The sequence below is a fragment of the Eleutherodactylus coqui genome, chromosome 8 (assembly GCF_035609145.1).
Source record: "Eleutherodactylus coqui strain aEleCoq1 chromosome 8, aEleCoq1.hap1, whole genome shotgun sequence".
Lineage (NCBI taxonomy): Eukaryota > Metazoa > Chordata > Amphibia > Anura > Eleutherodactylidae > Eleutherodactylus > Eleutherodactylus coqui.
The window spans coordinates 175,034,857-175,106,945 of record NC_089844.1 but is presented as its reverse complement, the minus strand read 5'-3'; the positions used below and the strand labels follow the sequence as shown (position 1 = coordinate 175,106,945).

The 72,089-nt window shown below is 47.5% G+C and overlaps 1 protein-coding gene across 1 annotated transcript; it reads right to left on the bottom strand.

Moving 5' to 3' along the window:
- Positions 1-17,048: 17,048 nt before the first annotated feature.
- On the bottom strand, positions 17,049-65,564 carry LOC136577223 (guanylate-binding protein 1-like). Its single transcript, XM_066577029.1, has 11 exons — positions 65,476-65,564; positions 56,253-56,455; positions 56,016-56,143; positions 28,719-28,828; positions 25,707-25,894; positions 24,109-24,369; positions 23,729-24,009; positions 22,849-23,061; positions 22,418-22,520; positions 21,266-21,459; positions 17,049-17,337 (listed from the first exon to the last, which is right to left on the bottom strand). Exons 2-11 carry the CDS (start codon positions 56,425-56,427, stop codon positions 17,119-17,121), a joined length of 1,872 nt encoding a protein of 623 aa, XP_066433126.1. The 5' UTR covers positions 56,428-56,455; positions 65,476-65,564; the 3' UTR covers positions 17,049-17,118.
- Positions 65,565-72,089: the final 6,525 nt, after the last annotated feature.

The window sequence follows — 72,089 nt, the reverse complement described above, 5'->3', positions numbered from 1 at the left end:
CGTCCCCGTCGCCATGGTTCCGTCTAATTTCGGTGTCTTCTTGCCTTTTTAGACGCGCTTGCGCAGATCCGTCTTCTCCCTTCTTCTCCCTTCGGCTCCGCTCGGCAGCATCGGCATTTTGGCTCCGCCCCCTTGTACGCATCATCGCGTAGCTCCGCCCCCGTCACGTGCCGATTCCAGCCAATCAGGAGCCTGGAACCGGCACACATCATGGGGCGGAGCTACGCGATGATGCGTACAAGGGGGCGGAGCCAAAATGCCGATGCTGCCGAGCGGAGCCGAAGGGAGAAGAAGGGAGAAGACGGATCTGCGCAAGCGCGTCTAAAAAGGCAAGAAGACACCGAAATTAGACGGAACCATGGCGACGGGGACGCTAGCAACGGAGCAGGTAAGTGAATAACTTCTGTATGGCTCATATTTAATGCACGATGTATATTACAAAGTGCATTAATATGGCCATACAGAAGTGTATAGACCCACTTGATTTCGCGAGACCACCCCTTTAAGGACAGATATTATCCAGAGTGGTTCCATAGTACTAACCGCACTCCAAATCAAGTGGTGTACCTATCGCAATCCATAAATCTGTGAGGCACGAGGTCATGGGCAGCTTGGTGGACCCAGAGGGGAGCTACATATTTCTCAAAACACGCATAGGTGGTAAGATTCTCATGATTTGTAATGTGTGTATATACCCCTAACTCAGAGCAGAGCAGCTTATTAAAGGTAATACTCAGAAAACTAACGGAGTTTGCAGAGGGAGTGGTACTGATGGGGGGGTGATTTTAATTTTACACTTGATTCACACATCGACTCCACACATAAACAAAGCCACCTTCCAAAGTCACATCTTCGTGCTATTAAACAACTTCATCATGATGCGCAGCTAGTGGATGTATGGAGAATATTATATCCCCAGGATAAGGATTATACATTCTATTCGCATGCACACAATTCCTACAGCCGGATAGATATGTTCTTATTGGGCCACCGTGCCCTTGCCTGGCATCCATCTTCCACTATTGGAAGAGTTGTATGGTCAGATCACGCACCGCTCTCTTTATTTCTAGAGATCCCAGGAATGGTCGAACGTTCTGGATCATGGAGGCTAAATGAGAATTTGTTACATGACTCAGTATGGGCTGCGGAGATTCGTCTGACTATTGACAACTTTATAAGGGACCATTCCAGTGATCTTCCTTTTTAGTGCGAGGATTTAAAATGCGTGTTACGCGGGGTGCTCGTTCAACAGGAATCCAGGTTAAAAAAAAAAAAGCAAATTCAGCGGCGGTAGTTAAATTACTAACTAAAATACGAAATTTATAGGCTGCTCTCAAATCTAAGCAAACGCCTAATAAACGGAATGATCTTATTGCTACTTGAGCTAAAGGCCCTCCTGGATAAAAAATACACTTAATACACACAGCGCATCAAAAAATATTCTTATGAGTATGCAAATAAATGTAGTCGACCTCTAGCAGGGCTCTTACACCCCAGAACATCGCATACAGTCATCCCCCATATTATGTCATCTATGAACACTAAAGTCCAACACTTATCTCAGGGCAATTTCAGAAATACTTCCAAGAGTTATACAATATAGAGGGAACATATTCGGAGTTGTCCCGAGGTTAAAATCAATCTTAAAATAAAATAATACATTCAGGAGAACTCTCTTCTCTCTATTGCAATGGATGTTACATCGTCCTTAGAAAAAATTTACAGTAGAAGAGGTGGCGGAGGTTATCAAGGCAACCCTGGCAGGAAAAAGTTCAGGCCCAGATGGGTACACTCCCCACTTTTAAAAATCTTTTGGGGAACAGCTAATACCCTTCATTACCAAAGCATTCAATAGTATATCTCCATCCTGCCCATTCCCAGACCAGTCTTTATCTGCACTCATTACAGTTATACCAAAATCGGGAAAGGATCCATCTATATGCGCTAGTTACAGACCGATCTCATTAATTAGCTTAGATGTCAAGATATTCTCTAAATGTATGGCATAGATTGGGTCCTATCCTTCCATCTTTGATACATGGAGATCAGGTAGGGTTTGGGGGGCGCCAGGAAGCGAGGGACAGCACCAATCGGACTGCTGTGATTAAAAAAATGGAAAGGAACAAAAATCCCCGCTATGTATAGTTTCTTTAGACGCTGAAAAGGCCTTCGATCATGTACACTGGGGTTTCCTAAGGTCTAGTTGGAACAGAATGGCCTCAGGCCAAATGCGATAGGGAAGATTTTTGCCCTTTAGAACAGGCCAACAGCGCAGGTGAGGACTAATGGGAACCTGTCAACCCCAATCTCAATGGCTAACAGAACTAGACAGGGTTGTCCGCTGTCTCCAATGCTTTTTGCCCTGGTGCAGGAGTACCTGGCTGTGGCAGTCAGACAGAACTCCAGTGTGCACGGTCTCTCAATAGGGCCCAGAGAGTACAAAATGTCATTGTATGCGGATGATATGTTATTGTTAGAGATGAGCGAGCACACTCGTCCGAGCTTGATGCAGAGTATAGGAAAAGTGCTGCTGCTGATATAGGGAAAGTGTTAGAGTAGGATCCTGTTTTCCAAATCCCCAATGGTCCTTCTTGGGGCTACATCTGACCGTGTGCATTTTACTTGGTGCCTGCTGGGAGTAGTAGTGCTTCCATTTTTGTATTACGCAGCTAGGCCTGTTTGCAGCCTTTCGTAATATTTTTTTTTTTTCAGGCGTTAGTGCCGTACAATACCGCTCTCACCATGAAAGTGCACGCAAATAATCCCTACCCTGCTGCGAACTACTCCGTTTTATACCGTCCTTTGTCTGCAGTGAATTAGACACAGAGCATTGGGCCACAGCCACTTTTGTATGGGAATTTATATACACTATACAGTCCGTATCCTCCGTGCAAAAACCCCAAAGCTCCTTCGTTGGGCTACATTTTACCGTGTGCATTTTACTTGGGGCCTGCTGGGAGTAGTAGTGCTTCCATTTTTGTATAACGCAGCTAGGCCTGTTTGCAGCCTTTCAGTAATACTTTTTATTGGCTGCAGTGCCGTAAAATACCGCTTTCACTGTGAAAGTGCACACAAATAATTCCTAGCCTGCTGCGAACTACTTCATTTATACCGTTGTCTGTCTGCAGTGAATTAGACAGTGTTGGGGCACAGCCACTTCTATAGGGAAAGAAATATACACTATACAGTCCGTATCCTCCGTGCAAAAACCACAAAGCTCATTCGTTGGGCGACATGTGACCGTGTGCATTTTACTTGGGGCCTGCTGGGAGTTTTAGTGCTTCCATTTTTGTATTACGCAGCTAGGCCTGTTTGCAGCCTTTCAATAAAATTTTTATTCAGGCTGCAGTGCCGTACAATACCGCTCTCACTGTGAAAGTGCACGCAAATAATTCCTAGCCTGCTGCGAACTACCTCATTTATACCGTTCTGTCTGCAGTGAATTAGACAGCTGTCTCACCGGTAAACAGTACTGTAATATTACCAGGGCCACTGCAAAGTATTTCAGCTTTGCCGCTGTGCAGAACGTCTCACAATACCCTTTCCTTGGTGGGTTTGAGATCGCCGCAGTTACCAGCACTATCCACTGGCTTTAGAGTCTTCTCCCACTCCACACAGCCTCTATTATCTACAAGTCTCTGCGAGCAGTAAATTACCCCTAGGTGTCAGCGCAAGACAGCGGGTTACTTTTTTCAAGTCACAGCATAGAGTCTCTGCTATCTACAAGTCTCTGTGTGCGTTGAATTAAGGCCCAGTTGTCAGTGCTGTACAGTGGGGTAATTTATTTGGGCCCTGTTCTATTCTTAATCCGCCATGATGAGGAGTAGCGGTAAGGGATGCGGACGCGGACGTCCAAGTGGGGGTGTCGGCACAGGCCGAGTTCCTGGTACAGGTGAATCACAGCCGACTGCTGCGGAATTAGGAGAGAATCAAGTTTCTGGGGTCCCCAGCTTCATATCACAATTTATGGGTCCGCGTGGTAGACCTTTATTACAAACAGAGCAGTGTGAGCCGGTCCTGTCGTGGATGGCAGAAAATGCATCCAGCAATATATCGACCACCCAGTCTTCTATGCATTCCAATACTACCGGCTTAGGGACTGCAAGTCTGAATCCTTTCGCTGCTGCTCCTCCTTCCTCCCAGCCTCCTCACTCCATGAAAGTGAGATATTTTGATGAGCAGGCAGACTCCCCGGAACTGTTCTCGGGTCCCTACCATGAGTGGGAAAAACTGGTTCCTCTCACCTGAGGAGTTTGTTGTGACCGATGCCCAACCTTTGGAAAGTTCCCGGAGTCCGGGTGATGAGGCTGGGGAATTCCGGCAACTGTCTCAAGAGCTTTCAGTGGGTGAGGAGGAAGATGATGAGACACAGTTGTCTGTCAGTGAGGTAGTAGTAAGGGCAGTAAGTCCGAGGAAGGAGTGCACAGAGGATTCGAAGAAAGAGCAGCTGGACGATGAGGTGACTGACCCCACCTGGTTCGCTAAGCCAGGACAGGGCTTCAGAGGGAGAGGCAAGTGCAGCAGCAGGACAGGTTGGAAGAGGCAGTGGAGTGGTCCGGGGTAGAGGCAGTGCCAGAGCGAAGAATCCCCCAACTGTTTTCCAAAGCACCTCCCCACACCAAGCCTCTGTGCAGAGGGCTAGGTGTTCAAAGGTGTGGATGATTTTCAGTAAGAGCGCGGACGACCGACGAACAGCGGTGTGCAACCTGTGTTGCAGCAAGATCAGCCGGGGAGCCACCACTACCAGCCTCACCACCACAAGCATGCGCAGGCATATGATGGCCAAGCACCACACAAAGTGGGACGAAGGACTTTCACTGCTTCCAGGTCACACCACTGCCTCTTCCCCTGTGCCCCAACCTGCCACTCAGATCCAATACCCCTCTCAGGACACAGCCTCCCGGCCTGCACCCACACCCTCACCTCCACTGTCTTCCACCCCATCCAGCAATGTCTCTCAGTGCAGCGTTCAGCTGTCGCTAACACAAACGTTGCAGCGAAAGCGCAAATACGCCGCCACGCACCCGCATGCACAAGCTTTAAACGTGCACATTGCCAAATTAATCAGCCTGGAGATGCTGCCATACAGGCTTGTGGAAACGGAGGCTTTCAAAAACATGATGGCGGCGGCGGTCCCGCCCTACTTGGGCCTCAGTCGCCACTATTTCTTTTTCCTAGTGTGCAGTCCCAGCCCTACACCAGCACGTCTCCCGCAACATTATACGTGCCCTCACCAATGCGGTTACTGGGAAGTTCCACTTAAACACGGACACGTGGACAAGTACTGGCGAGCAGGGCCACTATATCTCCCTGCTGGCACATTGGGTGAATTTGGTGGAGGCTGAGACAGAGTCAGAGCCTGGGACCGCTCACGTCCTACCCACACACAGAATAGCGGGTCCTACCTTTCTGGCGGTCTATGCCACCTCCTCTAAATCCTCCCCCTCCTCCTCCTCCTATGCAACCTCTACCTCTCAATTAAGAAGTGTGAGCAGCACGTCGCCAGCAGTCGGTATCGCGTGGCAGCACAGCGGTGAGCAAGCGTCAGCAGGCCGTGCTGAAACTAATCAGCTTAGGTGACAAAAGGCACACGGCCCCCAAACTGTTGCAGGGTCTGACAGAGCAGACCGACCTCTGGCTTTCGCCGCTGAGCCTCCAACCGGGCATTGTCGTGTGTGTGTGTGTGTGACAACGGCCGTAACCTAGTGGTGACTCTACAGCTCAGCAGCCTCACACACGTGCCATGCCTGGCCCACGTCTTCAATCTGGTGCTTCAGCAGATTCTGAAAAACTACCCTCACTTGTCTGACCTGCTCGGCAAGGTGCACCGCGTCTGTGCATATTTCTGCAAGTCCACCACGGACGCTGGCACCCTGAGGACCCTGCAACATCGGTTTAATCTGCCAGAGCACCGACTGCTGTGCGACGTGCCCACACCCTCATGTCTATCTCAGCGTGTTTTGGAGGATGAGGAGGAGCAGGCGGAGGAGGGGGAAGGGACTGCAGGGCACACTGCTGAGGGTACCCATGCTGCTTGCCTCTCATCTGTTCAGCATGTATGGGCTATGGAGGAGGAGGATCCTGAAAGTCATCTTCCTAGTGAGGACAGACATGTCTTGTGTACTGGTACCCTGGCACACATGGCTGACTTCATGTTAGGCTGCCTTTCTCGTGACCCTCGCGTTAGCCGCATTCTGGCCAACACGGATTACTGGGTGTACACCCCTCTCGGCCCACAGTATAAGGAGAACCTTTCCAGTCATTCCCGAAGAGGAAAGGGGTACGAGAGTGATGCAATACCACAGGGCCCTGGTGGAAAAAGTGATGCTAATTTTCCCATCTGTCAGCGCTAGTGACAGAAGGCACAGTTCCGAGGGCTAAGTAGCAGGGGAGGAGCGGAGATCAAGCAGCATGTCCAGCGCAGGCAGGGGAACACTCTCCAAGGCCTTTGCCAGCTTTATGGCTTCCCAGCAAGACTGTGTCACCACTCCCCAGTCAAGGCTGAGTCGGAGGGAGCACTGTAAAGATGGTGAGGGAGTACTTAGCCGATCGTACCACCGTCCTCCGTGATGCCTCAGCTCCATACAACTATTGGGTGTCAAAGCTGGACATGTGGCACAAACTTGCGCTGTACACCCTGGAGGTTCTGGCTTGCCCTGTCGCTAGTGTCTTGTCAGAGGGTGTTTAGTGCAGCTGGGGGAATCCTCACAGATAAGCGTACCCGCCTGTCAACTGCCTGTGCCGACATGCTTACACTCATAAAGATGAACAAAGCCTGGATTTCCCCAGACTTCTCTTCTCCACCGGTGGAGAGCAGCGGAACCTAAAGATTATTTTCGCTGCAACCGGAGAAAAACATCCTATCACCGGAAAGCGAGGGGGAATTAGCTTTGTCAATCACTCTCGGATATTAGTCCTCCTCCTCCTGAAACATCATGTCATCACGCTGAACTGCCAATTTTTCTGCGGCCCAAAAGGCTCTGCTTACAATTTTTTTTTTTACATTTTTCAAAGTTTCAAAAGTATTGATACTTTAACAGAAATCAATTTTCTTCACAGGGCTGCCTCCAGGCTCTGCTACAAATTAAGCAACAGCGAGTTGTATTTTTCAAAAAATATTAATGGGTTTCACCTGCCCTCTCGGTTTAGCAATTTTTCAGGGGTGCACTTGTACTGTTGCTACACTAATTTTTCTGGCCCTCGCCTATACTGTTATCTAACTAATTAATTTTTCCGGCCTTCGTCTACACTCATGGTACACCAATGTTTCAGGGGTTCGCCTATACTTTTGCTACAGAAATGTTACAGGGGTCTGCCTATACTTCTGCTACAGAAATGTTACAGGGGTCTGCCTATACTTCTGCTACAGAAATGTTACAGGGGTCTGCCTATACTTCTGCTACAGAAATGTTACAGGGGTCTGCCTATACTTCTGCTACAGAAATGTTACAGGGGTCTGCCTATACTTCTGCTACAGAAATGTTACAGGGGTCTGCCTATACTTCTGCTACAGAAATGTTACAGGGGTCTGCCTATACTTCTGCTACAGAAATGTTACAGGGGTCTGCCTATACTTCTGCTACAGAAATGTTACAGGGGTCTGCCTATACTTCTGCTACAGAAATGTTACAGGGGTCTGCCTATACTTCTGCTACAGAAATGTTACAGGGGTCTGCCTATACTTCTGCTACAGAAATGTTACTGGGGTCTGCCTATACTTCTGCTACAGAAATGTTACTGGGGTCTGCCTATACTTCTGCTACAGAAATGTTACTGGGGTCTGCCTATACTTTTACTACAGAAATGTTTCAGACGTTTGCCTATACCGTTACTACAGAAATATTACAGGGATCCGCCTCTACTTTTACTACAGGAATGTTACAGGGGTCTGCCTATACTTCTGCTACAGAAATGTTACTGGGGTTTGCATATACTTCTGCTACAGAAATGTTACAGGAGTCTGCCTATACTACTGCTACAGAAATGTTACTGGGGTCTGCCTATTCTTTTACTACAGAAATGTTACTGGGGTTTGCCTATACTTCTGCTACAGAAATATTACTGGGGTCTGCCTATACTTCTGCTACAGAAATGTTACTGAGGTCTGCCTATACTTTTGCTACAGAAATGTTACTGGGGTTTGCCTATACTTGTGCTACAGAAATGTTACTGGGGTCTGTTTATACTTGTGCTACAGAAATGTTACTGGGGTCTGCCTATACTTGTGCTACAGAAATGTTACTGGGGTCTGCCTATACTAGTGCTACAGAAATGTTACTGGGGTCTGTTTATACCTTTTGCTTTAGGAATGTTACAGGGGTCTGTCAATACTATGGGTGCACTAAGTCTTCCCATTGCGGTGTTTTACCTAACTGGCACAAATACACTGACTGACTAGGGCAAAAATGTGGACCGAGGCCAAGGTCCTTGCTGGGGTGAAACTCTCCCATGGTTGGGCACTCTGATTTCTTCCTGTGTAATACCATCTTTGTGCACTGACAGCATAGGCGAGCCCAAGGAACTCAAGGACTTCCCCTTGCAGTTTTGAGCTATCTGTGTGGGGACACATGGATTTCCTATTGCTATGTAACTCAGGGCACCTTGGGTTACACAAGGTGTTTGCTGCGACCGAGCCTGACCCTGGACCCGCTCGCGTGCTTCCCACACAGACTATAGCGGGTCCTGGTCATGGTTTCTTGGCCTTGTAATGCTACCTCCTCCTACTGCTTGGGGTCATGGGATCAGCACTAGGCAACATGTATTTTCTCTTGTGTTACCACAGCTATCTGAGACACTGGTTTGGGCTAAACAAGAGGAGCGTTACTGCATTAATGCGACGTTCACTGCTGTACTAGCATCGGAGTCAGCTCTATGCTCGCGATTGCTGAGGGTGTGTGCAGAGGCCTATGTCCTCGGCATAGTGAAAGTCTGCCCTGTTTGGGCACTGTAGGTTCTTCTCTTCTTTAGGTTTAATACTGTCTTTGGGTTCCTTTGGCTCGCCTATGGTGTGGGTGCACAAAAACTTCCCAGAGCGGTGTTTTACCTGTCTGGCACAAATACACTGACTGACTTGGGTAGGGTGCAGAGTGCAGATGGCTTTCCCATTGTATTGTTCAGCTATCTGACACCTACTCAGAATGAGTAGTGTGTGGACACATGGATTTCCCATTGCTATGTAACTCAGGGCACCTTGGGTCACGCAAGGTGTTTGCTGGGACCGAGCCTGACCCAGGGCCCGCTCACATACTTCCCACACAGGCTATAGCGGGTCCTGGTCATGGTTTCTTGGCCTTGTAGTGCCACCTCCTCCTCCTGCTTGGGGTCAAGGGATCAGCACTGGGCAACATGTATTTTCTCTCATTTTATCAGTTATCTGAGACACTGGTTTGGGCCAAACAAGAGGAGCGTTACTGCATTAATAAGACGTTCACTGCTCTACTGGCATCGGAGTTCGCTTTATGCCCGCGATTGCTGAGGGTGTGTGCAGAGGCCTATGTCCTCGGCGCAGTGAAAGTCTGCCACGTTTGGGCACTGTAGGTTCTTCTCTTTAGTTTTAATACTGTCTTTGGGTTCCTTTTGGCTCGCCTATGCTGTGGGTGCACAAAGACCTCCCATAGCGCTGTTTTACCTGTCTGGCTCAAAATACACTGACTAGGGTAGAAATGTGGGCTGAGGTCCTTGGCTGGGTGAAACGCCGCCATGTTTGGGCGCTGTGATTTCTTTATGCGTAATTCCATCTTTAAGTTCCTTGGGCTCGCCTATGCTGTGGGTGCACAAAGACTTCCCATAGCGCTGTTTTACCTGTCTGGCACAAATACACTGACTGCCTAAGGCAGAAAAGTAGGTCGAGGCCCTTAGCAGGGTGAAACTCTACCATGTTTGTTCACTGTCATTTCTTCAGGTTTAATACGGTCTTTGAGTTCCTTTGGCTCGCCTATGCTGTGGGTGCGCAAACACTTTCCATTGCAGTGTTTTACCTGTCTGGCACAAACAGACTGACTGACTAGGGTAGAAATCTTGGCCAAGGTCCTTGGCGGGGTGAAACTCTGCCATGTTTGGGCACTCTGATTTCTTCTTGTGTAATACCATCTTTGTGCACCGACAGCATAGGCAAGCCCAAGGAACTCAAAGACTTTCCATTGCAGTGTTGAGCTATCTAACACCTACACAGAATGAATTGTGTAGGGACACATGGATTTCCCATTGCTATGCAACTCACAGCACCTTGGGTCACACAAGATGGAGGCTGGGACCGAGCCTGACCCTGGGCCCGCTCACGTGCTTCCCACGCAGAGTATTGCTGCATTGTGGAGATGTGTAGAAGTGCTGGCACCTGAGTCCCCTTTATGCCCACGTTTGCGGCTCCTGACAATTTTGCGACGGAGGTGGCACAGGTTTGGAATGATGATCGAACGTCAGTTTATCATCAATTCTCAACAGCATTGTGGGCTATCTCCCACACTTTTAAAGAGGGTCGCTGCCTGGCCCTGCCAACCCTCTGCAGTGTGTGCCTCCGGTTCCTCCTCATCCAGTACGCTTTTATAAATAGACATGAGGGTGGTGTAGCTATGAAGCGAGCGTGTAGCATGAGGACAGCTGAACGAACGCTGTGCAGGGAAACTTTTGTGTGCGCTGTGGACGCAGGATCGTGCGCGGGGGGGGGGGGGGGTGGACAGCAATGCCAGCATGTAACCCATTAGAAGAGGCAGCGGTTTGACCCGCAGGCAGTGATTGTCCTTGGTTGCAGGTAGTGTGGTGCTTAGCTAAGGTGTGCCTTGCTAATGAGGGTTTATCCGCAGTAAAAATTAGTAGGGGGGTGACGCCAGACTCTTGCCCCCATTTTGGCTTAATAGTGGGACCTGGGAGCCTGAGATGCAGCCATGCATGCTGCCCCTGCCCTTCTCTATCCGGTTCTATGGTGCTTCCATGACCTTCTATGGTTTTCCAGTGTTTCACAAGTCATGACCTATGCGGAGCATCGGTCCCATACAAAAATGCTCCAGTCACCCATTGACTTCAAGGGGTTCGTTACTCGAAACGAGCTCTCGAGCATTGCAAAAAGTTTGCAACGAGCACCCGAGCATTTTGGTGCTCGCTTATCTCTAGTTATTGTATATCACACAACCATGTATTTCCCTCCCTGCAATTTTCGCAGAGATTCACAAGTTTGGGACTGAATGTATCTATACCGCCCACAGAGGTCGCTAGGTTTTCCCATTTAAATGGAGGAACTCTACCATTAAGTATCTGGGTGCACATATACCTAAAGATTTATCGTTAGTGTATTCTCTAAACTACCTTCCAGTACTAGAACGTACTATTAAGGATTTAAACAATTATGATAAATTATTGTCGTCCTTTAGTTGTATTAACGTTCTTAAAGTGGATGTTGTCCCTCACTTTCTGTATCTGTTTCAGACGCTCCTCATTGTCCCTCCAGAGGGTTTTTTTAAGCAACTGCAAACACCATTTACTCAATTTTGTATGGGGAGGGAACTGTAGTAGGATAGGTTGTAGAACACTTACGAGACCTAGGTGGGTGGTGGGGCAGGACTACCTGACCTTAGGATTTATCATTTGGCCTCCGTAGTAATGCACTTGTTTGACTGGCATTTCTACAGGGGGTCCAAACAATGGGTGAGTCTAGAGGATTTGTTGGAAACCAAAGTGGAGGGTTTGCCATGGTTAGCACAGCTATTAAAAAATGTAACACTATTGAGCGTTTGCTTTTCCCAGATTTTCTGATATTATATGATAAAATGTCAATAAGATACAGGCTGTCTATTAAGAGAGGACCATTGACTCCTTTATTCTGTAACCCAGATTTTTCTCCAGCTATGGAGGCCTCTAGCTTCCTGGATTGGTCAAAAATGAATGACATTAGAGTGTACCAGATTTTGAGAGATGCTGCGGTCCTATCATATGAGGGACTGAAAGCGGCACAAACTGAAAAATTGCTATCATGGTTCTTGTACATGCAATTAGTGCATTTCTTGAAATCCAATTACCCAAATTTCAAGACTCCACTTACTCCATGTGAGACTCTATTTACTAAGGGACCACCCACACCTAGATGCCTGTTGAAAATTTACCATGAATTGATGAGGATTACCCTTGATTGGGACCCCACCTTTATGAAAAGGTGGGAACATGACTTAGGATGTGTGATCAAGCCTGGGGAGTGGGAGAGGGCCTTCTTACTGTCCCACAAGCTGTCCATGCCCTGTAAAGCACAAGAGAAAAAAAATAAAAAAAGTGGTACAGATATCCAAAGATGTTTCATCATATCTCCCCCCATGGACTCTCCGGATTGCTGGAGATGTGGTAGAGAAATAGGAACCATGCTGCATATTTGATGGAATTGTCCTAGCATTGTGCCCTTTTGGGGTATGGTGTTCTCCATTTACAAGAAAATCACAAAGTTCTATTATTCCCTCCCTGCAGATAGCTCTCCTGTATATGCTACCTGGTTCAGTGTCTGGTATCAAAAAGGACCTGTTACATTTCTTTTTAACATCTGCACGCTCAGGTATACCAAGATATTGGAAAACACAAAAGAGCCCAACAACAGTGGCTTAATGACTATGGAGGAGTTGAAAAGGCCCCAGTGCTGCCTTAGCAGACTGCCTATCAAGCCATCCCTGCTGGGTGGCTTGATAGACTGCCTGTCAAAAAGCAGTATGACGTAATGCTATAGCATTAAGTCATACTGTAGGAGTGATCAAAGCATCCCTGGTTGTAGTCCTCTAGGACAGGTGTCTCCAACTCCAGTCCTCAGGGACCACCAACAGATCATGTTTTCAGGATTTCCTATGGTAAGAACACCTGTGGCAATGTCTGAGGCACTGACCATAATTGCATCACCTGTGCAATACTGAGGAAATCCTGAAAACTTGACCTGTTGGCGGTCCCTGAGGACTGGAGTTGGGGAACACTGCTCTAGGAGGACTAAAGTATAAAAATAAACAAAAACGTTTTACTAATTATTAAAAAAAAAAAGGAATAAAAGTTCAACACCCCCCCTTCCTTTTGCCTCATTTGCAATAAAAAAAAAACCACAATAATAAACCAAAAATACAGGTTTGGTATCGCTGTATCCATAAGTCCAATCTATCAAAGTAATGTATTATTTACCCTGCACCATGAACGTGGTTTGAAGAAAAAAAAAAAAAGCCAGAAATGCACTTTTTTGGTCACCATATCTCCGTGAAAAAATGTAATAAAAAGTGATCAAAAAGTCGATTGTACGCAACAATGGTACCAATGGAAATGACAGGACATACTGCACAAAATGAGCCCTTACATAACTACAGCAAAAAAAAAAAAACCCTATATAGGTTTGGTATCGTTGTAATCGTACTGACCCATAGAATAAAGTTATTGGGTCATTTTTGTTGCAGTTTGTGCGCCGTAGAAACAAGACGCAACGAAAGATGGTGGAATATTGTTTTTTTTTCTATTTCTCTCCACTTAGAATTTTTTAACGTTTTTCAGTACATTATATGGTACAACTAGCTGATATACCTGGCTTCGCCCAAGTTAATTTGGTACTGGTAATTATCTAGTGTTCACATGGAAAATCTTATGAAGTCGTGGTTACTTTAGAGATACCGGGAAAAAAATATGTTCACTATTTTGCATGGTTCTTTGCGTTACCCAGGAAACACCACGTGGAGGTAACCATGCAACTTTTCTTTGGGAAATGAGAAAATTAGATTACGTACGTAAAGTTTGGACGCTAATTCTTTTGCACTTAGAATTGAATAATCGAGTTGGGACTCATTAGCTTTTTCTATTTATGACATAATCAATGCTTGTTCCAAATTTCAAGTTTCTATGACATCGGGAAGTGAGAGAATTACATTACATACGTAAAATTTGGCCGCTAATTCTTTTACGCTTAGAAATGAATAATCGAGTTAGGACCTCTTTACTTTTCCTATTTATGACATAATCAATGCTTGTGCCATATTTCATGTTTCTACACCATTAGGAAATTGGAGAATTAGTGGCGAGTCAGTGAGTGAGTCAGTGAGGGCTTTTGTCATATATATATATATATATATATATATATATAATAAATCTGTTCTAAACGATTGTCAACCCTTTCATCTTTAATGATTCTTCAAAGTCTTAACAATTGACTCCAGGGAAGAGCTCTCAACATTCCCTGGGGATGATAACTGTCATATACCAACAAGTCATTTCGATCAGTGGGTATGACAAAAATATCAGTGTATAATCATGTATCTTCTTTGTATCTTCTTTGTACACTAACACATCAAGGAATTGTAGCTCTACAGTGGAATATGCCAGCGTGAACTTAAGCTCTACATGCACATTATTAAGTTCCGCCTGAAACTTAAGGAGTTCCGAACATGGCCATGTTAAGAAAATTGTAGATCAATGTATCAGTTAATTGTTCTTTTATTGGATTGTAAACTAGAAAGATATAGCATGATGCTAGTATAAGAAGTGGAGGGGTTAAATGAAACCTTTTCTATACCATTACAGGGTAGACAGACAACATAAGAGTCTCCAGACTGCCTCCCTTGCATTCCTTTTCACTGAATTCATAACGGTTTAATAGTAACACCTTAAAAGGTGTAACTTATGTTAAACATTTCAGTTTCAGCCTATCATGTATTATTAATCTTGGAGGTATGTACTTTTCCTGTGATGTCATTTATGGTATATTAACAACACACACTTTAGAATAAATTAGAAATCTGATAACGCACGAGATCTAGGATCATCTTCTCTTTGATAAACACATAAATTCTCTTTACATTTTTGGCCCTTCGAGCCGGAAAGACTCATTGCAGAGGGAAAGGACAGCCTGGCTGTGAAAAGGTGGGTCTAAAGTACTCTCTGATCATTAAAAGACCTCCGTCTTGCTTAGACATCATTAGAGGCCAGTCGGGCATCCTGTCTGAAACAGTGACGTTTTTCCGAACTAGCCTGAGAATTTAGAAGCCTCCCAGATAACATGTAGTAAGTATAACAATGGTTAAACTTTTCTTCTCTCTTCTTCTGTATACTTTAGTGTTAGTAGAATTTACAATGTGTATTGTAAATGAGAAGCAAGTATAGACGAATTGGTTGTCAAGGGGCAATAGCAGTAGTCTATGTGAGACCATAGCCATTGTGAGAAGGCTACAGGAAAGAATTACTCCGTGCTGCACGTTAAAGAGGTTAGATAATACAGGGGTGTCCAGGAACTTTACTTCTTATCTTCCTACTACTTTTTTCTTTGATATTGTTATTACGCCTACTAACATATTGTAATATTTGTATTGTTGTCTTATACTGGATGAAGTGAATGTGTGAATGATTGAGATAAGCGGATCCGATACGTGGGCACTGACCTCTAGGACACAATAAGGGCCAACGTCGCTGTGCAGGTTGTTTTTGGACAAGCCCCTTATTGTGTTCAATGTTCACAGGCCCTACTTGGAAAGGCAAAATGGAGTCTTCGTGTATATAGCGAAGCACTGATTCTGGTCAGGATCCCCTGCGTTTTCACTTTATATTTTAGTGGCCAGAGGCTTATTTTATGTTTCTCTTGTAAATCGACATCAAGAACATAATTACTAACAATGGGAAATACAAATTGTAAGGCATTCTCCTGTGCATGTCTCTGTTGTTGCCAATGACAGGAAGTCATTCAAGGGCATAAGTAGTACATGCACAGGTTGGATCCTGACTGTCAAATATCGTGACAAGTGGGAAAAGAAGTATGGATTTAAAAATAAATTAGAATTCCCTAGTTGTAAAGAATTATGTGATAAAATCAGCTCTCACTTTTCTCTTGCTAGAAGCGGTTTCCATTCCTCTGGTTACATGTGGTAACTGCGCTGTACACTCGCGCGTTTCCACCACATCCCGCTTTCACACTCTCCTGGAGTAATTGGTCTGCAGCTCATGCCAGAGCCCAGCCATGCCAGGAACCCTGCTGTTACCATCTCTCCAGCTCCTTCTCATTCTGTCTTTCTGAATTCTCCTCTCTGGACCTCACATTCTGCTGTTCTATCTCACTTTTTTATTCTCAGTTCTTTCCTCTCCCATTCTGGTTCTGCTTCTGGACTTCTCATTCATCTACAACATTAAAAAGTCATCACATGACCAACAAACAATCTACGAATAGACAAAACGATACAATTTCCAGACAACACCGGACATGAACAGACATTAACCCTTTCATGCATGCAAACTCCTGTATACATGAAACTGATGCATTCCACAATTAAAGCATGAACACAAGCCAAACATAAAACATGCATACAGAGGTGCAGTAGTAGATCAAAACTTTGGGCCACTGCACATGCCATGGGGTAAAACTTTTTTGTGGGACTGTCCCATCTCTTCCTTCACATACTGGGTAATACCAACAACAAGCAGCCATGTTTCTGTAATCCTGGAAGATTTCTGTAAAAGGGATTATTCAGTTGTAAACTATTGATGGCCTATCCTCAGGATTGATCAATAGGCGATCAGTGAGGGGCTGCAGTACGGAACCCCCATGGGCCTTCATGTATGTACACTAAGCTGATTTCTGCAGGATTTCTGCAGGAAGCCTACTGCTCCGTTTCCACTGCAGTGGCCAGACTTGGTACTATAGACATTGCTGTGAATGTGAACTTTGCCTGCAGTATCAAGTCTAGCCACTGCAGTGGGAATGGCGCTGTCTGCTTCCTGCAGAAAATAGCTCAGTGCGCATGCACGCAGGCCTGGTGAACAGCTGATCAGCGAGGGTCATGGGTGGTAGACCCCCAGCGATTTACTATTGATGGCCTATGCCAAGAATAGGCCATCAGCAGTTTACAATGGGACTACCACTTTAGGTCGCCATAATGTCTGAATAAACTTATTGCACAAAGAAAATGAATCAAAAAGGGTTTGTGATTTTGTATTTATTTTTGTTTTTTTGCAGAAGGCAGATTCTGGAGGTGAACAGTAATATAATGATCATTTTATAGGAATGAAGTGAAACATGATTATGTCTGGAAGAAAAAGCCGAAAATAAAGAATACAATAAGACAATAATATCTAGAATATGTATTTTATATCATAATGCCAGTGATATGACGTCACAAGTCACTGTTCCTCAGAGACCTGTTACTTTATCACCACTTTCAGCACTTGTGCGATGGCAAAGGCAGCAAGACGATAGGGCGGTGGTAGCAGAGCTGCAGCGATACAACCTAACGCATCTATTGCAATGGACAGCCAAAAGGAAACGTCTAATTCTTCTTGCATCTTGCGCACAAAATTAATCTGCTTCTGGTAAATCATGGCCTGCTTGTCCCAACCCTGGAGCCTGTACAAGTCCCGCTCCTGAGAAGACAAGAGGAAAGCAGTGTTATGGTGCCTGCATAAGAGGATGTGATGACTGATAGAATTTCATAAACATATCAGAACTAATGGTATAGATGACATTAGAGCAAACATGTGGCCCCTTATCACATTGGGCAATGGGAGTGAGAGAAAAATGGCTCAAGGCACAACAACTCCAAAAACGGTGGTAACGAGATTTGAAGATTTTATGATCTAAGAAGTAAAACCAGCAGAACAAACATGTTCCGAGGGGCCAGGTCCTCTCCCTTGCTGGGGCAAGACATGCTACCGTTAGGGTTGCCAACCTTTGTCACAAAAAAATACCGACCATGGTAAAAAAAAAGGGGGGGGCGTGTCACCCAACAGTGGCCCCAGCATTAATAGTGATATCCCAAAGCCGCTCCTGTAGTAATGGTAAACACAAAAAATATAGAGAGCGCTTCAGGGGATTTATGCCAACCGGGAATGTCAATTAATGGGGATAAACATAAAAATATCCCTACTTGTTCTTCAATCTTCACTTCAATCCTCTTGATGAAAGAATGAGAGCTGCAGAGAAAAGCTGAGGGTTCTGAAAATCAGTACTCCCCCAGATGAAGAATAGCAAAGGGTCAGAAAAAATCTGCGCTCAAGTAGTGAGAAAAAAGAATCAAAGAAAGTGTGTGAATATCACACCAGGAATAGTAAATCGACACTTACTTGAAAAGGAGGGGGGTATGGTGTACAAAAGCCCCCTCCGCTGAGTGTCATCCACAGATATCAAAGCACATAGACTTCAGGATGTATAATGGAAAGAAGACTTTATTGCGGCGACGCGTTTCGGTGCAAAACATAGCACCTTTCTGTACGGCTTGAGAAAGGTCCTGTGTTTTGCCCCACCAATTACTGAAGAGGCTATTTCTCGAAAAGCGTTTGTTCTGCTGGTTTTACTTCTTATATCAGAAAATCCTCAAATCTCATCACCGTTTTTTGGAGTTTTTGCGCCTTGACCATTTTTCTCCCACTCTGTACCTCCTTGTCCTGCCTTGTACCGGTACACGTCTGGCCGGCAGCACCTCCCAGGTACAATTGTACCACTATTCACAATGAACTATACACATCCACCCATGGAGTAGCTCCATCACTTAACTTTTACTCTTATCACAATGGGGGCCACCTCCGAAATCCCGATGGAACGGGAGAACATGTAGGGGCTGCCTGGAAGGTGGCGTCTCTGCTCTCCCTCCATTACTTCACAGAAGACTCTGGATAAAAAAACTAGACTTCATCTTATTTTTATTCATTATGGAGTCACAATAGGTTCAAGCTGCTGCTTGGCTGCAAAAGATCCGGCCAATGATTGACAACATATACAGCAGAGGTACTGCACAGGCAGAGCGGGGTCCAATTGCAGACCTCAGCCACCAACTGTGTGGACCCCCTTGTTCAGACCAGCAGAAGAAGCCACTGCCAGTTCTCCTTCCCCATCTACTAACTCTGTTCAGTGCTCTCCCAGCTCTGGGCTCTCGGTGATCTTTAGCACGGGAGCCAGGGGAGGAGTGAAGCTATGCTGTGGCTTATAGCAGGAGGCGGCAGGGAGCTCATCTACATGTGTGTACTGCTAAAAAGTGGGGGTGGGAGGATTTTACATGGGACTGTAGGTTGGATGCAGCAGAAGGGAGGGTAAGAGATGTGCTTTACATGGCACTGTATATTAGATCTTCTGAATGGAGGGGAAGATGTTTTACATGGGACTGTATGGTATATTAAAGTGCTGAAGGTAGGACTGTATGATGGAGGAGATGAAGGGTGGAAGTGTGGTTTTTACATGGAAATGGATGACGAAGGAGCTAGTGGAGGGGGCACTTAAACCAAAGGGGGGGGGGGGGGTCACTATTACTAAGAAAAGGCCACAAGGGGGCAGCATAAACAGAAGAGACCACAGAGGGGCTGTATAACTAAGAGGGGCCACAAAGGGGTACTATTTACTATTGGAAAGTTACTGGGAGAGGCATTGGGGTAGTGGGAGGATGAAAAGAGTGTGCAGAGATAAGTCAATGCTGGTTGTGGCGGTCTGGGCTCCGATAGAGAAGTAAAACAAAAACAGATGTCACCAATCCGAGAAGATGTCACTTGTGATCGCTGGAGGTAACTACACTGTAATCACTGTGTAGAACTGGTATACAGGCTTATAAGTGTTCAAAAAGCCATGTGTACCCCAAAATGGTATAGATGAAAACATAACAATGATCCGCTCATGGGTAAATAAGAAGTTGTGGTTCTCTACATAAGTTAAGTATTCTATAGTGCAAAAGTAGTAAGAAAAACCTATACATTGTTAGTATTGTCGCAATCATATTGTATTTTATACATAATTATTTTGTGCCTTATTTTAACCCTTATTACCTGGGTCTGCCAGACCTTCACTTGATAACAGACCAGATAAGTGGACCCTTACAAAAACCAGTTGGGTACCTCTAATATTTATTTTATCTAATCTAAATCTATCTAGGTGACAGCCCTCAGTGACTCACTGACCACTAATTCTCTAACTTTCCGATGTCGTACAAACATGAAATTTGGCAGGAGCATTCTTTAGGTCCTAAATAGGAAAAAGGGGGTCACGACTTGATTATTCAATTTTAAGTGCAAAAGTATTGGCACCGCTATGTAATGTACGAAATCTAATTCTCTAGCTCCCCGGTGTCATACAAACATGAAATTTGGCATGAACATTCTGTAGGTCCTAAATAGGAAGGTAAACAGGTCACAACTAAATTTATTCAATGCTAATTGCAATGCACCCCTATGTCATGTAACTTCTCTGTGTCTTAAAATCGTGAAATTTGGCGAGAGCGTTCTTTAGGTCCTAAATGAGAAGAGTAAAAGGGGTGACATATTTTGCAGAGGGACATCGGTACATGCTGCCTGAGGAGAATCTAACGCTCCTCTATGTGTACACATATTTTATTCCTCGGTTACTCTAAAGTAACCTTGACTTCACTAAATTTTCCGTGCAAACAGCATGTAAACACCTGTATCAAATTAATTTGGGTGAGGTCGGGTATATCAGCTAGTAAAGTATATGCACTGTTACACTGATCTACGTTATGACCAATACTCCCGATAATCCCATTTTTTTTTTTTTTTTGTTGCTATAGAGACAAATGACTGTGATCATTCATCCCCATGGGCCATCTGTACATCCACCCATTCACACAGTGATGTATAAATGACCAGCGAATACTTTTATACTTGCTGAAAATCAACGAACGGCTAATAATTGAGTGTACACAAGTATAGATGTACACGGCTCGAAGATCAAGTGGATGAATTGTGTGCCTAATAATTGGGAGATGTAAAAGAGCCTTAACTGGGGTTTTCAAATGGCCTGATTAACGGGCAAGAATTTCCATTTGAATGTTCATTTGCTCAATTACTGGGTCATGGAAAAGGGAAACAATTATCCAATGTGTGCAACAAAGCTGTACTTTTTGCTTTCTCTTCCCTACATAGTAGGATTAGCTTTATGGACCCGGCAGCCACCCGCTTCTCCTCTTGCCCTACTCAAGCTCTGTGAGCTATAGCTGATCAAGATGAGCAGTAACACCATACTAACGTTTCCCACACTGCCACAGATGTACATGAGGTGCTTTGTTCTGTGTTTCTATAGAGGATAGGTGCCAGAGGTGAGGGATTGTCCCCAAAGTCATCTCCAAAGATGGTCGTCTTCCACTGGGCATTAGGTGTAAATTATTGTGTCAGAGCCTGTATAGAATCCTTTGCTTCCCTGGTGGTCTGATCCTAATCAGAGAGACTTTCAATGAACTGATTTGGTCTCTGCCACAAGTCCAGTCCCACTTTTATGTCATGTATGTAGTTAGCTTTAGAATGGATTATCTAGAGATGGAGGCGATCAGCCGTTTACACTGTGAATTATTTGACTTACTGTAGTCTTATGTTGCAGGGAATCCTGGAGTTGTTTCTGCCTCATACGTGTTTCCTTTTGCATCTTTTCTGCCGTTTCTTTAAAGTTCTCTTCATAGATCCTCCTTTGATGCTCCATCTTTTTATTTTTCTTAGATCGTTGATCTTCTTCCATTTTCCTCTGCAGCTCCTGTTTTTCTTGATTTGCTTTCTTTTCTGATAGATGAAAAAGGAGAACAAATAGTGACTTGTGAGAGGCTTTGTGGTATCTGACTGGGAGAAGGGATGTAGGTCCTTACACAGTACGAAATGACCGATGAGTACTCTGGCAGCGCAATGACCTCTCCTTCTGTATATATCACTATGGTTAATGCCACATATAATCCATGGAGCAAAGACATGGGGAGGTCAATATACAGTAGCAAGGCATAAAGAGATCAACTGAGCACTAGACATAGTATGGCAAAAGATAAACAGAGAGGTCCATCTAGCAGAGACATAAATGGGCCCATTCAGTAGAGCCACAAAGATATCCATGGAGCAGAGAAATGGAGAGGTCCATGAAGCTAAAACACAAAGAGATCTAAGGCACACACACAAAGTGATGCATGAAGCGAAGACACAAATAGGTTCATGGAACAGGGAGACAGAGGTCCATGAAGCAGAGACACAAAGGGATACATGAAGCAGAGAGGTCCACGGAACAGAGACAGAAGTCTATGGAGCAAAATCACAGAGGTCCAAGGGACAGAGACACAAAGTGATCCATCGAGCAAAGGCACAGAGAGGTCCAAGCAGCAGACACATATTTACTGTGGGTCTATGGAGCAGAGACACAAATAGGCCCCTGGAGCAGAGACAGTGTGAGTTCCATACAGAAGAGGCATGGAAGGCCCTGGAGAAGTGGTTAGATTAGAAATAATCATTCACTGAGATCACAGTTCCCACTACTGTTAAGTTTCTGAGTAATGTTTGGCCATTTTGCAGAAGGTGGCACCAACACTCGTCAAGTCTTTAGAGTCCCCCAATGGCATAGACATTCTTACATAACCGCAGCTAGAAGCTAACCGGCCCAATCCACATATCTGAATGCAACCGGTGAACCAATTTACTAAGATTTTTCTCAAAGTGCCAAATCATTCAACAAATCTGTTGCTGTACCATCGGCACTTACTTTCCCTTTGCTTTTGCTGATCACTAAGAGCTTCATCACTCTTCATGATGGTAATGCCTTCCATTTCCTTGGATGTCTTAAATTTCTGAAGAACTTCCTCAGCCTAAAAATGTTTGAAACTGAATTAGAAGAGACAGGGAGGCTAGTACCGTGTTTCCCCGAAAATAAGACAGTGTCTTATATTAATTTTTGTTCAATAGGGTTTAACTTTTTTACATGTATAGCTGCTTGGACACTATTTAAATTGACTTTTTTAATTAACTGTTAGCAGGGCTTAATTTTGGAGTGGGGCTTATATTTCAAGCATCCTCAAATTCTGGAAAATCATGTTATGTCTTATTTTCAGGGTATGTCTTATTTTCAGGGAAACAGGATAATATGTCCTCTGTGGATACATGTTAATGGCAATGTGCAATGTCTCCAATACCCACCTTTGTGCCCTTTCTTGGCTCATTCTTGTATTTCTCTTCGATGCATTTAATTTCCTCTTTAAACTTCTGGTACCCGCCTGATGTCACATACGACCCTTGATCCAAACAGTTCTGGAGGTCTTTGGAAATCGTCTTGATTAACTTCTCACAGTGTGCTTGAGACTCTGTGTCATTCTTCTGGAAAAGCTCATTCTTTTTCTGCTCTATGATTTCCTGTGGGAAGTCAAAAGCTCTTCTATGCAAGAGAAGTCTTATTTACCTCCCATATATAAATGCTTTCATCACATGAGACCATAAGGACAACCTGGAATCATTCCAATTGCTCTGCTCTGCAGAGTGTGAACACAAGAAGAGGGACTACGGGTGGAATGACTTTGGAGCTTCATCACTTTAGTAGATCCAATGTGATTTTGCTATTTGATTTACTGTGTGCTAATCCCTGATTGGTTTAGAGATGAGAAACTGTAGGGCCTGGAGTAGTCTGGCTGGAATAGTTTGACCTGCAGATTGATTTTCTCATATCTATCTATCATAAAAGTTTCTCATACAAAGTTTTTGCAATCCTTCCCTATGATTATATTCTTGGGTTTTAATTTGTAATGATGAAAAAAAATGGTTTTGGTACCGTGTTAGCCAGTAGAGCAAAGTGTGATTGTTCCCAGCAAGAGAAACCAAGTAATCTTGTAGATATGATACCTTTTAATGGCTACCAAAAATACATGATGATGATTAAAGCTTTCGGACCTAACGGGGTCATTATGCCTCGATGAAGGACCCTGTGAGGTCCGAAAGCTCGCATTAACATGTATTTTTGGTAGCCATTAAAAGGTATCATCTACTTAGTTTCTCTTACTGAGAACAACAATTAATGATGACTTACCAAAAATTGTTTTTGGAACTGATAGTCATTGTCCTTGAAGGACCTTTTCATGAAGATCTTCAGTGCCTCCATCTCGCACTCTTCACTTAGCTTTAGCATCTGCTCCAGTGTCTCGGTGGGAAGAGTGACTCTTTCTTTCATCTTGTTTTCATAATGTTGCGTTGCCTCCCTCACAGCTACTGTGTTTTCCACCACAGATATATTGGTCACCACATCCTCCATGCAAGCGGCATTAGAAGTGCTTAGAGCGTTGGTGTACATGGTAGCCAGGTGAGCCAGACCTAGGAACAATGAGCAGGTGACGGACATATCCAAGGTCTACGTCTAGACGCAATATCAGACCAATCTTAATACTTAGTCATTGGTTTGCAAATACTCACTTTTCCCGTTAACCTGATGTACATCATCCATGTATTTGATTCCCGCATTTTTATAAACATAATCACAAAATGTATTTGTTTGGGCCATAAACTCAGGATTTAGTTGATCGTCAGACACCTCATCCATGTTCTGGAGAACATTTTTATTTGCCGTAGGAAGATCAAACATAAAGCACTTGCGTTCCTTGAAGTACATGCGGATGCATTCTCTGCACTTGTTGCGCCGCTCAACCTTTGCCGATCCCTTCTGCCCAGTTTTAGCTTTTGAATACAAAAAGTAGATTAGGAATATTTCTACCACCACAGATTTCCTTCCACTGCCCTCTGCTTTATTGCAACATACCCCCAACTTAAAGACATTTAGAAAGACAGCACCAGTGATCAGCGCTGTGAGCGGCATTACCTTCCTATACAATGGAAATTGATCACAATAGTCATATTCACATCGGGAGGGTTGGACAGAACAACTTCCCCTTTCTTCAGATGTAATAAATTCCAGACTTCAGACATGAAGTGGAAGTTATTTTTGGTTTTGTAAAGCTTAAAAGACATCCACATAGCCCAAGATTATACAACCTGCACACAGTGGGGAAGATCAAGAGAGCGGGTGAGTTTATGGTTTTGAGTATTCCCGGTATACCCCCAGACTCAACACTTCCATATTGCCATTCTAGGCATCTTTAATGATATAGTAACTGTCTACAACTCTAGATCAAGACACAGAGGCATACATTGAATGGTCTTTTATTAGAGATCCCCTATAGCAACACATAGGCTGTCCTTTTCTTTAGCCTTTAGAACCACAGCAATTCATCATGGCGTTCATCCATAAGTATCAGAGGACCCAGGATGTGCCAAGAAAACATGGCCCACATCATTATTCCACCTCCACCAGCCTTACAGGAAGGGGCCATCAATTCATGGAGCTTGTGCCAATTTCTCATGCTCCCATCAACATGGTGCAATAGCAATCTGGATCCATCTGACCAGGAGATGTCTTCCCGCTTCTCATTGATACAAGTTTTGCTCTCTTTTGCCCATTAGAGTCTCACCTTTCTGTTTCTCTTAGACACAATGATAATGGGACCTGCAGTTATAGCCTATCTGTTAATTGATGCACCAACAGTGCAGCGCCTATTGGTCAGAATGATTTTTGACATCCTCCACTGACCCATTTTTGTCCACAGGATCCCCTTTTGCTGGATGTTTTTTCTTGATTAGGTCATTCTTGGTATATTCTCTACATGGCAACAAGAGAGAGCCTCACAAATTTGGTAGTGACATCATGGCCTTCTGACCAGACCTCGTTGGAAGTCATTCAGATAGCGAGAAGCTGATCCACAAACAATCTGTCACCCAAAGTGCAGCATGGAATCTGGTAACAGCTCTAATTTCCATACAAGTGAGCTCCAATCGTGGGAGGGACAGTGCCTCTAATAAAAGGGCCATTCAGTGTACATTCAGAGGAAACCCCAACCTGGGACTAGGACTTTCTATCCACTGGTGGCTTACCAGGTCTCTCTATGAGGGGGAGGGGAGGGGGGCTTCTATACTGATTTCCGAATTTCTCATATGAAACTGTTAGACTGATTTCTAACCTTTCTGCAACATCAGGGCATTCTCCAGGTACTCATCCTCAGTGATCGACTTCCCATTGAACTCCAGTTTTAAAGTAACATCTCTCACCGCCCATATGAAGATGGGGAAGTGTCTGTCAAACTCTGCTTCATCATCGCCATTGTCTTTAGATCTCACTTTAATTAGCTCGGCCATTTCACCCACATAGCTGCAGAAATGAATTAGGGAAAAAAAAAGCCAAGTGTCTAAGAGGCAAAAAGTCACTCCTTTCAAAAGAGTCAACTAGATGTAATTCAAAAATCACACCATGATCATACTGTACTGAATTCATGAATGGGTGAGTGCTGCCTCTGATTGCTCCCTGCGCTGAGCCAATCAGAGGCAGCACTCACTTACCCATTCATGAATTCATGAATGGGTGTGAGTGAGAGCTGCCTCTGATTGGTCAGGCTGTGACTAATCAGAGGCAGCTCATTGAGCAGATGGGGATTTTAAATCCCCGGCTGCTGAATACTACTCACAGCAGTTCAGGAGAACTACCGGCCAGACGCGGCTGAACTCCGGCTGCAGCGGAAAGGTGAGTCTCCATTTTTTTTATTTTTATTTTTACACCTTTTAGGATGATTTTCAGGTAAGGGCTTATATTTTTAAGCCCTTCCCGAAAATTCATCCCGCACTCGCCGGCAGCCCATTGCTTTCAATGGAGCCGGCTGTATTGCCGGCTCCATTGAATTCAATGGGCTAACATCGTTCTTCTCTGCCACAGCTGTTACAGCTGTGGCAGAGGAGAACGATCTTTATGCTGACAGTGCGCGCGGGGGGGGGGGGGTCTCACTCTTGTCACTTTTGTGGCTTAATAGTGAGACCTCGGAGCCCGAAATGCAGCCCTGCATGTTGCTCCTCGCCTGCCCTATCCATTTCTGTGTTTTTTACATGACTTTGGTGATTTGCTAAGATTTTCACAAATGAAAACCTTAGCGGAGCACCAGTCATATACAAAAATGCTCCAGTCGCCTATTGACTTTAATGGGGTTCGTTACGCGAAACAAACTCTCGAGCATCACTGAAAGTTCGACTCGAGTAATGAGCACTCGAGCATTTTGGTGCTCGCTCATCTTTACTTTTCTCCTTCATGGTGGCTAGCAAACTAGGGCGATGTTAGGGATATTATTCGGACCCCTATAATCTGTTGCCAGGGCTCCAAATTAATGGTGAATGTAGAGCAAGCCTGGAGAAGTTAATGTGACACATCAAACAGAATGTAATCCAAAGAATTCTAAATTTATTCTAAAAACAGACCTTTATGGAGAAAGAAAGGGAGTGTCTTTATGCCAAAGCTGTATACAAGTATTTTCTCACTGATAGCAAGTGTAGCCATGAGAATCAGACATTTGATTGAAAAACAGACAAACCATACATTTTCTCACTAAACTTAAAAGACATAACAACTGATACGTGAGCCTGAGAATTCGCTGTACTAGTGATGCTGGCTGCATGCCTAGAAAAGTCATATCTCAATTTGTAAAAGGGAATTGATCTAAAAGAGCAATTAGATGCCTAAAGGAGATACTAGTTAGTTGGCAAAGAGAATTAATCTGAAGCTTATAAGATGGCTGACTGGAGATGAGATGGACAGTTGAAACCAGAATCCTAACAGCGGTCTCCAACAAAATGTCAGAAAGCAAGAGAGTGAACCATCCTACAGTCCAAACCACCCTCTTATTCTACAAGGGATAAGAAATGGGGAACAAAACAATGGACACTCCTGTCCTGGACCAAGCAGGGAGGTCATGAACCAACCCCAAGAGGAGGCTCCATGCTGATTTTGGCTATAGAGCTCACCTCCTCTACATGTAATTAGTGAGAGCAGGAAGCAACTCTTGAAACAACTTAATGACCTACAAGACTGAATCCAGACAATGACTAAGGACTTTGCTTTTCCCTTAACAGTCTGACGGAATTGTAAAATTCAAGAAGGTACTTCAACATTTACGAGAAGTAAAATAGTCTGTTTGCAGTTTCAAACTTTGTTCTTGATGGATGTCAGGTTGTACTCTTGGGACCTGTAGTACTCTGTACTTCCAAGAGCAAATAGCTGCAAGTGTGGTGGATTTGGCTAGCTGATTGTGTGAATTTCTGCAGCCAGCCTACCACCATGTGTCTGTGCATACAAGTACCAGGCCCTCTTGCTAAAGAGTGCTAATCATTATACCCATCTCATCTCAGAACACAGGGGTTTGGAGTCATTCACGCTGTCTTGTTTGAGTTTAGGCAAATTTGAGTTGTTATCCTACACTCCCTGAAGATGGTCTGGACACCTGATTCCCCTGTTTACATGGTTTGTGGGCCCCTGCAGCCTTACCCTTCTGTCAGGTGTGCTTCCAGACATTGGATGTCCTTTACACGGTCAGATGGATGATGTCTAACACTTTAGTCCCTTCTCCATCAGATGTGTGCTGCCTGATGCTCTGCTCCTTACATATGTGGACAGTTAAACTAAGTTCTATTTCTTTGTATGTTTGCATGCATGAGGTTTTGGGTGGGACTTCCCTGTGCTTGTAGGTGTGAAGACACCTGCTGGTAACAATGCCTTATTTAGTGTTTGTCTGTAGGTGTGTATTATGTTGTAGTAGAGGATGTCACCTTCTGTCCTTAGGCGAGAGGACAACTGATTTTTCATCCATCTATAGGTATGCGAACGGCCATGTTTGAGGTACAATGTATGTGGTATTTCTGCCTATTCCTATCTAGGGCGTAACAGGTGTCCCTAGGTTCCAGTGTGGGGCTTTTAGCCAAGGTTCCCCAGTTGTGTGGTATAGGTTCAGACTTCTCCTTATGTTGGTTCAGATTTCCCTGTTAGGTCTATGTATTTGCATACTATGCATCTCTTGTCTAATAAAACCATTATGAGTTTTCTACATTCAGTGTTGAGTGCATATCCTTCCGTTAAGCCTTATTTCTATTACTTCTGTGCAGGCAAGGTGAATAAGACCTGCACTGAACATAACAATGGACTTATCTTTGAAGGATACTGTATCTTCTCAATTGCATCTTCATCAAGGACAGCTTTGCTGTTGTAGACCAGAGCGCTGCTCAGCAGGGTGGCCAGGCAGAAGATCCACATGTCATTCTTTTTGTCTCCCTGTAACATCAGCATATTATCTGACTGGGGTTAAATCAGCCACAACATTATATAACTCCTCTAGTGCTGCCCCTAGAAATCTGGAATAGCTATAGTTGTGATATTCTGCTGACAACCTGGAAATGTCTGAAGATATGGAAGTGCCGTACTGTGGAGAGAATACAGGCAATCCTTCAACCAGCCACAAGGGAAGGATAGTTGCCGCCACCTATGGTGTATGTGCAATTTGGGACTAAGGGGTACATTGACTAAGAAATAGGGAAAAGCGTTAATGGGAACCTGTCACAAACGAGAATTGTAATGTTTAACCCCATTGATGCACCTGGCTTTAAATGGTTAAAATAATATCTAGGAGGTGAACAAATATATGGAAACACTGTATGAAATGCATGGGATTTTCATCATTAGCACTGAGCTGCCCTTTTGACCTCTGCTTGGCTTAAAGTTTCCCCGCTAATTTTGTGTTTACTTCACCTCTTGCCCTGCTCTGGGGGGTTTAGGGAGCCAGCTGGTAACAGCAGTTGATTGGCTCAAACCCTTGATCAATAGAACTTTGTTGCTGGGGTAGATGTTCACTTCTGCCTGCCAGCATATGTGTCCTATTACCTCCACTTAAAATCAGTCTCTACATGCCTTATGGAAATATGATTTATAATCCCATGTAATTTTTCTTACACCCCCTGTATGTATTTAAATGGGTATTCCAGGCACAGACTAACATTTTAAAATCTAATGTACATCATCCCAATAAGTAATTCTGTAATAGGGTCACTATACCTGGTCTAGCTACTTTCTTCATTTTCTATCTGTAACGTGACCCTCCACCCAAAAAATATCTCCACATCTTGTGACATCTTCTCTGTATTTGTTACTTCCCCCTCTGTCCGTCGCCTCCAATATCCTGTGAGCAGTGCATGATGGGAGGAAAGGAGCAGAAGCACGACGCTATTGCTCATGGGTAGTTCAGAGTACTGGATGGTGCTGATTGTCTTCAGCAGACTTTGTCTGGCACTAAGATTGGTTGGTGCTAGTCAGTTGCAGGATCTGTGAATTGTGGGTGGAGTTACAGTACTGGCTAGCGGGCCAACTCTATACATGCTGGAAGTTGTAAGCAACAGTCTGCTATTATGTTTACTATGGAAGTGATGCATGTAAACTGCGGCAGATCGGCGGCTGTAAGCGACGAAGAAGGTTCAGGACAGCAGATAAAAGGTACAAGCTGCTACTACTTAGCAGTACCTCCTAGATTTCAGCATTTTCAGAATTTCAATTTTTTTTTTTTATTAGTTTTTCAATAAACACGGATACATACAAACAAAATTGTCTGATATCTCTAGAGAGACAGGAACAATTATCTTAGCACTAGTAATATCAGCAAATCAACATGTCGAGTAGTACTGTATGGGATAAGGCATACACAGGGAAAGGAGGTGCAGCACGCCATTATCTGCTATCTCTGCCTCTTCTCTCCATTTGCAGTAGGCGTGAAGGAGAATTGTATTTCGGTGCCAAAGGAGATGAGCGTAGGACCGAGCCACAGTCCCTCTCCTCCCCTTTCTTGCATCCTTACCCTACATATGGCCAAACTACCCACACAAAACAACAACTGTAGGTTATACAGTGGGGGGGGGGATGGGGGGGGAGAAGGGAGAGGAAAAGGAGGGTGGGGGGAGAACCTTAGGATGTGGTGGACCGCTGGCCGGTAACTGGATAGAGAGCAGGTGTACCTCGTCACGTTAGTCCCACAACGCCAGGAGCCGAACCTCAGGCCATGGTGCCCAGGTTACAATAAACTTGTCGTAGGTGTTGTTTGACCAGCTGTGTAATTCCTCCAATGAGTATAGGTTATCAATTCTCTCTCTCCATTGACCCAACGTAGGGGGGCTGTTTTGCAGCCAAAGACGGGGGATTAGGGATTTAGCTGTGTCCAGAAGCAGGCCTATCAATTTGTTCCTAATAGGATGAAAATGCTTCTGTCGTCTCCATAGCAGGACTAGGTCTGGGGAGATGATTGTCTTTGGGGAAATCTTCCTGATGATTGTGTCTACGCCTCTCCAGAAGGGGGTCAAGAGCGGGCATGACCACCATATGTGTAGGTATGTCCCCTCCTCGGACTTGCATCTCCAGCAAGTTTTCTGGGTGGAGAGTTTGCGGTCGAATAACCACTGGGGGGTCCGATACCACCTTACAAGCAGTTTATAATGTGCCTCCTGGGCTATGATGCAAGGGGACAGACCAAATGAGGTGTTTAAAATTGATCTGGACTCCTCTGCGTTTATGTGTATACCCAGTTCCTTCTCCCATGAGGAGAGGAAGGCTGGTTTGTAGGGCTGGCCTGGGGAGACAAAATTCCTCCGGAGGCAAGAGATGCTTTATTTTCCAGCCAGGCCTTTTCAAAGGGAGTAGAAGGTCTAGTGGATTTGTGCTTATTAAGATATACTGAGTGTGCCTGTCACTTGAGCCTTCTCTAGAAATGAGAAATTCTCCCCAGGTCGCAGCTTTTGGAGGATGCTATTCGGGTCGAGGTGAGCAATGGCCTGAAGATTTGCAATATGGAGGGATTTGAATTTCTCCCACACTGGAGCTATGTCCCGACTCAAGAGGGGGTTCAGTATTTTCGGAACGGAGGACAGCGGGAGTATAGGTGAGGGGGCCGGAGCCAATTCCTCTCTAATCCTGTCCCAGACCTCGCAGGGGCCCCTGAGAAGCGGGTTGTAGGTCCTGGACTGGTAGCGTGCGCTGACTGGGAACCATAGGTCGTCCTCAAGTGGGGATTTGTTATAACCTTCCACTAAACTCGTGAGGAGCTTATCCCCCTCCCTCTGCGTAAGGTCCCACCAGTAGCGCAGTTGGGATGCTCTGTAATAGTCGCTAAGGTTGTGGAAGTCAATGCCGCCCTCGCTGCGGCTCCTTATCATAAGGCTATGTGCCAGTCTTGGTCTCCTCCACCTCCACACAAAACCCGAGAAGGCCGAGCGTAGTTCTTTAAAGAAGCTGGAGGGGAGATGGATAGGAAGCATCCTGATCTTGTACAGTATAATGGGGAGAATGTAGGTTTTGATGATGTTTTTCCTCCCAAACCATGACACACACGGTATGTCGTAAGTTTTGAGAAGCTGTTTGACCTTGTCGATGAGGGGGTCAAAATTCGTTCTATATAAATCTTCCGCTTTTTTAGTTAACCTGATACCCAGATATTCCAGATAGGAGGGTGCCCAGGATAAGGGTGAGTTAGCTCTTATTTGGTCAAACTGCGTTGGTGGAATAGAAATATTTAGAGCAGTCAACTTTGCTAAGTTGATCTTAAAGTTTGATATTCCTCCGAATTCATCCAGGATTTCTAGTAGCCTGGGCAAGCTCTTCTGAGGCTCGGTAACTATAAATGCCGCGTCATCCGCGAAGGCCGGCACCGAGAGTTGTCGCCCACCAATAGCTAGACCCTCAACCCCAGAGTCCTGTCTTATCCTCAATAATAGAGGTTCTAATGACAGGATAAAGAGGGAAGGAGAGAGGAGGCATCCCTGCCGAGTTCCATTTTTTATAAGGAAGGGAGGAGAGAGAATCTCATTTACCCTCAGTCTTGGATGGGGGCACGCATAAAGCGAGAAGATAGCTCGGATGAATTGCACAGGGAGGTTAAAATGGTGCAACACCCTCTCCATATATAGCCAGTCCACTCTATCAAAGGCCTTTTCGGCGTCAGTACCTACTAAGGCGAGCGGGATTTTGTGATGTTGAGCATATCTGGCCGCGTGGAGAAGTCTGAGGCAATTGTCTCTCCCCTCCCTTCCCTTGACGAAGCCTGCCTGTTCCCTGTCTATCAGGGAGGGTACACAGGGAGCAAGTCTGTTTGCTAGCAATTTCGCCCAGAGCTTCATATCCTGGTTAATCAATGATATGGGGCGATAGTTCCCGCATAATTCTGGGTTTTTGTGGTCTTTCTGTATCAAGACAATGTGGGCCTCTAGGGCTTGTCTCGGCAGGGATGCCCCTCCCATCAGGTCACCGAACAGAGCCGTCAGTCTCGGACCAATCACTTGAAGGAAGGTTTTATAATATTTGAGAGGGAAACCGTCGGGGCCGGGGCTTTTATTCGGGGGGCTAGACGTTATTAGATCCTCTACCTCGGAGAGTGTTACCTGGTCAGTTAGCGAAGAGGTCTTCGCTGAGTCAAGTCTGGGCATTTGAATCTGTCTAAGAAACCCGTCTATCAGGTCAACCATTTTTCCCGGGGGGGGGGGGGGGGGGGAGCGTCGCCCTCTTTTCTTATATTGTACAAGGTCGAGTAATACTTTCGGAATTCTTCTGCTATATCTATGGAGGTGGTCATAGTTACTCCCGCGGGGGACTTGATAGCCCCAATCTGGGTCTTAGCGCGGACTTTTTTAATCAGCGCAGTCATAAGTCTACTGCCCCTGTTGCCTTGGGCATATATCTTATGTCTGAAGTTCAACTGTTTCTTATTGAATTTAGAGTTTAACAATAATTTCAGGTCAGCTCTTACCTCCGCTAGTTTATCCAGGTTTTGTTTTGTTTGGGATAGTTTCGCAGAGAACTCTAGTTTCGCAATTTGTGAAAGTTTATCATCAATGGCTTTCTGCGTGCGCTTTTTGACCCGGGAACCAAGGTCAATCAACAGTCCCCGCATGTAGGCCTTATGGGCCTCCCATACCATCAGGGAACTTGACTCCTCTGAGTTAAGGTGGAAGTACTCCTCGAGCTGCTTGGTCAAATATTCCCTATCCTCTATTTGGTCAAGAAGAGAAGTGTTAAGGGACCATCTCCATTCTCTAGCGCATGATTGTGGTGGGCGAATCGTCACATGCACGGGGGCATGATCCGATATCGTCATGGTGTCTATGTCGGCTCTAATCAGTGTCGTGAGGAGGGCGGAGGAGACCAGGATATAATCCAGCCTTTGGTATGTTGAATGTACCGAGGATAGATATGAGAAATCTCTCGTGGTGGGGTTTAGGGAGCGCCATGAGTCCACCAAGCCGAGCTCCTGAATCCGTTTGCCTAGCTTTCTCAGTTTGCCCTGCGAGATCTGAGACCGTCCCGAAGACGAATCTAGCGCGGGGTTGAAGGTAATATTAAAGTCGCCCGCTAAGATGACCTGGCCTGCGCTAAAGTTTTTCAAATTTTCCAGCTGCTTTAGCAGCCAGGGTATCTGCTCCGTGTTGGGAGCGTAGATGTTCGCTAGGGTCATCTTGGTGTTTAGTGTGCCTCTCAGGTAGAGGACTCTGCCCTTGTCGTCCCGGAACCGAGCCTCCTCCACAAAGTTAACCGATTTGTGTAGGAATATGGAGACTCCCTTCGAGGCCGACGAGGGGTGAGTGCTGTGATATACGCTGGGAAAACACTTCCCCGGAAGGGAGAAGGATTTGGTTCCCTTAAAGTGGGTATCTTGGAGAAAGAGAATTTTAGTATCGTACCTTTTCAGAAGTAGCTCCAGGTCATGGCGTTTTTGCGGGGTGTTGAGGCCCCTGACGTTGAAGGAGGTAAGACGCAATCCGCTCATAGCAGGGCTCCTGCGCTGAGAGAGGAAAGGACAGAGATTTAGAGAGCAAGGTTACACGAAGATGTTGGGTGACGGGGTCCCAGACAGAGCTCCTTCGTGAGGTCACCACACTGGGCAGAGGAAGGGGAGATAACTCGGTTCGTGGGGGAATAGGAAGGAAGGGGAGGGGAGGAGAGGTAATGGGGAAGGACACGCACAAGTCTCGCTGTTAGAAAGAAAAGCTAGATTCCCTACGCAGGGAATCTCAGCCTTCCAGTACAACTTGTAGACTATAAACTATAATAAATCAGATTGTGCTTGATATCTGAGGACGGTATTCCGAAATCCCGGGAAGTCGCTGACCCCGACAGGAGTACAGAATATCAGTTACTGCCTGGACATTACAGAACAGGCACCCGTCGGTTCCTTCGGAGGAGGAGCGGACGGGTTAGCACCCGCAAGGAAAAAGAAAATGTTATGCAACGGCAAGGGCGTCTTTAAACGCCTCTTGATACAGGCAAGAATATACTGTAACATTAGCAATATTAGCAATAATGGCAATAGCAATAAAATCATAATAGCAATAACCATAATAATAAGGGCAAAACTTAAAGGTAACAGTCACCAGTCTCGAGTCGTGAGCCGGGGGGGGGGGGGGGTGTAATAAGGAGTGTAGACCTTCAGCGTCCTTCTGGAAACAGTCCTCCACCCTCAGGCCCGGACGTACTGATTGTAACAACAGAGATCTGGGAAAGGAAGGGAAAAAACGGCAACAGGGCGAGGAACACAAGACCGACAGCGGAGCGGGAGCGAACCCCCTTCAGTTGGCAGACACTGTAGGTGGAACTAGGGCTGCCTCTGGGGTACGCTCTGGCTCCGACCAGCAATGGTATATGGACCGCATGTTCACGATCTCTAGGTTCACGGGTCCTGGCGCGGCTTCTTCTTTTTCCCCTTAGGGGATTTAGAGCTACTCGCTACCATCCAGTTCCCTGGGTTCTCAAGCGGCTGAAACTGGAGCGGATCCGGGATCGACTGCCAGTTTGGGAGGACAATAGGCTCGATATCCAGAAGCTCCCACAATTTTTGCATTTCCTCCTGGGTGCGGATGTTGACTCGTTTGCCTTGAATAGAGATGCTAATTAGAGATGAGCGAACACGTTCGTCCGAGCTTGATATTCGTGCGAATATTAGGGTGTTCGGGATGTTCGTTATTCGTAACGAACACCATGCGGTGTTCCGGTTACTTTCACTTACTTCCCTGAGACGTTTGCGCGCTTTTCTGGCCAATTGAAAGACAGGGAAGGCATTACAACTTCCCCCTGTGACGTTCAAGCCCTATACCACCCCCCTGCTGTGAGTGGCTGGGAAGATCAGGTGTCACCCGAACATAAAAGTCGGCCCCTCCCGCGGCTCGCCTCAGATGCCTGGTGAGTTAGATGAGGGACAGTGCTGTTTGTACCGGAGCTGCTGTAGGGAAAGAATTGGTAGTTAGTGTAGGCTTCAAGACCCCCCAAAGGTCCTTATTAGGGCCACTGATAGCTGTGTGTTGGCTGCTGTTAGCAGTGGCAAATTTTTTTTTTCTCAAAATCAGCAGTGCAGAGCATTGCACCCGGCATTAGGGACAGAAGTGCTGCATAGGCAGGGAGAGTGTTAGGAGTGAGTGTAGCCTTCAAGAACCTCAACGGTCCTTTCTAGGGCCATATTTATCCGTGTGCAGTACTGTCCAGGCTGCTGTTAGCTGTGCTGCATTTTTTTTTTGCTTCTCAAAATCGCCTCTGCAGACCATTGCACCCTCCATTGATACTGCAGGGAAAGAATTGTATAGGCAGGGCGACAACACAGTTGTTATTCATTGAATATACGCAGTGCTGCCTTTTGGTGCCAAAAAAACTGAAAACAAATCTATTTGTCCAGCCTCTGTCCGTCCTAAGGGCTGTGGACACGTGTGAGCTGCGTGAACAACATTGCTAAATCATACGCACCCAGCTACGCTTTACTGCTGGCTTCGCCATTTGCTTTCCTTAATTGGGAAAAAAATACCTGCTCTGCCAGAGTTATAATAACTCTGCTACCCTCACGTTCTGTGACACATAAGCAGGGACACAGCACAGTTATTAAACTTCTCATGTTCATTGAATATACGCAGTGCTGCCTTTTGGTGGAAAAAAACTGAAAACAAATCTATTTGTCCAGCCTCTGTCCGTCCTAAGGGCTGTGGACACGTGTGAGCTGCGTGAACAACATTGCTAAATCAGACGCACCCAGCTACGCTTTACTGCTGGCTTCGCCATTTGCTTTCCTTAATTGGGAAAAAAATACCTGCTCTGCCAGAGTTATAATAACTCTGCTACCCTCACGTTCTGTGACACATTAGCAGGGACACAGCACAGTTATTAAACTTAGATAATTCATTCACTAGAGGCAGTGGGGCCTTTCGTTTTCCAAAAAGGGCAAAAATTATATTTGGCCTGCAGTCTTGCGCCAATTTATTTCCTGCCTGTGAAATCAAATCACTGGTAATACAGCATGCTGAGGGGTAGGGGTAGGCCTAGAGGACGTGGACGCGGCCGAGGACGCGGAGGGCCAAGTCAGGGTGTGGGCACAGCCCGAGCTCCTGATCCCGGTGTGTCGCAGCCGACTGCTGCGCGATTAGGAGAGAGGCACGTTTCTGGCGTCCCCACATTCATCGCCCAATTAATGGGTCCACGCGGGAGACGGTTATTAGAAAATGAGCAGTGTGAGCAGGTCCTGTCCTGGATGGCAGAAAGTGCTTCGAGCAACCTATCGTCTACCCGCAGTTCTGCGCCGTCCACTGCTGCCAATCCGAATCCTCTGTCTGCTGCTCCTCCTTCCTCCCAGCCTCCTCACTCCACTACAATAACACCTGCTCAGGAGCGGGAACACTCCCAGGAACTGTTCTCGGGCCCCTGCTTAGATTGGGCAGCAGCGGTTCCTCTCCCACCAGAGGAGTTTATCGTCACTGATGCCCAACCATTCGAAAGTTCCCGGGGTCCGGGGGAAGAGGCTGGGGACTTCCGCCAACTGTCTCAACAACTTTCTGTGGGTGAGGAGGACGATGACGATCAGACAAAGTTGTCTTGCAGTGAGGTAGTAGTAAGGGCAGTAAGTCCGAGGGAGCAGCGCACAGAGGATTCGGAGGAAGAGCAGCAGGACGATGAGGTGACTGACCCCACCTGGTGTGCAACGCTTACTCAGGAGGACAGCTCTTCAGAGGGGGAGTCAAGGGCATCAGCAGGGCAGGTTGCAAGAGGCAGTGCGGTGGCCAGGGGTAGAGGCAGGGCCAGACCGAATAATCCACCAAGTGTTTCCCAAAGCGCCCCCTCGCGCCATGCCACCCTGCAGAGGCCGAGGTGCTCTAAGGTCTGGCAGTTTTTCACAGAGACGCCTGACGACCGACGAACAGTGGTGTGCAACCTTTGTCGCGCAAAGCTCAGCCGGGGAGCCAACACCAACAGCCTCACCACCACCACCATGCGCAGACATACGATGGCCAAGCACCCCGCAAGGTGGGACGAAGGCCGTTCAGCGCCTCCGGTTTGCACCCCTGCCTCTCCCCCTGTGCCCCAACCTGCCACTGAGATGCAACCCCCCTCTCAGGACACAGGCACTACCGTCTCCTGGCCTGCACCCACACCCTCACCTCCGCTGTCCTCGGCCCCATCCAGCAGTGTAGTTCAGCGCACCGTCCAGCCGCCGCTTGCGCAACTGTTGGAGCGCAAGCGCAAGTACGCCGCCACGCACCCGCACGCTCAAACGTTAACCGTCCGCATAGCAAAATTCATCAGCCTTGAGATGCTGCCGTATAGGGTTGTGGAAACGGAGTCCTTCAAAAGTATCATGGAGGCGGCGGCCCCGCGCTACTCAGTTCCCAGTCGCCACTACTTTTCCCGATGTGCCGTCCCAGCCCTGCACGACCACGTCTCCCGCAACATTGTACGCGCCCTCACCAACGCGGTTACTGCCACGGTCCACTTAACTACGGACACGTGGACAAGCACAGGCGGGCAGGGCCACTACATCTCCCTGACGGCACATTGGGTGAATTTAGTGGAGGCTGGGACAGAGTCAGAGCCTGGGACCGCTCACGTCCTACCCACCCCCAGAATTGCGGGCCCCAGCTCGGTGGTGGTATCTGCGGAGGTGTATGCTTCCTCCACTAAAGCACCCTCCTCCTCCTCCTCCTCCTCTGTCTCGCAATCAAGATGTGTTAGCAGCAGCATGTCGCCAGCAGTCGGTGTCGCGCGGTGTGGCAGCACAGCGGTGGGCAAGCGTCAGCAGGCCGTGCTGAAACTACTCAGCTTAGGCGATAAGAGGCACACGGCCCACGAACTGCTGCAGGGTCTGACACAGCAGACCGACCGCTGGCTTGCGCCGCTGAGCCTCCAACCGGGCATGGTCGTGTGTGACAACGGCCGTAACCTGGTGGCGGCTCTGCAGCTCGGCAGCCTCACGCACGTGCCATGCCTGGCCCACGTCTTTAATTTGGTGGTTCAGCGGTTTCTGAAAAGCTACCCACGCTTGTCAGACCTGCTCGTAAAGGTGCGCCGGCTCTGCGCACATTTCCGCAAGTCCCACACGGACGCTGCCACCCTGCGCACCCTGCAACATCACTTTAAGCTGCCAGTGCACCGACTGCTGTGCGACGTGCCCACACGGTGGAACTCTACGCTCCACATGTTGGCCAGGCTCTATGAACAACGTAGAGCTATAGTCGAATACCAACTCCAACATGGGCGGCGCAGTGGGAGTCAGCCTCCTCAATTCCTTTCAGAAGAGTGGGCCTGGTTGGCAGACATCTGCCATGTCCTTGGTAATTTTGAGGAGTCTACCCAGGTGGTGAGCGGCGATGCTACAATCATTAGCGTCACCATTCCTCTGCTATGCATCTTGAGAAATTCCCTGCAAACCATAAAGGCAGCTGCTTTGCGCTCGGAAACGGGGGCGGGGGAAGACAGTATGCCGCTGGATAGTCAGAGCACCCTCCTGTCTATTTCTCAGCGCGTACAGGAGGAGGAGGAGGAGCATGAGGAGGATGAGGAGGAGGGGGAAGAGACAGCTTGGCCCGCTGCTGACGGTACACCGGCTGATTGCCTGTCATCCTTTCAGCGTGTATGGCCTGAGGAGGAGGAGGAGGAGGAGGAGGAGGATCCTGAAAGTGATCTTCCTAGTGAAGACAGCCATGTGTTGCGTACAGGTACCCTGGCACACATGGCTGACTTCATGTTAGGATGCCTTTCTCGTGACTCTCGCGTTGCACGCATTCTGGCCACGACGGATTACTGGGTGTACACACTGCTCGATCCACGGTATAAGGAGAACCTGCCCACTCTGATTCCCGAAGAGGAAAGGGGTTCGAGAGTGTTGCTATACCACAGGACCCTTGCGGACAAGCTGATGGTAAAATTCCCAGCCGACAGCGCTAGTGGCAGAAGGCGCAGTACCGAGGGCCAGGTAGCAGGGGATGTGCGTAGATCGAGCAGCATGTACATCCCAGGCAGTGCAACAGTCTTTAAGGGCCTGGCCAGCTTTATGGCTCCCCACCAAGACTGTGTCACCGCTCCCCAGTCACGGCTGAGTCGGCGGGAGCACTGTAAAAGGATGGTGAGGGAGTACGTAGCGGATCGCACGACCATCCTTGGTGACGCCTCTGCCCCCTACAACTACTGGGTGTCGAAGCTGGACACGTGGCCTGAACTCGCGCTGTATGCCCTGGAGGTGCTTGCTTGTCCTGCGGCTAGCGTCTTGTTGGAGAGGGTGTTTAGTGCGGCTGGGGGAATCATCACAGATAAGCGTAGCCGCTTGTCAACCGACAGTGCCGACAGGCTAACACTCATCAAGATGAACAAAGGCTGGATTTCCCCAGACTTCTGTTCTCCACCAGCGGACAGCAGCGATACGTAAGCAATACGTAGGCTGCACCCGCGGATGGAAGCTACGTTCTCTCTCACCATCCAAAACGGGGACATTTCTGCTTCATCAATCTGTGTCTAATATTCCTCCTTCTCCTCCTCCTGCTCCTCCTCCTGAAACCTCACGTAATCACGCTGAACGGGCAATTTTTCTTAGGGCCACAAGGCTCACTCAAATAATTTTTCAGAACAATTTTTATAAGTTTCAATGCGCTTAAAAGCATTGGAACTTTAACTTGAACCAATTTTTCGTTACACTGGGCTGCCTCCAGGCCTAGTTACCACTTAAGCCACATTAACCAAAGCGATTAATGGGTTTCACCTGCCCTCTTGGCTGGCCATGGCCAATTTTTGGGATGTACATTAGTACTGTTGATACAGCAATTTTTGTGGGCCCTCGCCTACAGTGTAATCAAATTAATTTTTAGCCCACCTGCATTACAGCTGACGTTACCTCAGCTGTGTTGGGCAATGCAATGGGATATTTTTATGTACCGCCGGTGGGTTCCAGGGAGCCACCCATGCTGTAGGTGCACACTGAGTTTTTAATACATCTGTACACTTCTAAAGAACCCGTCTGACTGGGGCATGCAGTGTGGGCCGAAGCCCACCTGTATTACGCACGACATTACTACCTCAGCTGTGTTGGGCAATGCAATGGGATATTTCTATGTACCGCCGGTGGCTTCCTGGCACCCACCCAGGCAGTGGGTCCACAGGGAGTTTAACCTACATGTGTCCACTTGTAAAGAACCCCAGTCTGACTGGGGCATGCAGTGTGGGCCGAAGCCCACCTGCATTAAGCACGACATTACTACCTCAGCTGTGTTGGGCAATGCAATGGGATATTTTTATGTACCGCCGGTGGGTTCCAGGGAGCCACCCATGCTGTAGGTGCACACGGAGTTTTTAATACATCTGTACACTTCTAAAGAACCCCAGTCTGACTGGGGCATGCAGTGTGGGCCGAAGCCCACCTGTATTACGCACGACATAACTACCTCAGCTGTGTTGGGCAATGCAATGGGATATTTCTATGTACCGCCGGTGGCTTCCTGGCACCCACCCATGCTGTGGGTCCACAGGGAATTATAAATGCATCTGTTTCCACTTATAAAGAAACCCAGTCTGACTGGGGCATGCAGTGTGGGCCGAAACCCACCTGCATTAACCCTTTCCAGTCCACTGTGTGACCTGTGAAGACATTAGGGTTTAAGGCTGTACAGCTCCGTTGTTGGTAGACGTCCGTCGGGGTTCTCTTACTGTATATTGCCAGCCTCTCTGCTGTCGGAGCCTATCCTACGTGTCAGCTCATGCAGTACTGGCTTTAGCCAGCATATAGCGCCGTTGTATAACGGCAGAAAAAGAGTAAGCCCCCTAGGAAAACCATATACAAATTGGATTGGAAAGGGTTAAGCACAACATTACTACCTCAGCTGTGTTGGGCAATGCAATGGGATATTTCTATGTACCGCCGGTGGCTTCCTGGCACCCACCCATGCTGTAGGTGCACACGGAGTTTTTACTACATCTGTACACTTATAAAGAACCCCAGTCAGACTGGGGCATGCAGTGTGGGCCGAAGCCCACCTGCATTAAGCACGACATTACTACCTCAGCTGTGTTGGGCAATGCAATGGGATATTTCTGTGTACCGCCGGTGGGTTCCAGGGAGCCACCCATGCTGTGGGTCGACAGGGACTTCACAATAGGGAGTTGTACCTGCCTGTGTCTACGAATTAAAAAGCCCGGTCTGACTGGGGCATGCAGACACCTTGACAGAATGAATAGTGTGTGGCACATAGGTTCCCCATTGCTATGCCCACGTGTGCAGCTCCTGATGGCGGTGGCACAGGATTCTATTTCTCATTGCTTCTGTACAGCATTGTGGGCTATCGCTCCGCCACTTTTAAAGAGGGTCGCTGCCTAGCCGTGCCAACCTCTGCAGTGTGTGCCTGCGGTCCCTCGTCATGGCAGACGCAATTCTAAATAGACATGAGCGTGGTGTGGCATGAGGGCAGCTGAAGGCTGCCCAGGGACACTTTGGTGTGCACTGTGGGGGGGAGGGGGTGCGGTTGGGCAGCATGTAACCCAGGAGAAGTGTCAGTGGAGTGTCATGCAGGCAGTGATTGTGCTTTGTTGTAGCTAGTGTGGTGCTTAGCAAAGGTATGCCATGCTAATGAGGGCTTTTCAGAAGTAAAAGTTGTTGGGAGGGGGGGGGGGCCCACTCTTGCCGCTATTGTGGCTTAATAGTGGGACCTGTGAACTTGAGATGCAGCCCAACATGTAGCCCCTCGCCTGCCCTATCCGTTGCTGTGTTGTTCCCATCACTTTCTTGAATTGCCCAGATTTTCACACATGAAAACCTTAGCGAGCATCGGCGAAATACAAAAATGTTCTGGTCGCCCATTGACTTCAATGGGGTTCGTTGTTCGAAACGAACCCTCGAGCATCGCGGGAAGTTCGTTCCGAATAACGAGCACCCGAACATTTTGGTGTTCGCTCATCTCTAATGCTAATGCCAAACGGGAATAACCAAGCGTAGCGTAGCTCCCTGGACTTAAGGACCTCTAGTAATGGGCGTAAAGCTCGGTGCTTAGTAAGGGTAGAGGGTGCCAAGTCCTGGAAAATCCGAATCAGAGAGTCCGAATATTTCAGTTCTCCGTGCAGTCTGCCTGCCCTCAGCACTGCAGTTGTGTTGGGGAATGCAAGCAGTTTGCAAATTACATCCCTGGGGAACTCAGTAATGCCAGGTGGGGGTCTGAGAGCTCTATGAATTCTCTCGATGTTGATGCAGGATGCCCTTTCTTCCCCCAGCAAAATGGCGAAAATTTCTTTGGCGACTTTCGCTAAACTTTCGCTGGCATAAGATTCCGGGATCCCCTTTAGGCGCAAGTTGTTACGCCTATTTCTATTCTCCAGATCTTCTTGGAGTAAGAGCACTCTGTTAAGATGTAAATGCTGATCCTTAACTGCTTGCTCTAGCTGCAGGGAGTGTGACACAATGGCAGCAGAAGAGATCTCTAAGTCCTCCACCCTGTGACCCAGCTGTTTTAGCTCGTCCTTTATCTCAGCCAGGTCAGAGCTGATAGGGCGCAGGGCTTGGGAGAGTAAGCTTTTCATAAACCCTCTGGAAACAGACTCACCCTCCTCTCCATCCGAGGGCAGCTCTTCTTCCTCCGTCTGGTTAGATGCAGGGATGAGCTCACGTGCCGGCGCCATCTTGGACGGGGGCCGCGGGGAACGGGACGGCCGTTCTTTAAAGAAGCGCTGCACGTCTACCTGCGTTTTGGGCGGTCGAGGAGTGCCCTGCAGGTCTGTGCTTCTTTCTTTTGTAGTTTTGCCCATTTTGTTTTTGATGCTTGCCGTTGCTGTGAGGCTCCGTGGGTGACTGTCTGCAGGAGCGCGGCTCTCAGTCAGCCATCCCGCTCGGCGTCCAGGCTCCGCCAGAATTTCAATTTTTACCTGGAATACCCCTTTAAGGACCTTCAAGGGAAGTCACATGATTTAATGAATTCAAACAGTGGAAAGGACCTTTGACCTTGCTCCTTCACATGACTCTACAGTGATTGTCATCTTGTAAAAGAGCATATACACCCAGACAGCATTAAATTAAAGCCCTGGACTGTCTCTGCCCCCTACTAGTAGAGAGAAAACTTGAGAGGAGTGAGAGCAGAAGGAATTGTATAAAAAGCAGAGACTGTGCCACAGACTCAGAGTGACGCAGCAGAGTCCTATGCAGCCAACCTATTGAAGTGGTGGAGGCCGCCGCCACCATGGAGTCTCAATCTATCCAACAAGTGGAGTGACACAGCTGAGAGTTGTCTGGGCAGGAGGGAAGGTGCTATACTCAAGTGGGCTGCCACGACATTAAAGGACAAAGTGCTGCTGAACCAAGCATTATACGGAGTGCTGCGGAAGCCAATGCTGGGAGCCGAGAGCTGACTGCCAAAAGTATTACTAAGAGCTTTGTACCAAGCATGATATGCTGATAGGTAAGGGACTTCGTTGGTGGGTAGGAATGTGCTGCTGAACCACCAGCTGGGGAACCGGGTACTATGGGGAGTCTTAGATCCAGAAAAGTGGTTACCAGTATCAAACGTGTGTGCGCTCTTTCCTCCAGTTCAGCGATGTAAAAAATCTTTGGACAGGGTTGCAATCTTGGAGATTATGAGACTACCTGAAAGGCTTAATGCTATTGAAGTGTTAAATGTGGCGCCATCTTTTTTGCATAGTTAGTTAATAGAATAAAGTAATGGTTATATGCCTAATACGGTTGTTATGGTGCAGCCAGGCACTCAGCATATAATGAAAGTAGGCCTCATGTCCATGGAAAAATATGGTGAATCCAGAATTATAGTCTAAATAGTTTTATTTTCCACAATAAAAAGTATTAAAAATAAAACTGCTTTTAATGACATCACAATCTGACGTTGATGGGGTAGTCACTGCAGCCCAGAGATCTCTAGTGCGCATGCTCGCAGGTATATGGAGCGCTTAGTGTTGCACTGCGGCATCAGGCGTCTATGGCGTGATAATCTCACTCCTATGTGGTCATCCACTCTACCCACTTCTATCAATGGACTGTTCGGATGTCTGAAAAAAGGAGCGTGGATCCCCCCATTTCTGACTCTACTAAAAACCTAAATAAGTAGTTATAATCTACCCCTAAAATATTCTGCAGCCCTTTTCAAATAAATGAAGTCAAGATTACATAAAACCTGCTTACTCTAAAACATGAAATCCTTTCCCTTACAAACTATTAGTACCGCTATACATCGTTAATAGAGATGAGCGAGCGCACTCGTCCGAGCTAGATGCTCGTTCGAGCATTAGGGTGTTCGAGATGCTCGTTAGTCCAGACGAGCACCACGCGGTACTCGAGTCAATTCCATTTCCTTTCCTGCATGTTTAGCGCCATTTTCTGGCCAATAGACATGCAGGGAAGGCATTACCACTTCTTCCTGTGACGTTCCAGCCCCATCCCACCCCCCTGCAGTGAGTGGCTGGCGAGATCAAGTGACCGTCGAGTATTTAAAGTGGGGCCGCCCGCGGCTCGCCACAGACACACACTGGGAGAGATCAGGGAGAGTGCTGCTGCTTATTAAGGGATAGTGTTAGTGTAGGATCCTGTGTACAAGAACCCCAACGGTCCATCTTAGGGCCACATCTGACCTAGTGCATTACTGTTGTGGCTGCTGGTAGCAGTTTTGCAGATTTTTTTTTTTTTTACATCGGGCGTGCAGGCTATAGCGTTTTCAGGCTTCAGTCTGTACTACATAGTATAGGGAGAGTGGTGGTGAGGCAGGGACAGTGGTAGTATAGAATCCTGTCTACAAGAACCTCAATGGTCCTTCTTAGGGCTACCTGTGACCGTGTGCATTTAACTCCGTGGCTGCTGGGAGTTGTAGTACCTCACTATTGCACAGCTAGGCCTGCTTGCAGCCTTCCATATAATTTATTTCTGGCTGCAGTTTGCGTAACATAAGCGCTGTCTGCGTCCAACTGGACAGCCCCCGATAGAGGGAAAGTCAAATACACGCTATATAGCCTGCATTGCATTTCAAAAATTCAAAAAAACAAAATCTCTTTCTTAGGGCTACCTGTGACCGTGTGCATTTAACTGCGTGGCTGCTGGGAGTTGAGGTGCATCACTTTTGCACAGCTACGCCTGCTTGCAGCCTTCCGTATAATTTATTTCTGGCTGCAGTTTGCGTTACATAACCGCTGTCAGCCACCAACTGCGCGCCAATAATTCATAAATTTTTTTTTACACCGCTCAGTGTCTGCTCTAGTCATAATCCACCATGCTGAGGGGTAGGGCTAGAGGATGTGGACGTGGATGCAGGCGAGGACGCGGAGTTCCAAGTGAGGGTGTGGGCATAGGCCAAATTCCTGGTCCAGGTGAAACGCAGCCGGCTGCTGCGGGATTAGGAGAGAGGAAAGTTTCTGAGGTCCCCAGCTTCATATCACAATTTATGGGTCCAAGTCGTAGACCTTTATTACAAAATGAGCAGTGTGAGCAGGTCCTGTCGTGGATGGCAGAAAGTGCATCCAGCAATGTATCGACCACCCAGTCTTCTATGCCGTCCACTGCTGCAACTCTGAATCCTCTTGCTGCTGCTCCTCCTTCCTCCCAGCCTCCTCATTCCATGAAAATGACACATTCTGATGAGCAAACAGACTCCCAGGAACTGTTCTCGGGCCCCTGCCTTGATTGGGAAAAAATGGTTCCTCTCCCACCTGAGGAGTTTGTCGTGACCGATGCCCAACCTTTGGAAAGTTCCCAGGGTCCGGGTGATGAGGCTGGAACTTCCAGCAACTGTCTCAAGAGCTTTCAGTGGGTGAGGAGGACTATGATTATGAGACACAGTTGTCCATCAGTGAGGTAGTAGTAAGGGCAGTAAGTCCGAGGGAGGAGTGCACAGAGGATTCAGAGGAAGAGCCGCTGGACGATGAGGTGACTGACCCAACCTGGTTTGATAAGCCAACTGAGGACAGGTCTTCAGAGGGGGAGGCAAGTGCAGCAGCAGGACAGGTTGGAAGAGGCAGTGGGGTGACCAGGGGTAGAGGCAGGGCCAGAGCGAAGAATTCCCCAGCTGTTTCCCAAAGCACCCCCTCGCGCCAAGCCACCGTGCAGAGGCCAAGGTGCTCAAAGGTGTTGCAGTTTTTCACTGAGCGTGCGGACGACCGACGAACTGTGGTGTGCAACCTTTGTTGCGCCAAGATCAGCCGGGGAGCCACCACTACCAGCCTCACCACCACAAGCATGCACAGGCATATGATGGCCAAGCACTCCACAAGGTGGGATGAAGGCCGTTCACCGCCTCCGGGTTGCACCACTGCCTCTCCCCCTGTGCCCCAACCTGCCACTGAAATCCAACCCCCCTCTCAGGACACAGGCACGAGCGTCTCCCGGCCTGCACGCACACCCTCACCTCCGCTGTCCTCGGCCCCATCCAGCAATGTCTCTCAGCGCAGTGTCCAGCTGCCACTAGCACAAGCGTTGCAGCGAAAGCGCAAATACGCCGCCACGCACCCGCACGCTCAAGCTTTAAACGTGCACATTGCCAAATTGATCAGCCTGGAGATGCTACTGTACAGGCTTGTGGAAACGGATGCTTTCAAAAACATGATGGCGGCGGTCCTGCACTACTCGGTCCCCAGTCGCCACTATTCTTCACAGTGTGCCGTTCCAGCCCTGCACGACCACGTCTCCCACAACATTGTACGTGCCCTCACCAACGTGGTTACTGGGAAGGTCCACTTAACAACGGACACGTGGACAAGCACAGGGCCACTATATCTCCCTGACGGCACATTGGGTGAATTTAGTGGAGGCTGGGACCGAGTCAGAGCCTGGGACCGCTCACGTCCTACCCATCCCCAGAATAGCGGGCCCCAGCTCGGTGCTGGTATCTGCGGCGGTGTATGCCACCACCACTAAACCTTCCTCCTCCTCCTCCTCCTACAAAACCTCTACCTCACAATTAAGATGTGTCAGCAGCACGTCGCCAGAAGTCGGTGTCACGTGGTGCGGCAGCACAGCGGTGGGCAAGCGTCAGCAGGCTGTGCTGAAACTAATCAGCTTAGGAGAGAAGAGGCCCACGGACTGTTGCATGGTCTGACAGAGCAGACCGACCGCTGGCTTTCGCCGCTGAGCCTCCAACCGGGCATGGTCGTGTGTGACAACGGCCGTAACCTGGTGGCGGCTCTGCAGCTCGGCAGCCTCACGCACGTGCCATGCCTGGCCCACATCTTTAATTTGGTGGTCCAGCAGTTTGCTGAAAAACTACCCACACTTGTCAGACCTCCTCGGCAAGGTGCGCCGGGTCAGCGCACATTTCTGCAAGTCCAACACGGATGCTGCCACCCTGCGGACCCTGCAACATCGGTTTAATCTGCCAGTGCACCGACTGCTGTGCGATGTGCCCACACGGTGGAACTCTATGCTACACATATTGTCCCGGCTGTATGAGCAGCGCAGATCTATAGTGGAATACCAACTCCAACATGGGCGGCGTAGTGGGAGTCAGGCTCCTCAATTCTTTACAGAGGAGTGGGCATGGATGGTAGATATCTGCCAGGTCCTTGGAAACTTTGAGGAGTCTACCCAGATGGTGAGCGGCAATGCTGCACTCATTAGCGTCACCATTCCTCTGCTATGCCTGTTGAGAAGTTCCCTGCAAAGCATAAAGGCTGACGCTTTGCGGTCGGAATAGGAGACAGAGGAAGACAGTATGTCGCTGGATAGTCAGAGCACCCTCATGTCTATATCTCTACGCGTTTTGGAGGGGGAGGAGCCTGAGGAGGAGGGGGGAGGAGCCTGAGGAGGAGGGGGGGAAGAGCCAGCTGGGCCCACTGTAGAGGGTACCCATGCTGCTTGCCTCTCATCTGTTCAGCGTGTATGGCCTGTGGAGGAGGAGGATCCTGAAATTGATCTTCCTAGTGAGGACAGCGATGTGTTGCGTACAGGTACCCTGGCACACATGGCTGACTTCATGTTAGGATGCCTTTCTCGTGACCCTAGCGTTACACGCATTCTGGCCACTACGGATTACTGGGTGTACACACTGCTCGACCCACGGTATAAGGAGAACATTTCGACTCTCATTCCCGAAGAGGAAAGGGATTCGAGAGTGATGCAATACCACAGGGCCCTGGTAGACAAACTGATGCTAAACTTCCCATCTGGCAGCGCTAGTGGCAGAAGGCGCAGTTCCGAGGGCCAAGTAGCAGGGGAGGCGCGGAGATCAGGCAGCATGTTCAGCGCAGGCAGGGGAGCACTCTTCAAGGCCTTTGTCAGCTTTATGGCTCCCCAGCAAGACTGTGTCACCACTCCCCAGTCAAGGCTGAGTCGGAGGGAGCACTGTAAAAAGATGGTGAATGAGTACGTAACCGATCGTACCACCGTCCTCCGTGACGCCTCTGCTCTGTACAACTACTGGGTGTCAAAGCTGGATACGTGGCACGAACTCGCACTGTATACCCTGGAGGTGCTTGCTTGCCCTGCTGCTAGCGTCTTGTCAGAGAGGGTGTTTAGTGCAGCTATGGGAATCATCACGAATAAGCGTACCCGCCCGTCAACTGCCAGTGCCGACATGCTTACACTCTGGATTTCCCCAGACTTCTCTTCTCTACCAGCGGAGAGCAGCGTTACCTAAAGATTCTTTCCGCTGCAACCGCAGATGCAAGCATTGTTCTCTATCACCGGAAAAAAAGGGACATTTACCTTTGTCAGTCTGTGTATGATATTAGTCCTCCTCCTCCTGAAACATCATCTCATCACGCTGAACTGCCAATTTTTCTGGGGCCCAAAAGGGCTCATAACTATTTTTAAACAATATTTCTACGTTTCTAACTAAAGCATTGAAACTTCAACATAAACCAATTTTTAACAGGGCTGCCTCCATGCTCTGTTACAAATTAAGTCACAGTGAGATAAAATATTAATGGGCTTCACCTGCCCTCTCGGTTGAGCAATTTTTCTGGGGTACATTTGTAGTGTTGGTACACTAATGTTTTGGGCCCTCGCCTACACTGTAATCAAAGTAATATTTCTGGCCTTCGCCTACACTCATGGTACACCAATGTGTCAGGAGTTGGCCTACACTCTTGCTACAGAAATGTAATTCGGGTCAGCCTGCCTATACTTCTGCCACAGTAATGCTACAGGGGTCTGCCTATACTTCTGCAAAAGAAATGTTACTTCGGTCGGCCTATATTTCTGCTCCTGAAATGTTACTGGGGTTTGCCTATACTTCTACAAAAATGGTACTGGGGTCTGTCTATACTTCTGCTACATAAATGTTACAGGGGTCTGCCTATACTGCTGCTACAGAAATGTTACAGGGGTCTGTGTATAAACAATAAAAACATTGAACAGTATTTAAAAACACAGTAACGGAAAAATATAGAAACAATCTTTAAAAATGTACACATGTAAATTTTAAATAGGTGCCTTCGGCAAAAGGAAAACGACTGTTAGAATCAAGAACTTTGGATTACTATATATTTTTTTAACACTAAATTTGAATGCCCTTCACTAAGAACATAACGGTACAAGTATTTTGGTTTTAGAACGTATAAGGGTTAAAAAGGCAGATGGATTATAAATAGGCGATGGATCAAACATGGCATCTGAGTTATTGTCACAAGAGGCAGGAGCCTGAAAACTAGGTTGCAAAGCATATGATGGCCAAACAGGGGCTGTTCCTTGTATGGGGTTTGGCTGGTTAGCTGGGGGCACACTATGAAAATTATTGTTCTGGATTGCATTCTCCTGCAGGTTATTTGACAGTAAACACAGAAGGTTTATCAGCTCTGGAATACCCACTTCTGCCACCCCAGTGCTCTGCTGCCCTACAGCTGGAAGCCCTTGTTCTGTCATCAGGTTCCCCTCTCTTTGGACATCTTCTAATATAGATAAGAATATGTCATCGGGAACATCCAGCTCCTTCTCTCTTTGTATCTTGCGGACTTTTCTGGGACAAGAAAACCAACATGGGTGGTTTGGAAGGACTAGGACCAATTACATATTAGGATGATCATCATCAAGACCTAGCCCCCGTAAGGGTTGCAGTTTGGAAGGTAATGGTTGGCATGCTGCCAGTGGAATAATGAAGGCTTCCATCTTGTTGGTACTGATAATAATTACATATATTAGTGTACAGCTGAGGTAGGAATAGAGCCGACTATAGAACACAGCATCCCTGCAGGGCTGGGGACAGAGTAGCAGCAGGCATATATCCTTGGTGGAAGCAGGCCAGCTGAGATCCACATACTCCCGGACTGATTTTGGACTGATGAGGCCTTTACTTGTGATCATCTTTGGTAATTCCTGACAAAGATGAGTGGTATAGCCAGAAACATGCATTGCTAAGACTTTGAAATAGTTGACAGAAAACTCATGATTGAAGCCTTTCCATATTTCTGATTGAGATGAGGAGGAGTTCAGACTTTTAGTACCTAGAATATCCTTTTCATTGCTATCAAATGCCCCTCTTGTCTCAGAAAATACTAGTTTTTCCACATAGCTGTTGTCGCTTCCAATTTTGTTCTGTGGTTTTACTTTTGTCCATTGGCTCTTATTCGTATCTGAAGGTTTGATTTTGCCCATGGAGGCAAAATTCAAGGTGGAGGCGCGGAACCGAGCCTGACCCTGGGCCCGCTAACGTGCTTCCCACACAGACTAAAGCGGTTCCTGGTCATGGTGTCTTGGCCTTGTAATGCCACCTCCTCGTCCCCCTTGGGGTGAGGGGATCAGCAATGCACATCATGTATTTGCTCTCATGTTACCACAGTTATCGGAGAAACTTGTTTGGGCCAAAGGAGAGGAGCGTAACTGCATTAACGTTACAGGGGTCTGCCTATACTTCAGCTGCAGAAATGTCACAGGGGTCTGCCAATACTGCTGCTACATAAATGTTTCTGGGGTTTGCGTATACTTCTGCAACTAAAATGTTACTGGGGTCTGTCTATACTGTTACTACTGAAATGTAACTAATACTGGGCTCTGCCTATACTGCTGCTACGGAAATGTTACTGGGGTCTGTCTATACTGCTGCAACTGAAATGTCACTGGGGTCTGTCTATACTGTTACTACTGAAATGTTCCTAATACTGGGCTCTGCTTATACTGCGGCAACGGAAATGTTACTGGGGGTCTGTCTTTACTCTTACTACTGAAATGTAACTAATACTGGGCTCTGCCTATAGTGCTGCTACTGAAATGTTACTGGGATCTGTCTATACTGTTACTACTGAAATGTTACTAATACTGGGCTCTGCCTATAGTGCTGCTACTGAAATGTTACTGGGGTCTGTCTATACTGTTACTACTGAAATGTTCCTAATACTTGGCTATGCCCATACTGCTGCAACTGAAATGTTACTGGGGTCTGTCTATACTGTTACCACTGAAATGTTACTAATACTGGGCTCTGCCTATACTGCGGCAACGGAAATATTACTGGACTCTGCCTATACTGCTGCTACGAAAATGTTACTGGGGTCTGTCTATACTTCTGCAACATAACTGTTAGTGGGGTCAGCTTATACCTTTGCTACAGGAATAATACAGGGGTCTGTGCATAGCATGGGTGCACTAAGTTTTCCCATCGCGGTGTTCTACGTATCTGGCCCAGAAAAAAAACCCAGACTGACTACGGCATGGAGTGTGGGCCGAAGCCAGCCTGTATTTTATCTCACGTTACCTCAGCTATCAGGGGCACTGCTATGGGATTAATTTATGTACCGTTGGTGGCTTCCTGGGACCCACCCATGCTGTGGGTCCACACAGAGTTGCCATAGCAAAGTTGTACCTGCCTGGCACTATAAAAAAAACCACAGACTGACTAGGGCATGGAGTGTGGGTCAAAGCCAACCTGTACTTTATCTCACGTTACCTCAGCTATCCGGGGCACTGCATTGGGACAAACAAGAGGAGCGATACAGCGCTAATGAGATGTTAACAGCTACGCTAGCATTGGAGTCCGCTCTAGGCCCGCGATTGCTGAGGGTTTGTGCAGAGGCCTATGTCCGGGGTGCAGTGAAAGTCCGCTTCCTGCCTACGATTGCTGAAGCTGTTGGCCAAGGCCTATGTCCGGGGGAACTGCAACTGCGCCAGGTTGAGGCTGTGCAACTTTTTCCTGGCTAATCCAGTCATTGGAGCGGGGAAAGAAAACGTAACTGATTTACTGTGCCCGTCGCAGATGAACTAGCATCGAAGTCCGCTTCATGCCCGCGTTTGCTGAGGGTGTGGGCTGAGGCCTATGTCCCGGGGGAAGTGCAAGTACGCCAGGTTGAGGCTGTGGAGCTTTTTCCTGCTAATCCAGTGATTGGAGCGGTGAAAGGAAAGGTAATTGATTTACTTAGCCTGTCGCAGATGAACTGGCATCGAAGTCCGCCTCATGCCTACGATTGCTGAAGCTGTGGGCCGAGACCTATGTCATCGGCGCGGTGCAAGTCTGCCATGTTTGGCCGCTCTGATTTATTTATTGTTCATGTCTTGGGTTGCCTAGGACCTACCTATGCTGTTGGTGCACACTTAGTTCCCATCGCGGTGTTTGACCTGTTTGGCACAAAGACACTGACTGACTTGGGTAGGGGGCAGAGTGCAGATGGCTTTCCCCTTGCAGTGTCGATTGAGCTATGCAACACCTAGACAGAGTGAATACTGTGTGGGCACATGGATTCCCCATAGCTATGTAACTCATGCCCACGTTTACAGCTCCTGACGGAGGTGGCACAGGATTGGAATGAAGATCGAACGTCAATTTCTCATTGATTCTCTACATCATTGTGGGCTATCGCCCCGCCCCTTTTAAAGAGGGTCGCTACCTGGCCCTGCCAACTCTCTGCAGTGTGTGCCTCCTCATGGCAGACGCACTTATAAATAGACATGAGGGTGGTGTGGCTATGCAGCCAGCGTGTGGCATGAGGGCAGCTGAAAGCTGCGCAGGGACACTTTTGTGTGCGCTGCTGACGCATGGTCGTGCGGGGAAGGGGGGGGGGGGGTTGGGCAGCATGTAACCCAGGAGAAGAGACAGCAGTGTGTCCCGCAGGCAGTGATTGTGCTTAGTTGGAGGTAATGTGGTGCTTTGCTAAGGTGTGCCTTGCTAATGAGGGTTTGTCCAAAGTAAAAATTGTTGGGGGGGCGGGCCCACTCTTGCTGCTATTGTAGCTTAATAGTGGGACCTGGGAGCCTGAGATGCAGCCCAGCATGTTGCCCCTCACCTGCACTATCCGTTTCTGTGACGTTTCTATCACTTTCTTGGGTTTTCCAGATTTTCACAAATGAAACCCTTAGCGGAGCATGGGTCATATACAAAAATGCTCGAGTTGCCCATTGACTTCAATGGGGTTCGTTACTTGAAACGAACTCTCGAGCATCGTGGAAAGTTCGACTCGAGCATTTTGGTGCTCACTCATCTCTAATCGTTAACAACTGACATTACCAAACCTACAGAAACTCCTTGATTCTATGAAAGTTTTTTTTATATTATATATCTTTTTAAATTTCACTTAGACCCTTCGGAACCAACGTGTTCATCCTGTACATCCAAAAATTTCTCTTGCTCGCAGTTGAGAGAACGCTTTTGAGGTCATGCACTCCAAAGGGGTAACCCGCTATTTTGTATGATCTTTGTGGCATCTTGCCTATTATCATATACAATACAATCTATAGCAAGGGGCCGTGCTGATGGTTATATTCTTCTGGTTCTGAGAAGTGTGAGCTCAGTGATTAAACTACATAAAGTCATGAGTAGCACATACTTCAGCTAACCAGCTTCCACACGATCTGAGCAGGAGGAAGCTGGATGCAGAATCGCAGCAGCTGCCGGTACCTGAGATTATAGTGAGAGCCCTGCAAGTGTATCCATTTTCTTTCTTGCGCTGCGAGAGCACGAGAAAACTCTCGCAGCGCAAGAAAGAGGCCGGTATAGAACCGGCATATCGCAAGTGGTTTCAATGGGGGCAGCGAGAGGAGCGCTAGCCCCATTAAAAGCATAGGGAGAATGACGCGGACTTCTGCCACAGCTGTCACAGCTGTAGCAGAAGTATGCGGCATTCTATTCTACTGCTTTCAATGGGATCCTATTGAAATCAATGGTTTCAGCCAAGCCCCGCTGAAGGATTATCGGGGAAGGGCTTGAAATATAAGCCCTTCCCCGATAATCATCAATAAGTGGTGAAAAAAATAAAAAAAATTATTACTCACCTCTCCTGCACTCAGCCACGTCCTTCTGCTGGCTCCCCGGCACTGCTATGAAGCTCTTTCAGCAGTCGGAGATTTAAAAATCCCCGCCTCCTGAAAGGGCTGAGCAGATTGGCTGAGTGCTCAGCCAATAGCTAAGCAGTAGCTGCTATTGGCTGAGCCCTCAGCCAATCACACATAGCTCTTAGCTGTGGCAGAGGATTCCTTCATCCCCGCGGTCCCCGCGGCGATGAAGGAAACTCCTGTTACAGCTGTGGCAGAAGTCCCCGGCATTCTCCATCTCTTTTCAATGGGGCTAGCGCTGCTGCCGCTGGCCCCATTGAAAGGACTGGCGATATGTCAGCGTGATGCTGATATCCCGGCATCATGCCAATTTTTTTCTCCCACTGCGATGCGAGACGTTAACTTTAGAATCGCATCGCAGTGGAGAAAATATCGCCAGTGGGTGGGAGCTCTTAGGTTGTGAATTGCTAAATACTAGTCAGATCAGGCATACATGGGGAAAGCCTGAGTTGACACTCGCCTTGCTGCTATATTAGGAAAACTAGGAAGTGATGCTCTGCCCTATGGGTTATGCCATATATTGTAAACTATGGTGAATGTGTAGTCGCTGTCCCTTTACGATGCTATGATATGTTATAATACAATGTTCAAGTATATGAACCCTCCTGTGGAGTCATGTCATATACATAGTATCCATGTTTTAATTAAAACCTTCGCCTTTGTCTATCACCATCAGAATATAATGAACACCACAAACTGAGCTATGGCGCTCGTAGGACAGGTAACAAGGAGTCTAAAGATGGACTTCTTATACTTACAATGCCACCCATTCCCCTACTGGCACCTGTCAGCACATCGGACTCCCTGCAGGTTGGGAACACAAACTCCCATAGAGAACAATGTATAAACTTAGTGTATGCTGGTCAGAAGAGATGACGGGTTCCCTTTAAGATTACAGCTTCATTATAGCTACCTACATAGTGGAGCAATGTAATAAGAGGAGTTAATATTAACTTCCGGCTGTTGACTGACCTTCTCCACGTCTCCGAGACCCTCCGTGTCTAGCACGACCAGCGTGTGACCCGCCATATTGGGATGAGGAAGACATCGCATCCAGATGCCCTTCGTCTGAGCTTGGACGGTTGCTCCTAGAGCAAAGCCTGCATAAACAGCAGATATAGATGCCGTCAGATGTAGTAGAGTGGAGTTTGTCACACTGCATTGGCTCCGCTGCACCTGTATATTATATCGGTCTCTGATGGCACTCACCCTTCTGAGATCCGGCCAGCTTGTTCATCAGGTAGGACTTCCCCGTCCGATACAGGCCTACAATGGCGACCACCACCACCGGCTCGGTGATCTGGGATAAGATATTGATGGCTTCTGCATTAACCTGCATTTTTCCATCGGCGGAGTTTTCGATCAGACACACTGGGAGATCCATCGTCAAATGTAACGGGAACGAAACACAACTGATAGAATGGAAAGCAATAAAAAACAAACATCCATTAGATGTAAGATCAATTACCCTGCTAATATGGCACCCACATATAACACAGCGCTGTACACATACTGCAACTGACCTCAGGAGCTCGCAATCTAATCTACCCAACATCTACACAGTGTGTGATTCCCATTACTCCTGATATCTCAGCACCACAGAACTCAACAAGAACAAGAGAAAAACATGCAAAAGTCATTCCTGGTCATAAAAGACAGGAGAAGGGGTCCCGTGCAGTGTATATCTACCTACAGGAGAGGAGAAGGGGTACAGTGCAGTGTATATATACATACAGGACAGGAGAAGGGGTCCCGTGCAGTGTATATCTACCTACAGGAGAGGAGAAGGGGTCCCGTGCAGTGTATATCTACCTACAGGAGAGGAGAAGGGGTCCCGTGCAGTGTATATCTACCTACAGGAGAGGAGAAGGGGTCCCGTACAGTGTATATCTACCTACAGGAGAGGAGAAGGGGTCCCGTGCAGTGTATATCTACCTACAGGAGAGGACAAGGGGTACCGTGCAGTGTATATCTACCTACAGGAGAGAAGGGGTCCCGTGCAGTGTATATCTACCTACAGGAGAGGAGAAGGGGTCCCGTACAGTGTATATCTTCCTACAGGAGAGGACAAGGGGTCCCGTACAGTGTATATCTTCCTACAGGACAGGAGAAGGGGTCCCGTGCAGTGTATATATACATACAGGACAGAAGAAGAGGTCCCGTGCAGCGTATACATCTACTTACAGGACAGGAGAAGGGGTACCGTGCAGCGTATACATAGACCTACAGGACAGGAGAAGGGGTCCCTTGCAGTGTATATATACATACAGGACAGAAGAGGTCCCGTGCAGTGTACATATGCATACAGGACAGAAGAAGAGGTCCCGTGCAGCGTATACATCTACCTAAAGTTTCAGGGTTAAAATTCTAAATACAGCACCAATCAGGCCCACCCCACTTGCCCCGCTGCCGGCCGTAAGAATAGACACCACACAGAGGTCTGGTATAGTTTCTCACACGGGACATGGCTCTCAGCTGTGCCCACGTCGTGCTTTATTACAGATTACATGAGATCTTATACCCTTTGTCCCCTCACCAACCAGGGGGTGATGGGCTCATAACCATATATGGGCAGTCCGGATTTCGGGCCTGAGACAGTGAAAATTATGTACATGGTTGAACATCTTGATATCTTGTTCCAGCGCTTCTGGGAAATCGGCCAAGTACATGCGTCCTTCATGTCTGGTTCTTCTTTGCTGTGTTTAAGATACATTTTGTTCAAGATACGTTTTTGTCTTCGCCGGGCAAGGCCTCTTGGAATATCTGATGTAAGGCGACATATACGTTTTTTCTCATTTGGAATTGAATAAAACTTGCATATAGGTATAAAAGTATAAAGAACATATGGCAATATATATATATATATATATATATATACCCTCACAAAAGGACAGGAGAAGGCGTCCCGTGCAGCGTATACATACATACATACAGGACAGAAGGGGTCCTGTGCAGCATATACATACAGGACAGGAGAAGGGGTCCCGTGCAGTGTATACATCTACCTACAGGACAGGAGAAGGGGGTCCCGTGCAGTATGTATATGTGTGTATATATATATACACACACACACACACACACACGACAGAAGAAGGGGTACCGTGCAGTGTATATATACATATAGGACAGCAGAAGGGGCAGTGTATATATTGTGAGGGATTAGCGTTTAGGATCGGTAGCAACCTGGGCATAAGCAGTCAGAGACAGTGACACATAGTATAAAGTCTTTAGTCCAGGCTTTGCCTGGGTTTATTTCCGAGCAAACAAAGCAAAATACAGGCCTTTACATCAGGCAAACATAAAGTAAATCCTGCTCGTCTGAGCACTTACTATACATGGAGCGTCCCTGTCTACACACTGGTAACCAAAATGGCTCCTGCACACAGCCAGCCAGGACTCTCAGACCTGCAGAGGTCTCAGCTCTCCTCCTGGCCCTGTAGGCCCAGGCTTTATAAGGCCTGGTACCAGCCTCACCTGGTACGTGGGAGTGACCATCCCACCCTTCACTTTGGTCACTCCAGGAAAAGCAGGCCCGGATTATGCGGCTTGGAGCCACTTACTTGCTACAACGTGTTAGTAGCTCAATGCTACTAACACTATACTGCCAGCTTCCTCCACCGAGCCCAGGCTGCTCGGTGGCACGTATCTGCCCAAGCGCTCCCCAAAGCAGCATAGGAGAGCATCCTAGGCGAAATATACCTGCCCTCCAGCACCTTGCCGGTCACCGTCTCACATACCCTCCCCCTCTGTTCGAGCCTGTGGGGTCGGACACCTTTCGCCGTCATGCAATGCGTCCTTGATAAGGCATCGGCATTGCCCTGTAGCTTTCCGGCCCTGTGTTTTATGACACCAGTATGCCCTGGTATATCAGAGAACACAGCTGAATTACGTCGTATAAATTCCCTAGACTCTTGCTGTTGGGATTTGGACAGGGACCCTGATACACACACACCTCTGGGACCGCACCATGGGGGGTGCTCACTGCAGTCAGGGCTTCTCTGTCCTTCCATGGCTTAATTAGGTTTACATGGTACAACTGTTCTGGTTTCCGCTTACCCGGCTGGTACACTTTATAGTTTACCTCTCCGACTTTCTCGATTATTTCATAGGGCCCTTGCCATTTTGCTAGGAATTTACTTTCTAGGGTGGGCATTAAAGGGGTTGTCCCGCGAAAGCAAGTGGGGGTATTCACTTCTGTATGGCCATATTAATGCACTTTGTAATATACATCGTGCATTAAATATGAGCCATACAGAAGTTATTCACTTACCTGTTCCGTTGCTAGCGTCCCCGTCTCCATGGTGCCGTCTAATTTCAGCGTCTAATCGCCCGATTAGACGCGCTTGCGCAGTCCGGTCTTCTCCCTTCTGAATGGGGCCGCTCGTGCTGGAGAGCTGCTCCCCGTAGCTCCGCCCCATCACGTGTGCCGATTCCAGCCAATCAGGAGGCTGGAATCGGCAATGGAACGCACAGAGCCCACGGTGCACCATGGGAGAAGACCTGCGGTCCACCGTGGGTGAAGATCCCGGCGGCCATCTTCACAAGGTAAGTAAGAAGTCACCGGAGCGCGGGGATTCGGGTAAGTACTATCCGGGTTTTTTTTTTTTAACCCCTGCATCGGGTTTGTCTCGCGCCGAACGGGGGGGGGGCTATTGAAAAAAAAAAAAAAAAACCCCGTTTCGGCGCGGGACAACCCCTTTAACACTAGTACCCAATCCCCGGGGTTGAAGGTTCTCACCTTGGCGGACCGGTTATATACCCGGCTTTGGGCTTCTTGAGCCTGCTGTAAATGTTCTCTAACAATGGGCATGACCGTCACAATTCGATCTTGCATGAGGGAGATGTGTTCAATAACACTCCTGTAGGGGGTGGACTCGTGCTCCCAGGTCTCCTTAGCTACATCAAGGAGCCCTCCGGGATGTCTACCATAAACTATTGCAAAGGGAGAGAACCCAGTGGAGGATTGTGGGACTTCACGGATTGAGAACATTAAATATGGCAGCAGACAGTCCCAGTCCTTCCCATCCTTATTGACTACCCTTTTTAGCATGCTTTTTAGGGTCTTATTAAATCTCTCAACCAGACCATCCGTCTGTGGGTGGTACACAGACGTCCGTAAGTGCTTAATATTCAGCAGCTTACACAATTCCTTCATGACCTTTGACATAAAGGGGGTTCCTTGGTCCGTCAGGATCTCTTTTGGTATGCCCGTGCGGGAGAACATGTGAAGTAGTTCCTTTGCAATACCCTTGGATGACGTATTGCGTAAAGGAATGGCTTCGGGGGTAACGGGTGGCATAGTCTACTACCACTAATATATGTTGGTGACCCCGGGAAGATTTTACCAAGGGCCCAACTAGATATATAGCGATCCGCTCAAACTGCACCTCTATGATGGGCAAGGGCACTAAGGGGCTCCGGTAATGGGGCATTGGAGCTGTTATTTGACACTCCGGGCACGATTCACAGTAACGTTTTACATCACCATGTACCCCAGGCCAGAAAAAACGCTGAAGGATGCGTTCCCTAGTCTTTTCGCTCCCGAGATGACCTCCCAGCACATGCTTGTGCGCCAGGTCTAAGACCATCCTACGATAGGACTGAGGTACCACCAGCTGTTCCACAACCTCCCCACGGACCTTGTCAACCTGATAAAACAATTCTTGGTTGACTGCAAGGTGTGGAAACACAGTATCAGCCCCTGGAAATTGAGGCTCCCCATTTATCACATTTTCCCTGGCTTTTACTAAGGTGGAGTCTCGGAGCTGCTCAGTTCCGAAATTGGCACGTGAGACCTCTAAGTCAGGCATAGCAACTACTTCATCCTGTACCTCCGTCTCACCCGCCAATACTGTTAAGGGAAAGTTATCCCCATTCTCTTGGGTTACCCCTACTGCCGGAACCGTACCCTCAGGGTCAAACGGTTCTGGACACACATCATACACATTTGCATTATCATGAACCTTATTTGCAGACGACCCTCGGTGTCGCCACAAGTCCCAAAATAGGGGAAAGTCTCTCCCGAGGATCACGGTGTGCATTAAGGATTTTACGACGCCCACCTCATGGGTGGCAAGTCCACACGGAGTCTCAAGTCTTACAAGGGCAATAGGATACTCCTTGGTGTCCCCATGCACACACACCACCCCCATGCGACGGCCGGTGACAGTTGTAGGATCGACCAAGCTGGAATGCACCAGCGTAACCAAGCTCCCTGAGTCCAGTAGAGCTGTCACCGCAAAGTCATTCACCTTTAGGTGACATAATGGTCGATCAGTCTCTGACACAGTCTCTGCAGAACATACTGGCCGTGTGAACATCAACCTCCACTGGGCAGAGTCACAGTCCATGGGTTCCACAGTGAGGGGACAGTTGGCAGCAAGATGCCCGGGCTCATGACAGCGCCAACATCGTATGGAGGCCCGGTCTCCTTGGGGTTCTACCCGGGACCCGAATGTCCATTTGGGGCTCCTCCTCTGCCCCAAATGATCCCCCTCTGAGCCGACTCCCCTTGGGACACTTTTGACACCCATTACATATGGAACAGTCTTACCAGGTTCTCCAGCCGACTTGCTGTTCCCGGGGTTGGAACGTCCAGGAGGCACGGCTTGCAGTAAGTCGTCCGTGGCTTTATACCTCTCGACGAGGCTCACGAGTTGGTCCACGTCCTGGGGACCTCCTTGTCCCACCCAGCGCTGGATTGCGGGGGGCAACGAGAGTATAAACGTATCCAGAACCACTTTCTGTACGATCTCTGCCGGGGACGACTCCTCCGGCTGCAGCCACTTTCTCACCAGGTGGAACAGGTCGTACATCTGGGAACGAGCTGGCAGCTCGTCAGTGAAAGTCCAGGCATGTACGCGTCGGGCCCGCACATTGGTGTCCACACCCAAGCGTGCCAGGATCTCACCTTTGAGCTTATTATAGTCCTTGGCATCCTGCTCACCGAGGTCAAAATAGGCCTTTTGGGGTTCTCCTGTCAGGAAAGGCGCTACTACCTCAGCCCACTGAGGCGCCGGTAATTTCTCCCTCTCGGCCACTCTCTCAAAGACCGCGAGACAGGCCTCGATGTCATCGGTGGCCGTCATCTTTTGTAAGGCCGCCTGTACCGCGGTACGGGTGGTGGGGAGCGAACCAGCCGATCTCTGCACACTTTGCGCCACCGCCAGGAGTTGCTCTTGCAGCTGATGGTTAACCCGCTGTTGCTCCTGCAAGGCTAAACGATTGGCTTCCACCAGTAGAGCATTAGTCTCGGCCTGAGCTCTCATGGCCTGCTCATGGACCTTTTACTGGGTCGCCGTCATTAGCGTCAGCTGTTTCATCAGATCCTTCATCTTGGCTGTATCTGATGGCTGTGCCGTTGCAGCTTTCACCCAGGACATGGGGGTTACAGCACTCTCCAGTCAATCTCTCTTGGGTGGTTGCCCTTAGCAACGGTTCTCCAGCTGCTGCAGCAAAATGTCCATTAATTGGTGTATGACTCTTTAAGACCGCTGCCCGCATCCAAACACCATATGTGAGGGATTAGCGTTTAGGATCGGTAGCAACCTGGGCATAAGCAGTCAGAGACAGTGACACATAGTATAAAGTCTTTAGTCCAGGCTTTGCCTGGGTTTATTTCCGAGCAAACAAAGCAAAATACAGGCCTTTACATCAGGCAAACATAAAGTAAATCCTGCTCGTCTGAGCACTTACTATACATGTGGCGTCCCTGTCTACACACTGGTAACCAAAATGGCTCCTGCACACAGCCAGCCAGGACTCTCGGACCTGCAGAGGTCTCAGCTCTCCTCTTGGCCCTGTAGGCTCAGGCTTTATAAGGCCTGGTACCAGCCTCACCTGGTACGTGGGAGTGACCATCCCACCCTTCACTTTGGTCACTCCAGGAAAAGCCGGCCCGGATTATGTGGCTTGGAGCCACTTACTTGCTACAACGTGTTAGTAGCTTAATGCTACTAACACTATACTGCCAGCTTCCTCCACCGAGCCCAGGCTGCTCGGTGGCACGTATCTGCCCAAGCGCTCCCCAAGGCAGCATAGGAGAGCATCCTAGGCGAAATATACCTGCCCTCCAGCACCTTGCCGGTGACCGTCTCACAATATACATACAGGACAGCAGAAGGGGCACCGTGCAGTGTATATATACATACAGGACAGCAGAAGGGGCACCGTGCAGTGTATATATACATACAGGAGAGGAGAAGGGGTCCCGTGAAGTTTATATATACATACAGGAGAGGAGAAGGGGTACCGTGCAGTTTATATATACATACAGGACAGCAGAAGGGGTACCGTGCAGTGTATATATACATACAGGCCAGGAGAAGGGGTACTGCACCGTGTATACATACATACAGGACAGGAGAAGGGGTACTGTGCAGTGTATATATACATACAGGACAGGAGAAGGGGTCCCGTGCAGTGTATATATACATACAGGACAGGAGAAGGGGTACTGTGCAGTGTATATATACATACAGGACAGGAGAAGGGGTCCCGTGCAGTGTATATATACATACAGGACAGGAGAAGGGGTACCGTGCAGTGTGTGTATATATACATACAGGACAGGAGAAGGGGTACCGTGCAGTGTATATATACATACAGGACAGGAGAAGGGGTACGGTGCAGTGTGTGTATATATACATACAGGACAGGAGAAGGGGTACCGTGCAGTGTATACATACATACAGGACAGGAGAAGGGGTACCGTGCAGTGTATATACAGATACAGGACAGGAGAAGGGGTCCTGTGCAGTGTATGTATACATACAGGACAGGAGAAGGGGTACCGTGCAGTGTATGTGTATATATATATATATATATATATATATATATATATATATATATATATATATATATATATACACATACATACAGGACAGGAGAAGGGGTGCGTGCAGCGTATATATACATACAGGACAGGAGAAGGGGTCCGTGCAGCGTATATATACATACAGGACAGGAGAAGGGGTACCATGCAGCGTATACATACACCTACAGGACAGGAGAAGGGGTCCTGTGCAGCGTATACATCTACCTACAGGATAGGAGAAGGGGTACTGTGCAGTGTATATATACATACAGGACAGGAGAAGGGGTACCGTGCAGTGTATATATACATACAGGACAGGAGAAGGGGTACCGTGCAGTGTATATATACATACAGGACAGGAGAAGGGGTACCGTGCAGTGTGTGTATATATACATACAGGACAGGAGAAGGGGTACCGTGCAGTTTATATACAGATACAGGACAGGAGAAGGGGTCCTGTGCAGTGTATGTATACATACAGGAGAAGGGGTACCGTGCAGTGCAGTGTATGTGTATACACATACACACACACACACAAGCAGCAGGGGCACCGTGCAGTGTATACATACATACAGGACAGGAGAAGGGGTGCGTGCAGCGTATATATACATACAGGACAGGAGAAGGGGTCCGTGCAGCGTATATATACATACAGGACAGGAGAAGGGGTCCGTGCAGCGTATATATACATACAGGACAGGAGAAGGGGTCCGTGCAGCGTATACATACATACAGGACAGGAGAAGGGGTACCGTGCAGTGTATACATACATACAGGACAGGAGAAGGGGTACCATGCAGTGTATACATACATACAGGACAGGAGAAGGGGTACCGTGCAGTGTATACATACATACAGGACAGGAGAAGGGGTACCGTGCAGTGTATACATACATACAGGACAGGAGAAGGGGTACCGTGCAGTGTATACATACATACAGGACAGGAGAAGGGGTACCGTGCAGTGTGTATATACATACAGGACAGGAGAAGGGGTACCGTGCAGTGTGTATATACATACAGGACAGGGGAAGGGGTACCGTGCAGTGTATATATACATACAGGACAGGAGAAGGGGTACCGTGCAGTGTATATATACATACAGGACAGGAGAAGGGGTACCGTGCAGTGTGTATATACATACAGGACAGGAGAAGGGGTACCGTGCAGTGTGTATATACATACAGGACAGGAGAAGGGGTACCGGGCAGTGTATATATACATACAGGACAGGAGAAGGGGTACCGGGCAGTGTATATATACATACAGGACAGGAGAAGGGGTACCATGCAGTGTGTGTGTATATATATATATATATATATATATATATATATATATATATATACACACACAGGAAAGGAGAAGGGGTACCGTGCAGTTTATACATAGTCATACAGGACAGGAGAAGGGGTACAGTGCAGTGTATATATACATACAGGATAGGAGAAGGGGTCCTGTGCAGTGTATATACATACAGGAAAAGTGGTACAGTGCAGTGTATATATACATACAGGAGAAGGGGCACCGTGCAGTTTATATATATATATTCATACAGGACAGGGGAAGGGGTACTGTGCAATATACATACACATACACACATACATACACACACACCTACCTCCAATATCCCTGTGTTTGTTTCTCTGTAAGTTGTCTGGTTGAGTCTCCTTGGTAGCTCAGATTATTGTTTCTTACCTCCTTTCACTTTCATTTGTAGTTAGCAGAAAGCTGTATCCACTTCTCATAAATGAGGTCAACATATCGGCATTGGCCCTAGCAACCAATCAGAGCTCAGCTCTTACTTGTGTTGGTCTGGAAGAATGAAAGCTGAGCTCTGATTGGTTGCTTTGGGCTGTCAGACAGTCCTGATAAATGAGGCTCCACATTACACGGTAAGGATGATCAGTAATGAAGCTGGTAAATGCAGTGATTTATGTTGCTTGATAATTCTGGAGCTCATTATGCTAAACAGAAACAGAAAATGGTGTCATTTATCATCAGGAGATGCAATTAACCCCTAATAGTAACATGAGCTGAGCAGCAATAATTAACCCTTTAATGAAGAAGCCTATTTTCACCTAATGACGAGGCCAAACTCTGTAAAGGTTTTGCATATCCAAGTGATTCTGACATTGTATTTCGCCACATGTTGTACTTCATTTAGGTGGTAAAGAGACCGATAGAATTTGTGTATATTTATTTAAAGCATCAAAATTGCGAAAATCTTGAAAAAATTGACTTTTTTCACATTTTCAACTGCAATATGTCAAATATGTGAAAGTATTCTGTACAAAGTTTTGATAAGATATACTTCTCCATCTGTTTTCTTTAGAGCTTTTTTAGATGACCGTATATCGGCCGGGTATTTACGCCCAGCCGATATAAGGTGTCCCTCTCTGCAGGGGGAGGAGGCTGGAAGAGCCGGGAGAAGTACACTGAGCTCCCGCTCCCTCTCTGCCTCTCGGCACTATTTGCAATGAGAGGGGGTGGAGCTAAGTTTCAGGACTTACCCCCCCCCCTCCCTTCACGTACCGCCCCCTCCCATTGCAAATAGTGCCGAGGGGCGGAGATGAGGCAGAGAGGGGAGGGAGCTCAGTGTACTCCTCCCGGCTCTTCCAGCCTCCCCCCACTCCCCTGCAGAGAGAGACACCATATATCAGCCGGGCGTGCAAACCCGGGCGATATACGGTCATCTGAATAAGCCCTTATTCTGGAAGCAGATGTGAATTTTTTTTTTTTAAATCATTTAGGAGACGTGCTTAACAGTGTCCCAAAACTCTGTGGTGATGGCAAAATTAATAGAGCAGTTTAAGAGGGACTAGACATCTTTTTACAGTGCTTCAACATAATAAGATATAGACATTATATAGTCAGAAGGGTTGATGACCCGGGTATCATCCAACTGTCGGTCTTGGAGTCAGGTAGGTGCTTTCCAAATGTTGATCCAGGGACTGTTCGGACTGCTATTATGAAGTCGGGAAGTAATTTTACCCCCCAAAATGGGGTAAATTGGCTTCTGCCTCATTGTGTTTTTTTGGTTTTTTTTTTGTTTTGCCTCCTTCTGGATCCACAAGGGGGCGTAAAAAGTTTGCACTGGATGGACATTTTCTCTTTTTTTAGCCTAGCATAGTTATGTTGTTGTAGACATGATGATTAGTTAGCGTAAAATGTCTATTGATTTGTAATAAACTAGATGTATTATGAAGCTGTAGTGATTTAACTCTGTAGAGGCTAATGGCTGCATAATTTCATTATGGTAATTGCTGGACAATGGCATGGTGAAAGATGTGTGTTTATAACTTTAGCCTAATGTAAAGCTCTTCTCCAGCCTCTAAGAGTTAAAGTCACATTCTTATACTGTATTACTTGTATGCATTTTGGGCGTTTTCCCCACCTTCAACTTCTGGAACAATGGAACTTCTTTTGCTTGACCACATGTTGAGAATACAAAGACTGGCTTATACATTGGACTTGAGAGAGGTGTGGGGAGGGAGGCGGAGAATTCCATATAGCCCAACATATGGGAATCCTACATGTTACTGATGTAATCTGTTATACGCTCATAAAGGGCAGGTATTATGTGTTTCAATAAAGTGAGGGTCTGGACGACATACCAGGCAGATCCAGCTTAGACCGGAGACTCAACATTTGTGTCTGACCTGGCCTGATGGTGTGTGAACACTATACAATTAGGAAGCTACAGAATACCCTGAAACCTGCAGGAGAAAAATATAATCCAGTACAATGTTAACATTAGTTAATTTTTAGAAACATTTTGTTTTCCTACACCAAGCCAAGATTGCAGAAGCTCATAGGTTTTAGAATGATGGATACTCCCACAAATGACCCCATTTTACAAAATACACCCCTTAATGTATTCACTGAGGGGTGTCAGGAGAATTTTGACCCAACAGTTTTTTTTCAGGAGTTAATGCAATTTAGAGGAGAATAAAATAAAATCTTTATATATTTGCAAATATGTCATTTTAAAGACAGTTTTTTTTGCACATGAAAATTTTCACCGCAAAATGAATATCTCTGTTTTTCCTGTGTTCAGAAGCATACCCACTGTGGCCCTTATATTATGTCTGTATGCACAACGGGGCCCAAACCAAAATGAGCAGCCGTTGCTTTCAGAACAGAAATGTTGCTTGAAGGTGATTTAGGCCCCATTGCAGACTTGTAGAGCCCTTGAGCGACCAAAACAATAGAGAAACCCCACAAATGACCTTATTTTGAAAACTAGACCCCTTATCGATTTCATCTAGGGACGTACTGCGTATTTGATTACTCAAAGCAAAGCAGGAGGAAAAAAGTTACAATTTTCATGTGTCGTGGCCCAGAGTTAGTGGGCCCGTCACAAATTGTCCATGTCTGTCTTGTGTCAATGTGTTGTTTGGTTTGATTTATGTGTCTTGGATGTTTGCAGGCATGAATTGGTTAATGTCTGGGTCATGTCTGGAAAATATTTGTGTATCATTTGTGGTCACAAGATGTTATATGTATGTGGCTGCAAGAATGCAATAGAGGGGAGTCCAGAAGAAATCTGTCAGTGAGTGATCGTATCTCTCCGGCACTGAAGAGAGGCTTTCAGATCGGTGGAGAATATGGAGGAGGCTGAGCGACTTCCTTAATCTAAGCCTGTGTCCATTCAACCCAGGAATCCTTGGTGCTTCTGCTGAGTGCTGGGAGAAGGACAGACCGCTTCATAGCGAGAAGAAGGAAAAGTGTGTCGCTTTTTACCGATGCTGGATTAGAGCCGCAGTTGTAGTAGCTGATCCGGTCGCTGGAGAGTAGTCAAAATAGCCGGGAGTCGTTATTGGGAAGTCACAGTAAGCGGTACAAATGGATGAGACGGAAGTGTAGTCAATGGAAGCCAAAGGTCAGCAGCACCAGGTATCAATATGCAGTAGAGGAACAGGAGCTTGATCACAGTGGTGGAACACAATAATCACACATTGAGGGAGCTAGGCTTTTATAGGGAGTGCAATCAAGAACAGGGGCGGGGTTAGGACCAGCAGACAGGAGCTAGGTAACTTGAAAAATATGCAACAAGGCTAGGTTTCCACAAGGGAACTATCCAAGTGCTGGCTTAGCCTAGCGGAGAGAGCTGTCAACTGGGACACAAGAGGTTGTGGGTTTGAGCCCTGACAGTATCCCCCCACTTTGAGGATGGCCTCCAAACATTCCAGGTGCTGGATTCCCTGGGTAACTCCTTTGTGAGCCTCGGAGCATGCACATTTTTCTCTGGCTCCCAGGAGTTCTCCCCTGGCCCATACCCTTGCCACTTCACAAGATACTGTATTTTACCTCTCCTTAGTCTGAAGTCTAGAATCTTCTTCGCCACAAACTCGTTCTGGCCCTGAACTTTCACAGGAGGGGGAGGCGGTTGATGTCTTCCCACAAAAGTATTCTCATAAAATGGTTTTTGTAGGGAAAAATGAAAGGCGGTGAATTCTCAGGCTGCCTGGGAGCTTCAATCGGAATGCCACCTGGTTGACCGTTGCTGCAATTGGTTAAGGTCCTAAGAATCTTTGCCTAGGCTTGGGAGAGGGTACAAGCGCCTTCAGGTACTTGGAGGCTAAACACACCTTTTCTCGAACCTAGAAGGTAGGAGCTGCTTGGCGATGATGGTCGGACGTCTTCTTATAGGTATTCTGGGCTTGCTTAAGGTTTCTTTTAGTTGCTTCTGCGTTTCTGCTAATGTAGTCAGTCTATGGCTAACCTTTGGGACCGGAATGTTGATAGGGAGGCCAGGAATAAAGACGGGTACTGTACTGTACTTTGAATAGAATAGGCTCTGGGCAGTTGAACTGTGTTGAGCATTGTTGTAGGTGAACTCTGCTGTGAACAAATTATCTACCTAGTCATTATAGATGGGAGATAAATGCATAGAAATGCACCAGGGTGTAGTTGCATCTTATCTCCTAATCGCTGTAACAGAATGGCTCCCACTGAGTCGGAGCCATCCACCTCGACAACAAAAGGCACTCTGGGTTTGGGTGGATTAGTATCGGTGCTGAAGTAAATAGAGTCTTTGCCTCCGTGGATCAGGTAAATGTATGCACCTTATTTGTGAGGAAGGTGTTAGGAGAGATGACTTTTGATTAGAGATGAGCGAACGTACTCGTGCGAATATTAGGGTGTTTGTGATGCTCGTTACTCTTAACGAGCACCACGCGGTGTTCCGGTTACTTTCAGTTTCCTCTCTGAGACGTTAGCGCGCTTTTCTGGCCAATTGAAAGACAGGGAAGGCATTACAACTTCCCCCTGTGACGTTCAAGCCCTATACCACCCCCCCTGCTGTGAGTGGCTGGGGCGATCAGATGTCACCCGAGTATAAAAGTCGGCCCCTCCCGCGGCTCGCCTCAGATGTCTTGTGAGTTAGCTGAGGGAAAGTGCTGTTGGTGCCGGAGCTGCTATAGGGAGAGTGTTAGGAGTTAGTGTAGGCTTCAAGAACCCCAACGGTCCTTCTCAGGGCCACATCTATCCGTGTGCAGTACTGTGGAGGGTGCTGTTAGCAGTAATGCACAAATTTTTTTTTTTTCAAAATCGGCAGTCTGCAGAGCATTGCACCTTGCAGTAATAGTACAGGGAGAGAATTGTGTAGGCAGGGAGAGTGTTAGGAGTGAGTGTAGGCTTCAAGAACCCCAACGGTCCTTCTTAGGGCCACATCTATCCGTGTGCAGTACTGTGCAGGCTGCTGTTAGCAGTGTTGCATATTTTTTTCTTTTCAAAATCGGCTGTCTGCAGAGCATTGCGCCTTGCAGTAATACTACAGGGAGAGAATTGTGTAGGCAGGGCCAGAAGACATATATTATTGATTGAATATAGTCAGTGGGCCCTCCGTTTCCCAAAAAGGGAAATATTCTATTTGTCCTGCAGGCTTGCGCCAATTTACTTTCTGCCTGGGAAAAGTAACCGCTCTGCTGCACTTCATATAACTGCATTTCTGTGCAACACATATCTTATCTGATTGAATATAGTCAGTGGGCCTTTTCTTTTTAAAAAAAGGGAAACATTCTATGTGCCCTGCCTCTGTCAGTCCTCAGCGTTCTGTGTACGTGTGTGGTGGGTGGAGATAGTAAACAAATCATACGCAGCCAGCTACGTTTAACAGCAGGCTTGCGCCAATTTATTTCCTGCCTGGGAAATCAAATCACTGGTAATACACCATGCTGAGGGGTAGGCCTATAGGACGTGGACGCGGGCGAGGACGCGGAGGCCCAAGTCAGGGTGTGGGCACAGGCCGAGCCAGTGCGGTGGCCAGGGGTAGAGGCAGGGCCAGACCGAATAATCCACCAACTGTTTCCCAAAGCGCCCCCTCGCGCCATACCAGCCTGCACAGGTCAAGGTGCTCTACGGTGTGGCAGTTTTTCACAGAGACGCCTGACGACCGACGAACAGTGGTGTGCAACCTTTGTCGCGCCAAGATCAGCTGGGGAGGCACCACCAACAGCATGCGCAGGCATATGATGGCCAAGCACCCCACAAGGTGGGACGATGCCCGTTCACCGCCTCCGGTTTGCACCACTGCCTCTCCCCCTGTGCCCCAACCTGCCACTGAGATCCAACCCCCCACTGAGGATACAGGCACTACCGTCTCCTGGCCTGCACACACACCCTCACCTCCGCTGTCCTCGGCCCCATCCAGCAATGTCTCTCAGCGTAGCGTCCAGACGTCGCTAGCGCCACAGTTTGAGCGCAAGCGCAAGTACGACGCCACGCACCCGCACGCTCAAGCGTTAAACAAGCACATTGCAAAATTGATCAGCCTGGAGATGCTGCCATATAGGCTTGTGGAAACGGAGGCTTTCAAAAGCATGATGGCGGCGGCGGCCCCGCGCTACTCGGTTCCCAGTCGCCACTACTTTTCCCGATGTGCCGTCCCAGGCCTGCACGACCACATCTCCCGCAACATTGTACGCGCCCTCACCAACGCGGTTACTGCCAAGGTCCACTTAACAACAGACACGTGGACAAGCACAGGCGGGCAGGGCCACTATATCTCCCTGACGGCACATTGGGTGAATTTAGTGGAGGCTGGGACAGAGTCAGAGCCTGGGACCGCTCACGTCCTACCCACCCCCCGAATTGCGTGCCCCAGCTCGGTGGTGGTGGTATCTGCGGGGGTGTATGCTTCCTCCACTAAACCACCCTCCTCCTCCTCCTACGCAACCTCTGTCTCGCAATCAAGATGTGTCAGCAGCAGCACGTCGCCAGCAGTCGGTG

Coding starts and splice junctions, on each gene's coding strand:
- LOC136577223 (XM_066577029.1), bottom strand. CDS start 56,427: ATGGATCTCCCAGTGTGTCTGATCGAAAACTCCGCCGATGGAAAAATG. Junction 24,010..24,108: donor ACATCAGGTTAACGGGAAAA/GTGAGTATTTGC, acceptor CATTGTTCCTAG/GTCTGGCTCACCTGGCTACC. Junction 17,338..21,265: donor CCCTGCAACATAAGACTACA/GTAAGTCAAATA, acceptor TTGTCTTCTCAG/GAGCGGGACTTGTACAGGCT.